At 40.8% G+C, this 71,810-nt stretch overlaps 4 protein-coding genes across 6 annotated transcripts; all 4 read right to left on the bottom strand.

The window, feature by feature from the left end:
* Positions 1 to 13,475: 13,475 nt before the first annotated feature.
* LOC311500319 (zinc finger protein 862) lies at positions 13,476 to 17,615 on the bottom strand. The gene is made up of 2 exons (XM_084561648.1): positions 15,656 to 17,615; positions 13,476 to 15,457 (listed from the first exon to the last, which is right to left on the bottom strand). The coding sequence occupies exons 1-2, from the start codon at positions 15,781 to 15,783 to the stop codon at positions 15,097 to 15,099; spliced, it is 489 nt and encodes a 162-aa protein (XP_084417774.1). The 5' UTR covers positions 15,784 to 17,615; the 3' UTR covers positions 13,476 to 15,096.
* An 18,099-nt stretch (positions 17,616 to 35,714) lies between these two features.
* LOC311500300 (toll-like receptor 3) lies at positions 35,715 to 45,181 on the bottom strand. 2 transcript variants are annotated; one of them, XM_084561613.1, is made up of 5 exons: positions 44,917 to 45,181; positions 41,824 to 42,291; positions 38,651 to 38,845; positions 36,662 to 38,511; positions 35,715 to 36,182 (listed from the first exon to the last, which is right to left on the bottom strand). In XM_084561613.1, the coding sequence occupies exons 2-5, from the start codon at positions 42,277 to 42,279 to the stop codon at positions 35,951 to 35,953; spliced, it is 2,733 nt and encodes a 910-aa protein (XP_084417739.1). In that variant the 5' UTR covers positions 42,280 to 42,291; positions 44,917 to 45,181; the 3' UTR covers positions 35,715 to 35,950. The 2 variants fall into 2 exon arrangements, with proteins under 2 accessions (XP_084417739.1, XP_084417740.1); XM_084561614.1 differs by lacking the exon at positions 44,917 to 45,181 and having other exon boundaries at positions 41,824 to 42,466.
* A 68-nt stretch (positions 45,182 to 45,249) lies between these two features.
* LOC311505567 (toll-like receptor 3) lies at positions 45,250 to 54,963 on the bottom strand. Its single transcript, XM_084569203.1, has 5 exons — positions 54,701 to 54,963; positions 53,787 to 54,254; positions 50,658 to 50,852; positions 48,669 to 50,518; positions 45,250 to 48,189 (listed from the first exon to the last, which is right to left on the bottom strand). The coding sequence occupies exons 2-5, from the start codon at positions 54,240 to 54,242 to the stop codon at positions 47,958 to 47,960; spliced, it is 2,733 nt and encodes a 910-aa protein (XP_084425329.1). The 5' UTR covers positions 54,243 to 54,254; positions 54,701 to 54,963; the 3' UTR covers positions 45,250 to 47,957.
* A 3,345-nt stretch (positions 54,964 to 58,308) lies between these two features.
* On the bottom strand, positions 58,309 to 63,926 carry LOC311505443 (toll-like receptor 3). Of its 2 annotated transcripts, XM_084569012.1 has the most exons (6): positions 63,813 to 63,913; positions 63,519 to 63,580; positions 62,648 to 63,115; positions 61,152 to 61,346; positions 59,157 to 61,012; positions 58,309 to 58,778 (listed from the first exon to the last, which is right to left on the bottom strand). In XM_084569012.1, the coding sequence occupies exons 3-6, from the start codon at positions 63,101 to 63,103 to the stop codon at positions 58,547 to 58,549; spliced, it is 2,739 nt and encodes a 912-aa protein (XP_084425138.1). In that variant the 5' UTR covers positions 63,104 to 63,115; positions 63,519 to 63,580; positions 63,813 to 63,913; the 3' UTR covers positions 58,309 to 58,546. The 2 variants fall into 2 exon arrangements, with proteins under 2 accessions (XP_084425138.1, XP_084425137.1); XM_084569011.1 differs by having other exon boundaries at positions 63,519 to 63,926.
* Positions 63,927 to 71,810: the final 7,884 nt, after the last annotated feature.

The following is a 71,810-nucleotide window of genomic DNA, read 5'->3' as shown; positions in this document are numbered from 1 at the left end:
ATTAGCGACAAAGGCACTTTCAGACGAGTCTTCTTCATTTTCACACATCATGCTCTTGGCCTTGTGGGTTTTATTTTTCTTTTTCCTACTTGGACAGTCGCGCTTTATATGTCCTTCTTTCCCACACTTATAACATCTCCAGCTTGATCTGTCAGCTCCCACTGCCTTGGAGTTAGCCTGCATTTCTCCACGAACCTGTGTTGACATGGCTGACGCACCACTGGTTATAGCTCCACCATTATTACCATCAGTATGCACTCGCTTTTGCTCTTCATTTATTAATGCCTGCTGAACAAACTTCAGTGACAAGTCATTCATTTTAGTCTCTAGGGCAGTAACAATTGTAGCATAGCTTTGTGGCAGGCTACCCAGGAGTGTCACGATCTGGTCCTCCTCTTCAATCACAGCACCTATTGCTCCTAGCTGATCAGTCAGTTCTTTCATTCGTTTTAAATGTTCAGTTATGGTTTCTCCTTCCTTCATTTCACATCTGAAATATTGCTTCTTTAGAAACAGTTTATTTGCAAGAGTATCTCTTTCAAAATGTCCTTTCAGCGTGTCCCACGCTTCTTTTGGGGTCTTACAGCTTGTTATCAGGTACAACTGTGATGTACTTACATTCAGCACCAAAACGGAAAATGCCTTTTCCTTCCGTTTTTCGAATTCTGCTTGCATTTGTGCATTTGCTCCAGCTGCTAAGTTGTCCGTTTCCATCACCATGCCCCATAGTCCTTTTGCTTTCATCAAATGTTCCATTTGAAATTTCCACGTTGCCCAGTTCTCTGGTCCGCCTAGCTTCTCAATAAACAGTTTATCCTCCATTGTGAATACGCACAACACTGTTTTATATTCCACACAAAGTCCGTGTAAAAAAGCCTTTTTTAGCGATGTTCTGGGCCCATAACCTGTTGAGTTTCACGTGTTTTATTCACTGCGGTCAAGCCAGCCGTCTCTCGTTTTCGCGTGGTCAAGCCAGCCGCTCCAACATTTTCCAGTGCGCTCTTATTGCCGACTTTATGGGAAATACTTTGAGACAATTGGGAAAGTCGGCGCAAGCTTACTGCAGCGTGTGGAAGCTTCCGGTTTTCAAAATAAAACGAGGGCATTCAATGTATTAAATGTTTATTTTAAAAATATGAAGAGCATTAAGATTTGATTAAAAAAAATAATAAGAGTGTCTCATAAAAGACGTATGATCCTGATTCTTATAGAATAGGTCACATGACCTGGAAGCTATTGAGCTATAATATTCATATTGAAATGAATTGAAAATTCATTAAAAAATATGAAAGATGTTAAAATGCTATACGTAGAGGTGTGTCTCATACAACAAGTGTAGTTCTACTGTCCTACAGTGATTTTGAGCCAATAGGTCACATGACCTGGAAGCTATTGAGCTATAATGCTCATATTTACATTATAAAATGTATTACAAATTCATATAAAATATGTGAAGTGTTTAAATGCTATAAAAAGAGGCGTGTCTCAAACAGCATGTGTAGTTCTACTGTCCTACATTGTATTGAGCCAATAGACCACATGACCTGGAAGCTATTGAGCTATAATTCTCATTTTTACATGATAAAATGTATTAAAAATTCACTAAAAATATGAGGGTAAGTAAAATGCTATAAAAAAGGCGTGTCCCATACAGCAAGTGTAGATTAACTGTCCTACACTGATTTTGAGCCAATAGGTCACATGACCTGGAAGCTATTGAGCTTTAATGCTCATATTTACATTATAAAATGTATTAAAAATTCATTTAAAATATGACAAGTGGTAAAATGCTATAAAAAGAGGCGTGTCTTATACAGCATGTGTAGTTCTAGTGTCCTACATTGTATTGAGCCAATAGGTCGCATGACCTGGAAGCAATTGAGCTATAATGCTTATAATTACATGATAAAATGTATTAAAAAGTCATTAAAAATATGAGAAGCGGTAAAATGCTATAAAAGGAGGTGTGTCTCATACAGCAAGTGTAGCTATGCTGTCATACACTGATTTTGAGCCAATAGGTCACATGACCTGGAAGCTATTGAGCTACAATGCTCATATTTACATTATAAAATGTATTAAAAATTCACTAAAAATATTAGGGTAAGTAAAATGCTATAAAAAGAGGTGTGTCTCATACAGCAAGTGTAGATCTACTGTCCTACACTGATTTTGAGCCAATAGGTCACATGACCTGGAAGCTATTGAGCTATAATCCTCATATTTACATGATAAAATGTATTAGAACATCATATAAAATATGAGAAGTGTTAAAATGCTATAAAAAGAGGTGTGTCCCATACAGCAGCTGTAGTTCTAGTGTCCTACACTAATTTTGAGCCAATAGGTCACATGACCTGGAAGCTATTGAGCTTTAATGCTCATATTTACATTATAAAATGTATTAAAAATTCAATAAAAATATGACAAGTAGTAAAATGCTATAAAAAGAGGTGTGTCCCATACAGCAACTGTAGCTCTAGTGTCCTACACTGATTGTGAGCCAATAGGTCACATGACCTGGAAGCTATTGAGCTATAATACTCATATTTACATGATAAAATGTATTAAAAATTCATATAAAATATGAGAAGTGTTAAAATGCTATAAAAAGAGGCGTGTCTCATACAGCACGTGTTGCTATACTGTCATACACTAATTTTGAGCCAATAGGTCACATGACCTGGAAGCTATTGAGCTACAATGCTCATATTTACATTATAAAATGTATTAAAAATTCAATAAAAATATGAGAAGCAGTAAAATGCTATAAAAGGAGGTGTGTCTCATATAGCAAGTGTAGCTATGCTGTCCTACACTGATTGTGAGCCAATAGGTCACATGACCTGGAAGCTATTGAGCTATAATACTCATATTTACATGATAAAATGTATTAAAAATTCATATAAAATATGAGAAGTGTTAAAATGCTATAAAAAGAGGCGTGTTTCATACAGCACGTGTAGATCTACTGTCACACACTGATTTTGAGCCAATAGGTCACATGACCTGGAAGCTATTGAGCTTTAATGCTCATATTTACATTATAAAATGTATTAAAAATTCATTAAAAATATGACAAGTGTTAAAATGCTATAAAAAGAGGCGTGTTTCATACAGCACGTGTAGATCTACTGTCACACACTGATTTTGAGCCGATAGGTCACATGACCTGGAAGCTATTGAGCTTTAATGCTCATATTTACATTATAAAATGTATTAAAAATTCATTTAAAATATGACAAGTAGTAAAATGCTATAAAAAGAGGTGTGTCCCATACAGCAACTGTAACTCTCGTGTCCTACACTGATTGTGAGCCAATAGGTCACATGACCTGGAAGCTATTGAGCTATAATGCTCATATTTACATGATAAAATGTATTAAAAATTCATATAAAATATGAGAAGTGTTAAAATGCTATATAAAGAGGCGTGTTTCATACAGCACGTGTAGATCTACTGTCATACACTGATTTTGAGCCGATAGGTCACATGACCTGGAAGCTATTGAGCTTTAATGCTCATATTTACATTATAAAATGTATTAAAAATTCATTTAAAATATGACAAGTAGTAAAATGCTATAAAAAGAGGTGTGTCCCATACAGCAACTGTAACTCTCGTGTCCTACACTGATTGTGAGCCAATAGGTCACATGACCTGGAAGCTATTGAGCTATAATGCTCATATTTACATGATAAAATGTATTAAAAATTCATATAAAATATGAGAAGTGTTAAAATGCTATATAAAGAGGCGTGTTTCATACAGCACGTGTAGATCTACTGTCATACACTGATTTTGAGCCAATAGGTTACATGACCTGGAAGCTATTGAGCTTTTATATGCATGTACTGTGTATATATTTTTGTATTTTGTTGTATTTTTATATTTATATATCTGAGAGCAAGTTTCTATATTTATTCTATAATATAGTTTCTATATTTTATTTTATTTTATTTTAGGCGTAACAACACCAAAGCAAATTCCTTGTATGTACGATCATGCTTGGCAATAAAGTCTTTTCTGATATTTACATTATAAGATGCATTAAAAAGTGTTAAAATGCTATAAAAAGAGGTGTGTTTCATACAGCACGTGTAGCTCTACTGTCCTACATTGATTTTCAGCCAATAGGTCACATGACCTCGGCACTATAGAGCAAAAATTCGGTATCATTCATAAAAACATTCATAGAAATTACGAGGAATATTTAAAGCTACTGAAAAGAGGTGTGTCTTAATCTGCCAGTATAGTCATGCGATCCACCACTGATTTGGGTCATTAGGTCACATGACCTGGCAGCGATTGAGAATTGCTGTATTTTTCATAAAAAAAATTAACATCAATTTTGAGGACCATTAAAAGCAAATAGAAAGAGGTGTGTCTTTTCCATCTGGCCTCATTCGAGGGAAATTATAAATTTAAACAGAAAAATAACACTATTGAAAAGATTGGAGTTCTTCCTATTTTCAGGTCGCCTATATTAAATGCCAATAGGTGGCGCTTATTTACCTCAACTTCCAAGATAATCCACGTTGAGGAAGAAAAACGGGTGAAAAACGGACATATATTTCAGTTCTTGTAAGAGATGGGTCGCTTCAAAAAAGGTCAAAAACAGAGAACCACAGACCTCTGGCAGTTAGCTGGAGGTAGGGATGCTCTTGTAAGGTCTTTTATCAAACACAATGTTTGCAACATAGATGTTTCACCAGAGCAGTGGTTATCAGTCACACTTGATGTCTTCAAAATTAACAAGAAAGACTACGTTAAGTGGCTGAAGGTCATCTGGAAGGAGGATAGACGAGGATTGCGGACAGAGGTGCTTCTTGAAGGTGGGCTACTATTAAAAGACAACTAAGATTTTACTAGAATGTTTGAAATGCTAGCTCCTTTTTTGTAAGACAAGTCCAAGTTAAATTAATTCTGACCATTAATTACTGTAAATATTTCCTGATCATCCTTCTTAATGATAAATTAATTAAATGTTCATCATAACCAGAAATTATCTATTATTTGAGATTTCTCAACTTATTAATAATACAGTTTTAAGGCCTTCAGTGTACATTACAGTCAACTGTTGAATATTTCATCATTGTCAGTTTAAGAAACTACAGAATTTTAGATTTCTTTTTCTTATACTGTTATTAGGATTCAATAGGTATGTCCAACAATAAAATTAGAGTAATCCCTTTTGGAATATTTCTATGTTTAGGAGGAGATGTCAGTGAAAGAGAAAGGCTTAAGGAGACGTCTGAAGGTAGCACTCCCTCAGAGAGCAATGCCAAGCAAAATAAAAAGAATGATGATGAGGAAGAAGGCCATTTACAGGTGAACTTAGACCAGAAATCAGCAAGTGAGGAAGGAACAGAAAATAAAAAGGAGAACACCAAAACAAGTAACATACAGTCACATCAAGCAGACTCACCCAGCCCTGTTACCCTGCTGGAAGATTTTCCAGATATAGTCCAAAAACAAACAGAACATGATGCAGATTCAGCTGAAGCTGACCCATCCAATCCTGTTACCCTGATGGAAGATACGCTACAAGTGCTTTCAGCGGATGCAATGCTTGAAACAGACTTGGACTCATCTAGCTGTGTATTTAAAGTAAGCAGTGATGATTCCCACAATGACCCAGGCTCTGACTCGGCCAGCTCTGTGTCCTTGCTGGAAGACAGCAAAGGCAAGACACCGTCATCACCAAATGACCCTCAAGCCTCCTCAGTGGATGAAAGCCAAGAGGTAAAATTTCAATTATTTTAATTTTTTTTATTGTGAATAAGGAAATATTTCATTTTAAGCTGGACATTTATTTGATTCTAAATGCATTAGGTTGAACTAACACAATGTACATTCATTTTATTGATATTCTGTTAAGATATACATCTTTAAAATGTGAAAACTTTTTATTTACAAAAACAACTTTACAGAGTACTGTCGATTCCCACATGAAAAAAATGTATCACAGATTATTTTATATTAAAGTTGAACAGTTGCGCAATTTATCAGTGGATTGGACAACTGCATATTTTTTACTTTTAAAAAAAAATGATTGACTGATTCAAAAGATGTTACTTTATGGCTTTGCTAACAAATTTCTTATGTCTTTTACTTTTTTACTTGTGTTTTCAGAATACCAGCGGTGCCTCCACTACATCATCGCAAAAACGTTTTGAACATGATAACTTTTTCACTCACAAATTGCCCAGTGAGCCTTGTTTTTTTTTTATATCCCGCGCTGACTGGACAAAACTTAGAAGGACACAAAAAAAAAGGCAATTCAAAACATTAAATTGGACAAATGTAATTGCAAAAGGGATAAGAAGTGTTCATCCATTTTGCAGTTTTGCATTTAAGAGACACACTGTGAAAACCATCGGGTCAAAGGCAAATAGCCCTGTGTTCATTTGCACTGGATACTGTCGTTTTGAGGACTGTAGTGTCCAGGTGGATGTCAAGGTGGAGAGTGAAGACTCACTAAAGGCTGTGGTCTTTTTTCATGGGGACATTGTGCGGCACAGACGTGACATGCTAAAGAGAAGGCCAATAAGAGCAGATGACAGACATGTAATTGCGGAGAAACTTAGCTCAAAGCTTCCAAGAAGCGTTCATCTGGATAGCTTGAACAAGCTGAATGATGATGTTCTGGAATCTGGATGCAGGGATGATGTGCCAGCCACTGGGGTTCTGAAGACAATTGCATACACAGAAAGGAAAAAAAAGAGGCTGCACACCAATGAAATGATCAGTGTGCAATTGATGTCTGAAAATGAAAAGGGCACTGAGGACAAGCTGATTCAAAAAATTATTCTTCAGCCAAAGGGAGTCATGCTCTGGTCCAGCAAGACGATCAGTCTGTTTCACCAAAGGTCAAAGAGCGACATTGTGTACTTAGATGCAACAGGCAGCGTAGTCAAAAAGGCCAAAGGAGAGAGCACACCTTTTTATATTTATGAACTTGTTGTGAGACATCCAGTGAAAGGATGCTCACCAGTGCCAGTAGCAACTTTTGTGACTTCTGAGCATACAACTGCATCAGTCTCCTACTTTTTGGGGTCCTTCATCACAGACTGTGTGAAATTACATGGGACAAAAATTCGCAAAAGAGCTGCGATGTACATCTGTGATGGCTCAGCAGTGTTGATGCAGTCTATTGCACAAAACTTTTGTGGCCTGAGTCTCACTGAGCTTCTAGCACACTATTTTAACATTGTAACGGGACAAGGGAAAAAGAACGCACTCGACCTTCCGGTGTTGCATCGCTGCTTAAGTCATGTAATGAAAAATGCCAAGGACCTCTGCAAAAAACAGTGAGTGATGTCTTTTACTTAATATGATTTGGCTTTATTTATTTTCTGTATAGTGTAATATTGGTAGCATTAACATTTTTTTTTTAATTCTTTCCCATAGTGCTGGCAAACAATACCTTCTCTGCATGCATCTTTTCGGGCTGATGACTCAAGCTACTACACTCAAACAGCTTGATGAAGTTGTGGTGAGCGCTACTGTGGTTCTGTCCAGTCCATCAAGTGGTGAGAATGTAGAAAAACATTTTCAAAACCTGCAAACACTTCTCACCTCAACTGAGCAGTCAGTCATTAATGACTCCGACATCACTGAGGAAGACTTTGTGGTAGGTTATCCTCCTGAGAATTTTAGATTTGCAAGTTTAGTTTTCCAGTGTTGAGTTTTGAGTAAATTTTGGTCTTTGGTCATATGTGTTGGTTTGTTTTTCAGTATGTTTGAAGGAAGTTTCTAGTATTTATAGTTATAATTGATAATTCCATAATAGATGTTGAATGGACTCTTCATTGTTTTAAGTTCAAGTTCCTCAGTAAGAGGTGTCATGAAATATTGATGCACTGAATTAGCAAGTTGTGCTGTCAAGATAGACACAATTACATGAAACACAGAAATATGGTGTTCCAGGGAATGACTGATGCACGGTCCAAAAACCATAAGACATGAAAAAAATTACTAGTTACCGGAATAGAATTGTGTCTCTTACAGGTTGAATTGGTCCCAACACCATTTGACCAGCACTTTAAAGAAATTATCCAGCAGGCACCATTGGACACACAAGGAGAGCCAAATGGGTACCACTGTTCCACTTTCATCCCTAGGCTTCTCAAGTACTTTCTGCCTCAGGCAGCTCTGTGGTCAGGACTTTTACTTGGTAAGTCAGCTTCCACTCCCATATGTATATATGCATTCATTTCAGGTTTATGTCTTCCAGTTGTGAAATTTATGTGCTTGTATTGCAGGAGACCTTGGAAGACATGGAACAGGACCTGTTTATGAGAATCTCTCCAAGAAATACAAAAGAGCTGCTCAGAACTCATCACAGGTAAACATTAGTGTTAAAATGTAGTAACAGCTAACCATAAACTGTAATAAAAAACAGCTGTCTTTACATTTGTTGGCACATTAATTCAGGAAATGTAATACTAACATGAATTCATATTGATCAGAATAACATATCTTTAACAGAATTACACCAAAGACAACCAGACCCAGGGGATAATGGAGAAGAGCCAATGGGATCTCAAAAAGATCCGCTTTCAGCACAAGAGTCTGACCAGACTGGACGACTTTGTGCACACATACAAAAAGATGCATGAAGCTCTTCTGAGAGAATACCAGGACTCTCTAAGAAAGAACAAGGAAAAGGTGTGATATTTTCCTAGTTTTTCTACTTAATGTAATTGTATTTCACATTTTCAAAAATCCTGCTTGTAGGAATCTTAATCTGATCAAATTATATCTGTGATTTACAGCTGTATCTGTTCAGTTTTGATGGAATTCAATGCACAATTTGGCTAAAAATTCATGTTGTTTTTTGCATCAGAATTACGTCACAGCTGTTCTGTACTTAAAATTAACTACTGAAGAGCATGTTATAAACGTGCCATTTATACACTAGTTTTAAAATAAGTATGAAGTTCTTATTGTTCATCAATTTTACACTTACTTTATTACTATATGAGCACAAAACATTATACATTTTTCAGATAGTATACGTCTTCCTATTACAGACCATGATCACTTCTAAGACATGACAAAAACAACCATGGATTAGAGAGAGAAAAAAAACATTATCAACATCAAGGGTCAGCGACTTGCAATCTATCAGTGCTTCACAAAAATTCCTAGTCTTGACACATATCTACAAATCGGTGGTTGCTAATACCAAGTAAAAATACAAAATGTGGAGAAAATCTTCCAAAATAGACATCTGCAAATAATACCTTGCTTAAATACTAACAATACATCTCTGTGTTTATTGTTAACAAGACCCACAGGATAGACATTGAACGCTGGAAACAGAAAAAACAGAGGAGAAGAGGTGTATACGTCTCACCAATGACAAAGCCTTTTGATTTTGAGAAACATAAAAACCAGAAGGTAAAAACAAGATTTTGTTTGTGATCACCATCTGCTCATTATTTGTCATACTATGTGTTATATAACAACAGAAAGTGTAAAATCGATGATTTGGTCTACTTTTGTGATTATCAGGTTTTGAAGAAGAATATATCCATCCACACGGAGGTAGAGGAAAAAGACAGAGACAGCTCTTGTTCCATGTCATCAGATCGTGCAGCATCACAGGTAATTTTTAGATAACCTGTAACAACAATGCGAAATGGTCTTGGTGTGATTGTCTCCAAACACACATAATACAACTCTTGCTTTTAATAGTCAGAAAAATGTACATAGTGTTGGCTATAATGGGGATGTATGTTTATGTATTTCTCTGTCTCATGTTGATTACAGCTCAAGTCCTCCCATCAGTCAACATCACTGATCACTGATGCAGATGAACAGCAACCAGAACATGTGCCAACAAAGGTGTGTTTTCTTGTTATTACATAATCTGATGTAATAACAACAAATACATATAATTGTACTATTTTAATCCATGGGTTAAAACCTAATCTAACCCGATTCAAAATATGTGTGCAGTTTGAATCAGAAGCAACTAACATCACAGATAGTGACACTTTGAGGGAAGATGCACCACCGGCAGCCCTGCTGTCTCCATGGCAAGAAAACCCAGCTCTGGATTCATCAGCAGAAAACCACATCCAAGAACAAGACAAGAGGTTGTCAGTGGAACTCTCTGAAAGCATCAAAATATGTGTATATAAGGCAGATCTAACAACATTTGTCGCTGATGCTGTTGTCAATGCTGCCAATGTTGCACTCTCAAGCAGACATGACTCCATCTCACGTTTGGCAACTTTATTCGTCCCGGTTCGTTTCACTTTTTTCTGTTAACGAGCATACACAGACGCAGGGAAGCACACACTCTCTGATGTAAACAAAAAAAAAAACTCTGCTACGCGCCGGCTGACGACATCACGTCACCTATGACCTCAGTCCGAAAAATATAAAATATAAACAAAATGAAAATACAGTTGGCTTCGTTTTACTTTCTCAGTTCTACAACTCACTGGCATCTAAATGATAAAAATGTAAAATATAAAAATGTAAATTAAATAATACATGTTATATCTAGGTCTCAACACCCTCCCCCACTAAATAAAATGTTGCCAAACATTTTCTTAATCTCTTAACTAGTGAACACTTTGTGAAAAGGTAAGTAAACAGTTATGTATGACACACGGCACATCTTCTTTTACAGGATGATGAGATTGTACTCTCTTGATAGTCCATTCTTTGTTTTCTTTGCAAAAGTCTCTCATGGCCACAATACGGAACCAAATAATATAGTCCATAAGTATTGAAGGATGCATAGTCCATTGAAGCATTGGTGGGCCCCCCAAATCTTCACAAATGGGACAAGGAAACTACCATTTACATCCATAACTGTGTGTTAACACATTTCACAGCCATATGTTAAGTCTATTCTGTACACACAGCTAATTCCTACTTTACAGTATGTACCACACTACTGTCTTGACTACAAAATACTAGAATGACAACCCCACATTTCCTGTAGTTGTTATTGAAATAAATGTTCAGATAACCTGTTTTTCTTTATATTCTGTAATGTGTGTCATTTACCACATTAGACTATAACTTCTATAACATATCAATAATAAACTAACTTATTGAATTGTCTTGTGTGTGTATGAATCTCTATTCATGACAAAAAGGATACATGGATGATGATCTCGTCGGCAGGTCATGGCTGGTCTCAGAGGGCTCTCTCACACCGACAGGGCAGGTTTTCAGCTGCTGGAAGGTTGGCTGGCCTAGCTGGTCATAGGTGTAGACACGCCTGGGCTGTCGAACTCTCTTAGGCCTTTCTCTCTGTGTTTCAGCATCACTCTGCTCATCCTCGGATTCCACAGCTGGAGCGTCACTCTTTTCCTCCACGCCATGTCTGTCCTCCACATGTTCCTCTTCTGAGTGTTCCTCAGGTATAAACGTCACCTCAGGTCTGTTTCTGGGCGTGTCACTCCTGGGGCAGAACTCTCTTGCTTCTGCATTGAGGGGCAGATCTGCTTGTCTCGCTGCTGTCCACAAGTGACACTCCTCTTCACTGGAACTGTCTGTGTCAGCTGGGTAAGTGTTGTGCTTGTGAGTATGTTGTCTTCCTGTTCTCTGCTTTGATTTGTTTCCACTGTTTTTCTCTTTCAGGTTGGATTCATCCACCTCTGGCTCTTCAACCAGGTAAGGACACGGCAGGAGTAGGTTTCTGTGTAATACACGTCTTCTCCCAGTTCCTTGCAATGGCTCAACCACATAGACTGGACTATCAGGGCCTTTCCTTCCCTTGACAACATAAATCACATCTTCCCAGTAGCTGCGCAGTTTTCCGGTGCCACCTCTGGGTGTGAGGTTTCTCACCAGGACATGGTCACCTGACTCAAGTGTTGAGCTCCATGCACGCTGATTGTAATTCTTCTGTCCTCTTTTAGCACTTTTCTTCATATTCTGCCTTGCAATGGCATAGGCTTCTTGCATGACTTCTCTCCATTTTTCTGCATAGCCAGTCCGTGACTGGTTTCTCTCCTCTCCTCTCCTGGGGAACATCAGGTCCACTGGTAGTGTTGGTTCACGGCCGAAGAGAAGGAAGAATGGAGAAAATCCTGTTGCCTCATTCACAGTTGAGTTATAGGCGTGGACCACTTTGTTAAGGTGCTCCTTCCACCTTGACTTCTGAGACTCCTCCAGTGTTCGCAGCATTCCAAGCAGTGTTCTATTGAAGCGCTCTGCAGGGTTTGCTTGAGGATGATAGGGAGACGTGCGGGAGTGACGAATACCACAGTAGTCTTGGAGCTTGTGGAACAGGGTGTTTTCAAACTCTTTTCCCTGGTCATGGTGTATCTTGGATGGGAAACCAAAACGCATGATAAAGTCATCAAAAAGTTTTCTGGCTGCTGTCTTCCCAGACTTGTCTCTTGTTGCATATGCCTGCGCATATTTAGTAAAATGATCAACAACTACAAGTATGTATTCCTCACCTCCCTTACATTTGTCCAGATGTAAGTAATCAATGGAGATCATCTCAAATGGCGCAGAAGTCTCTATACTCTGTATAGCTGTTCTGGTTACTCGGTTCGGTTTCTTCCTCTTGATGCAGCGACACACTTTAGTAACATAATGTTCCATCTCCTGTCTCATTTTAGGCCAAAAGAAGCGTTCTCTTGCTAGAGCCACCATTCTATCTGCACCTAAGTGTCCCATTTCTTCATGTAGTTGTTTGTACACAACTGGTTTCAGAGACTTAGGAACAACTAGCTGCTTCCTGGTTGCAGTTTCTCTTCGGAGGATACCATCACCATCTATCTGCAGACGGGACCACTCCCTGAGAAGCTGTCTGACGCTTTCATTCTCTCTCAGCTTGTCTTTATGTTTCAGGTGGACATATGTTTTTTTCAAAGTCACTACTCTGTTTATGACTAGGTCTGCATTTTGAGCTGCCCTTATGTCGTTTGCTGCAAGAGGCTGAATTGGCTCTGAGATGTTGCATCCTTCTGGCAGCGCATCTTCATTACAAGTAACAGCAGAGATCCAATTCACTTCTCCTGTCTTGTCTATGTCCAGGGCTTTCCTGATGCATTTGACGGTTTCCTGTTGACACTCCTCAGTACATTCTTGGATGACATCCTCAATGGATTCTGGTCGGCGTGACAGAAAGTCTGCATCCCTATTTGCCGTTCCAGGTCTGTATTTCAATGTGAACCTATAATCCGCTAACTCTGCCACCCAGCGGTGTCCGGATGCATTCAGTTTTGCTGACTTTGTGACATACGTCAGGGGATTATTGTCACTGTAAACTGTAAAGTGGGGCGCATGGAAAAGATAGTCCCGAAACCGCTCTGTTATGGCCCATTTCAGCGCCAGGAATTCTAGTTTGCCAGAGTGTAACCTGTAGTTCCTCTCTGCTGCTGTTAGGGTTCTTGATCCATAGGCTATCACTCTGAGAACTCCCTCTTGACGCTGGTACAAAACTGCACCTAGACCTTCTTCAGAGGCATCCACATCAGGGCTGTACGCTTAGCTTTTTCACTAGGAGCACAAGTGCTCCTAAATGAAAAAATTTAGGAGCACAGAAAAAAATTTAGGAGCACTACTAAATTTCATAAATAACACAATTTTATTATTTTACACTCAAATCACGTACACAGTAACACATGTGCACTAATACATATAAACACAGGGCCATCATAAGGCCTACTGTAACCCTCAATTAAACACAGAGAACACCCCTGTCCCACATCTTTTTGTAGTCAAGTCGCCTGGCACGCTTGGCTGAGTTCATCCAGCGGTCCACTGCAGGACTTGGATCATAGTCCTCAAGACTGGGCCCCTCCAGGGTGATCCTCATGAGGTCTTCGGTGGTGGAGACTGCAAGGCTGCTTCTTTTGGAGCTCTTTATGCGGTTCTGTGCAGAGAAGCCCCTTTCGCATTGGGCAGCCGAAATGGGCAACACTAGCATCAGCTGCACCAACTCCAGTATGTTCTAGGGGGATTAAGATAGGCCTTACTTATCTCATCTTTAACCACCAATAATAGGAGAAGGGCACTGCAGCATGCAAACACTCAGCAGTGTTTGCTTACCTTGTAATCCTCCCTGTATGGCTCCTTGGTCAGCATGGTCTCCCACAGGCCATTGTAGGACTTGTCCTTGAAAGTTTGACTGACCAAGATCTTCAGTCCCTGCCACTCATCCTCAACAGCTGCCAGGTCACACCCTGATCTGTAGAGATTTAACAGAGGAAGTTAGCAAATACCCAGGCATCATTGTTCACATCACATCAGGCAGTGCCTACATCACAGCAGTGCAAAATACATTCTTACCTCTCAAGAGGCTCTCTGAAATGCCTCACCAGGTCTGCCACATCACCATCACCGAAGGTCAGAAGGCTGCCCTGATCATCTGGCCATGTGTCATGATTGAAGACTCTGAAGGCCTGCACCGGGGTCTTGACTTCAGCGTCATCATTCAGGAGCCCACCAAACCTGGCTTTTAGCTCAGTCACACCAATAGTGATAGCTGCCTCCATGTGTTTCTTCAGCTGTGGATGGGTGAGGTCTGTGAGACCTGTCAGATTCCCCTTCAGTGGTATTCCCTTTGAGAGAGAGAGAGAGAGACAGTGACAGAGACAGAGACAATCACACAAAATTGTTTTAAAGACTGCTTTTCTCAAAATCTTTACATTGAATAGACCTACACTAATTCTCATATAGTGACAGATTCTCACACTTCTGCTCTAAACATTTGTTTCCATTAGATCCTAACAAACTCATCCTAACACACCTGGAATCTGCACTCATCATCTCCACGCTGAGCAAGCATGGTCTGGATCTTCTCCAGCATGCCTCCTGACTTTGCCCTAGACTTAAGTCCTTCTAGTCTTGTCACTGTCTTCCTCAGCTCTGACATAGCTTGGGGGAGGATCAGGTCATTTCTCTGCAGGGTGAGGCTAAGTGAAGACAGCTCCTCGAACATGTCAGAGAGAAAATGGCAGAATACACAAAAAGGTGCACTCTCCATTTCTCTCTTTACCTGTGTAGCAGTAGATCAATACAAAATAAGTGTTGTATTCCTAGCCACCTCATCATCTGCCAACCATTCAAGTCTGAAATGTCATTTAACTTAAAACCTATTTTGTTTAACTTAATGTTGTAAAACTGACCTTCTTTGCCCGTCCTTGAACCTCCACTGTACCTGCAACAGCCAGGTGCTCCATGTGCTGCAGGACAGTGGAGTACTGGCCATTGTCTGTGGCAAGGTTCTTGTCTGCTCCATGTCGCAGGAACACTTTGAGGGCCCTGTGGACATGGGGGATCCAGCGTGTCCCTTTGACAGTAGACGGTGTGCAGACATCCACACCCAGCTCTTTCCCTAGTTGATGGAGCTCTCTCTTGGACTTTCCACTGAAGTGGTAGGTCTTCCACACAAGATGCAGAAGATCGTAGACCTGGGACACCATTGGTTCTTTCTTCTGGAGGGTTAGGATCGCCAGCTCTAGTCTGTGAAAGCCAAAATATAGTTTAAAAAAAAAAACTATCCACCTTCCTCTTCTTTTTTTCCCTACTCTGTTACAGTGGTGTGTCTGTGTGCCTATTTGTGTGTGACTGACAAATAATTTAGGTTGTGTGTGCACACACGCATGTGACAAATGTGCATGTATGTCTGCTACCACATAACCATTTTTTCCAGTTACAAACCTGTGTGGCATGCAGTGGATAGGGATAATATACTCCCCTGCCTCTCTTTGCAGGAGAGCGATCACTCCTCCACGGTGGCCCATATTCACTGAGGCACCATCTGCCCCAAAGCTGATCATCTTCTTCATCCATGACCCTCCATTGTCGTCTGGGCAAACTGCATTGAATGCAGCCTTGGTTGCATCCAGAACACCTTGAAGGATAACATAAAAACAATAAGAACTTTTGTGGCCTTAAAACAAACAAGATAGTGACTCAATTATGCATTTATGAAACTATACAAAAATAAAGGTTACTCTTGCTGCTAGACCGTGACCACCTACCATTGGCATGGGAGTGTTCAAGGGTCTGTTGTCCAACAAGGAGAGTGACTGGCTTCCCACCCTCTACCAGACGCACATAGACAATCTCACACTCGGTGTTTGATATGTCAGTGTCACCATCAATGAGAACTGCAAGGTGCTTTGCTGTTCTCAGCTTAGCAGCTAGGTTCTCTTTCAAGAGATCGGCAACTTGTCCAACCATTTCCGCACACCTGTATGAATGAGAACACTGTTGTAAAACACTTATGGTTTGTAATTTTAAGTTTTATTGGATACAAACAGTGTTGCAGAACAACTGCTTATCTCCCTGCAACTGAGGCCAAGAAATAAATACATAGCCTGGCATAAGCTACATACTGTTACATAACATGACTGACATCACATGCAGTTACATTACTTATCATAATGGTACTATACACATGCCAGAATGACAACATTGCTTTGTTTTAGTAAAAAGCTATGATTTTAAATATTATTATTATTACTACTATATTAATATTATTGGAAAATATTACCTGACATGGTTGTCATAGGTTGGGTTGATATCAACGCCGTTCTTCTTGTGCAGCGTGATAAGTGGCCCAAACTTGACAAACGGCTCTTCCTCCTTGGCGATGAAGTAGGCGATGTTCATTTTGATTTTAAGCTGCCTCCTCATCTCCACCTCGGACAACATCACCTGCCTGTCCAGAGCTGCGGTCACTGTCAAGGCTGGTTTGTTTTGTCTCAGCATGTAACTGTCTCTGCAGGCGATGTGCCGCTTGGAGTAGTTATGTTTGGTTACACTATCTTTTTTAAAATGGGGGTTTCCAGAAACAAATGCCGAATTTCCTGCCTGCTTTTGGCCTTTACAGTATTTACAAAACATGAGGTTGTCCTCAAATTCCAACCAGGAGAAGAGCTTGATCCAGTCGGCTTTAAATTTGTAAACCTTGCTAGCACTACCGGTGCTAGCTAGGCTAACTGTTGGCATCTCCTCCGGCTCGACGGAGTCAACATCGTCAGTCCCAGATTCCACTTCTCCCACATTTCTCTCACCGATGTCCGCTCTGTCAGCGGTTTCGCTTTGCTTTTTTAGGAAATATGAGTCAATTTTCTTCATTGTACACGGTCAGTTAATTTTCCTTCAACGTTCCAGTGTCCGGGCTACGACTTTCACACCGATATCGCTCCGCTCAACTCGCGCCGCATCGTCGGACTCCGCAGTGGCGAGGAGAAACTAGTCCTCCTCTCGTACACACGTACACACGTACACACACACACACACACACACACACAGATCAATCTCTCCTAATTTTAACTTCCGCGGGCGGTGAATCGCCCGTGCTGGCCGGGCGGCGCGGATGTTTTCATTCATAAACTCGCCGCAGGGCGACGTCACCGCATCTCATCACATGAGTTCTGTGTTTTGCAGGTGTGAAAAAGAAGTTGTAGGACAGTGCTTGTCCATTTTTTATACAGAGATGCGCGAGAATTGTGGGCTACTCTACTTTGATACACATAGTATGGATTTAGTTTAGGAGCAAAATGCGAATGAAAGGGTTGAAATCCGTAGTCGCACCGGTGCTCCCTTTTTATTTTTTCTACTCGCACAAACTATTTTTAGGCGCATATGCGAGTGAAATGCTCGCACTGTACAACCCTGCACATGTAGCACAAAGGGTTTCTCCAGATCCGGGTACGCCATGACTGGTGGGTTTGTCAACTGGTCCACGATTTTGTTTAGTATTTCTTTGTGGAGTGCTGTCCACTGAACTGGATGAGAAGGTGGCAACTGAGCAGATTTGCGGCTAAGCTCCTTTTTCTTTTGACTTTGCTTCACCTCAGACTTGGGCTTTGCTAAGAGTTCATAAAGGGGCTTGGCTGTCCTAGAAAAGTCTGGTATGTAAGATCGGTAATAACTAAGGAAACCCATTAGTTTTCTCACCTCTCGCACAGTAGTCGGTGTTTCATGTTTCAGTGCTTGAACCGCCTCTGCTTCTTTAGGATTCATCTTGTATCCTTCTGCAGAGATGACACGACCTACATAACAGACCTCACTTTTGAAAAAGTCACATTTTTTCGGTCTCAGTTTTATGCCACACTCCTGCTGTCGTCTGAGCACCTGTCTCACATTTTGGATGTGTTGATTGAAGCTGGAGCTAAAAACCAATACGTCATCCAAATATGGGACACATACCTCGTCTCTGAGGTCTCTCAGACATCCCTCCATGTAGCGTTGAAAGCAGGCAGGGGCGTTGGTCAGCCCGAATGGAATCCTCACCCATTCATAAAGTCCCCATGGTGTTATGAACGCGGTGCAGGGTCTGCTTTTCTCACTCACGAAGCCCTGGTGGTATGCTTTTCCCTGGTCCAGCACCGTGAACCAGGAATTGCCACCAAGGTTGTCAAGGATCTCTTGAATCCTCGGGATGGGATGACGATCAGGCAGTGTCTTCCCATTCAGTAGCCTGTAGTCTATACAAAGCCGCAGACTCCCATCTTTCTTCCTGACGCATACTACAGGTGAGGAGTATGAGGAGCAGGACTCCTGGATCCAGCCTCGGTTGAGTAAGTCCTGTATGTGTGCTTTTACTTCCTGATAGAGATGTTTAGGGATTGCATTGTATGTTCGTTGTACAGGCACATTGTCTTTTAGCTGTATCTCCATCTCCAAATCTTTGATGCACCCTGTATCCCAGTCGTCCTTTGCAAAAACATCACATTCTTCCCTGAGCATTTGTTTTACCTGTCGTTGCTGGTCTTCTGACAGATGACTCAGGTCCACAGGCGGATCCCAGGGCTCGCCTCGTGATTCTCCACTCGACTGCTGTGCAGGCGGAGCAGCACTGCTGTCTGGCGCTTGTGGTGTTTGTTCCTCAGCCGACTTTGTCTGCAATGGGTAGATGGCAACAACACTGTGCAGCAGGCCAATTGTGGTGCGACTGCAAAGCACAATATCATTATCAGTCATATTTTCCACAGTTACTTCAATTTTACCATTATCTTCTGAAGGAAGCTCAATCACTTGTTCTCTGATGGCTAGGCCGGATGGCCATGGTGTCTCAGGGTTTGGCTCTAACACTACATGTGATGCCCTTACCACCCTCTTGTTTAGCCGACCACACTGTACAACCATCACTTTGTTTCTTGGAATGGTCACTGATTGTCTGCCTACTCTGGCTAAGTGGGGCTGGTTTTCAGGCTTTTGCTTTTTCAAAACAGATAAAACAGCTCTTGCAGTTCTGTGGCCTACCTCCAGGGCTGTGCACAGTCTCTTAACCATCTGACCCGATGAAATACAGTCTTCAGTTGTGTCATTTGTCAGGGCAAGTTCCTCGATTACATTAAAGCCAATGATGGGGCGTTCCATGTCACTGTTGGCCACAAGGATGGGTACCAGGACAGGTTTGTCGCTCATTCCAGCTACAGCATCTTTGGATAAGGTGACTTCAATTTCCATCCATCCCTTATATGGAATCTCAGTTCCGTTCGCAGCTGAAAGCTCCAATGGTCCCTCTTCAAGCAGTTCAGTCACTGGTCTCACTTCAACATCTGGTAGGTGCTCGGTTTTCCAGTTGGCTCCCACAATTGATACCTGTGAACCAGTGTCCCACAGTACTGTGGTGTCAACTCCTCCTAGAGAAGCTCGAACCAGACATCTTTTTCCAACCAGCTTCGCCGTTTGCAGCTGTTTACCAGTGAGAGGTGCTCTTAGACTGAAAAGTTCTGCTTTCTCTGCGTTTTCTGGTGGACAGTGCAGGATTTCAATTTTGTTTGTGCTGGCTGTAATATTTTTCATTCGGCATCCTGATGCCCAGTGTTCTGTGCTGCCGCACTTGTAACAGTGATCACATTTTTCTCCAGGTTTTGATTGTTGGCATTTCCGACATTGTCTGCTGTTAACAGTCCTGGGTCGTGCGTTGTATTTTCGACTTGGGTCTTCACTGACTCTCCTTTGTTGAACATGAGACTGAGGGACATGTTGAAGACTCGCGATGTGTGTGGTGAGGTTCTGAATAGCTTCACATATGGCTTTGTTACCTTGATCAACCTTTTCCATGAGTGTATCACGTTTGTTTGTTTCACCACTTTTTTTCTTGTTTGGTTCTGGCACATGTTCAGTTTGTTCATTTTCTTCACTAATTGCCGCCACTCTGATCGTTTTTGCTTTTGATGTGGTTGACAACTTGTTCTTTCTTTCCATCTCCAGGCTGTATGCAGCTGTCATTTTTTCCAGAAGGACTTCATCTGTGACTTTAGGGTTTTGTAAGTATGGCTTTATGTCCGTTCGAATGGTGTCATCGTGAAGACCAGTTATTACTGTTTGAAGGAACTGATTTTGAATTAGTTCTGCACTGTACTTCAAACCAGACTTGACTCTATCTGAAGCGAGGACAATTTGTTGTCTCAAGTCCATGGCTCGCATCAAAAACTGTATGGGCGTCTCTTTGGGCTCCTGAACTGCACGTGTGAGGGAGTGATACAGCTCTGTAGCGTCTTTTTCAATGTAATGAGTCCGTAGAATTTGTCTGAGGGCCTGCAGTGTCAGATCTATCCTGCTCTCCAAATAACTCTTCAGTTTTGTTCCTGGAGCTATTGCTTGAATAACAGCCTCGACAACTTCTCCTTCCTCATATCCCTTTTTTAGTGCTCTTTGAATCTGTCTCTCCAAACTTGAGTAGGTCAATTTGTCCTTTTGATTTGGTTCTCCAATTTGTCCAATTATTTTTAACTCTCTCCTGTACAGTGGATGGACAAAAGACACATTTTGACTACTTACAGCAGCTGTTGCATTCAGGTTTAACCCATTTTCCCCTTGTCCGTCTGTAGATGCAGTTCCATTTCTGTCCACAAGGTGGTGCTCTTGTGATGCATTTTGAGGCAGGAGTCCGTGGCTATCCTCAACTTTCGCTTTTATTTCATCAATTTTGTCATTTAATTTCAGCAAAACAGACATTCCTTCATCCTCCAGTGAGATGATATTTTCTCCTTCTATACACTGAAGAACAAGCCTTCTCAACTTGCGAGGTAAGTCTTTATCACGTTCCTCCACTGTAAGACCAAGTGCTGCACACACATCATTCAAATCCGGTGCTTTCAGTGTCAGTAACTTTTCTTCTATCTCTGCCACAGCACTTTCCCAGTCTGGCGACATCTGTTTCATCTTCGACATGATAGAAAACTTTTACCGTCACTGTATGTGGCTTTAGATGCCTGTAGGCTTGGTTAGCAGCTAGCATTAGCTCGTACAATGTCCGTGTTTGTTGCTCGTCATTCGTCTTGCTTCGCGCTGAAGAAAAACCTCCGACCGGGCGGAAACACCAAGTTTATGTTGCACTCTCAAGCAGACATGACTCCATCTCACGTTTGGCAACTTTATTCGTCCCGGTTCGTTTCACTTTTTTCTGTTAACGAGCATACACAGACGCAGGGAAGCACACACTCTCTGATGTAAACAAAAAAAAAAACTCTGCTACGCGCCGGCTGACGACATCACGTCACCTATGACCTCAGTCCGAAAAATATAAAATATAAACAAAATGAAAATACAGTTGGCTTCGTTTTACTTTCTCAGTTCTACAACTCACTGGCATCTAAATGATAAAAATGTAAAATATAAAAATGTAAATTAAATAATACATGTTATATCTAGGTCTCAACACCAATGAGAACCTGCATCATGCTGGTGGGCTTGCACTGGCTCTAAGTAAAGCTGGAGGGCCACAGATCATTGCAGAGAGTGACCTCCACATTCGCAAGTATGGCAGATTAAAACCTGGAGAGACAGTCGTTACCAGTGCTGGTAATCTACCTTGCAAAAAGTTAATTCATGCTGTTGGCCCACGAGTCAAACCCAATCCATCTCCAAAGGAGTTGTCCAAATCCAAAAAGACTCTAAAAAGGACAATCGAGAATATCTTGCATGAAGTGACAGAACATCATTTTCAATCGGTTGCCATTCCATGTATAAGTTCTGGCATATTCAACTTTCCTTTGCCAATGTGTGCGGACATTATAGTGTCCACTTTGAAGGAGTTCCATGACCAGAAGAAATTAAAAACAGCACACCTCATGGTTTACCTTGTAAATAATGATGAACCATCTGTCAAAGAGATGGAAAGAGCCTGTATGGAGATTCTTGTCTCACCCACTTCAGAAGCCAGCCGGACAGTCTCAGAGAAAAAACAAAAAGATGAACAACAGCAGGTAGGAGTCATCTTCATGACTGATAGCAAAACTACATCACTCAGTGAATGAGCAGCATTTAATTCCTGCTTTTTATATTTAGCAATAGGTACAATAGCGGAGGATGAACTGTATTACAGGTGTTTTGTATTGCTTTGTAGTGTTATCTCCATATACCTCTTTCAAGAGTTTTGTGTGAGTTAGATGACTTTTACAGCATTTGGGATTATTGATTATATGAGGATTTTTTTTCATTTGTATGCATTTTTTATATTAATGGGATTATGTGAAGAATTTAAAATTTGTACATTTGTTTTTCCAGTTACATTCATTGTGGAAAAGGAAGAACACGGAGGTAGTAGTTGCTGTGATCCCGTCTGCCAACCAATGTGGTTCCAGTTTTCTGATACACCACTATGAGCTCTGTTCACTGAGACCTCACCAATGGCTGACCGGCGAGGTATTTGGTGGTTTAAAGATTTCCTAGAATACAATCAAATATCAAACATAAACTTGTTGTGCAGAATTTATTGCAAAAATTTTCCAAAACATGAAGACCTCTCCATACAATAAAATGTAACTTTTACATTGCTGTCTATTTATATAAGTAATTTTGTTTATTCAACTGTATTTCCTCTGTCTTCTGATATTTAGGTTATGGAGGGCCTGTTCCATCTGCATGCCAACCAGCTCAAACTTGGAAAGACCATTTACATTCTTAATCATTACACAGCTGGTGTGATACTTTTTGGAAAAAGGGACCAAGTCAGACGGCACAACTTGCGAACAGTATTTCATGTTTTCATTCCTTTAACCTATCCATACCTAACAAAAGTCCTTTTTTAGCATGAAACAGCTGATTTGCATTTGCACAGTTTGATTATGTAGTGTGAGAGCATGGAGGGTTTTGTTTACGTAAAGTAATGATAAAAAAATATCCAATTTCAAGAAGACTGCTTTTGAGAAAAGAGTAAACTCTCCAACCTGTACTAAAAATGATTTAATTTGTTTCAATTACAGACTGACTTCAACAACTACGAAGCCATACTTTCCTTTGTAAATGTTGGTGGAGTACACTGGAAGTTACTGGTCAGTGATTGTTACTATACTGCTGATCTGAAATCCTTATGTGTTGTGTGTATATGTATGATGTTGTTTTGAAATAACATTAATCTGTTTTTGTAGTATGTATTTCCTGCCATTAGCACAGTGTATTTGTTGGATCCTATGGCTAATAAATCAGAGCAAGCAGAGTCTGAACAGGCAGCAACAAGAGTACGGTATGTATCCCATCTTAAGTCCAGTTTAATTTTAATTTTTTTTTAATTGCCTGAAAAAAGCAGGATACACGCAATAATCAACAAATTCTGAAATTTGGAAAGAACACAGTAGCATGTGCTTTCATAAATACCGCTCCCTTTTTGAGTGAAAATGTTACAATTAACAGTATAACACGAGGTCCTAAAGAAGCAGTCAGTTGAATTTTGCTGAATGAAAGGTTAATATTTGTTTAAACCTGACTTCGATAATGGTATTGCATGACTTTTGATACCACCATGTGTTTATAAAAGGGATTATTTGAAGATGAGAAAGAACGTCTATGGCAAGAATGACTGGGGGACAGTCAAGTGGAGAGGAGCAACCATGCACCATCCAGTCCAACGTGATGGCTGTAGTTGTGGGGTGATCGTCACCATGGTAATGACCACGTGTGTGGGGGGGGGGGGGTGCAACTGGTGATCGTCTGTAGACTGACAGGACATGCCTTAAGTACAGTTATGGCAAAATTATATTTTGTTAACTACCTGTCATGTCAGCTTTTTTGTGTGGCTTTCAATCACTGTGTTATTCAGTGCATGAAGTATCAATGTTAACAATCATCTACAGTACATAATATTACATAAAATAGATTACATTTAACATAAATTACAGTTATGACAAACAACACCTGTAGTGGAATATGAAAACTATATCAACTCATTAATGCCCAAAATAATAACTTCATACTTACAGTTCTGCATTTTCATTTGTGTAACTCTTATTGAAGTGAAGGAGTATTAATACAGCCCATGTAGTTTGTCATTTACATGTTATAAGTCCTTTTGTGCTTGTTTAACTTTTAAAAAAGAATGTGTTTTAAAGCAATGTTTCAATGATGACGCAATTAATTCTATATATTCTTGTAGATGGCAAAGGCGTTGATGGAGGCATATCCTGCATTAACACCCTTTTCTTTTGGAACATCAAAGAAGGAGATGGCTCTTGAGAGGACTAAGTTTGCACTGTCATTACTTAATGGTTCAGGTTTGTGAATCAGTTTGTGAATCAGTTGGATCAGAGAAACTATCTATCTATCTATCTATATATCTATCTATCTATCTATCTGTGATGAACTTATATTTCCATAATGAAATCATAAATATTTCTTAGCAAACATCAATATAGTCAACTGGTAATGAAACAGGAAACAAATGAGTTAAAAGGAAATGTGTGGAATTATGTTTTCTACCATAATAAGGAATTTGAATACTGATAGTTGTATTGACTTGATTGACTTGAAAACTCTTTTACCATGCCTGAGGTTATGGTTATTCATAATTATGTTGACATGCTACATATAATGTGATTGCTATGAGTTAATGAGTACATGTGTGTATAATAAAATAGTTTTTTTCTTTCAGTGTTTGACATGGACAACTGCTGTGCCATGTGCTCTGCCTCAAAGCCCCCGGGCTCAGGACCTCCTGATACGCACTGGGTGAGTGTTTGGCACTATTTCTGGTACATTTATAATGTGGGGTTTATTGTATGTTAATATAGTAAAATGTATGTTTTTAGAATAGTGTTTTTCAAAATGTTTCAGACAGAGGAATACTTCACCATAAGCAATGTTATGGGCCACCTTTCTGACCAACATCCATAAAAATAATTGGCATAAATGGCAAAGAAAAGGGCAACTTTTGAGACGAGGACTGATATTAACTGTTCCCTTTGATTGCGATAATTGGTGGTCATAAGAACTGTAGTCTGCAAGAAGTGTAATGCAGAGGATATACATTTCTTAATACAAATCTGAATTGAAAATGATTATGGCAAAGACATTTCTTGCCTATAACCAGAAATGATTCTCCATGGCACATTTTATACCTGACAGGAGATTTTCTTTGCTTATTTTATTTTACAGATACAGTGTGGAACATGTGACAAATGGTACCATGAGCAGTGTCTTCACATGGATGAACAACAGCTCCAGAAAGCAAGGGCAAGCAACTGGGACTGTGCCCTTTGCAGTTAGGACAAAAAAGAGAGAGGGAAAAAAACAAGGACATACTGTATGTGATATGGTAAAACCACATACAAAAATGTGACTGAATAATTGTCTCATTCAAAAACTGAAAAATGTTGAGATTACAAGTATTATTAATATTTTTCTATATAGTAGTATGTTAAGTTTTATTTGTATTATTTGACTTTGAGTATTTGACTAAAAACTATTTGATTTTTAATTTGAAATATTTGTATAGTAGGTTATGTCAGTTAGTACAAGTGAAAAAGAGAAATAAAAGAAAATTAAAAAACGTATACATCTGTTTATAGTCTTCACACATTGCCCTTCAGCAACCAAGGTTTTGCTTCACTTTTGTTTTTTTCAGAACTAAAAGACCCCATACAAAAACCATTGCCTTCCACCGGCAGCCATTCTAAGTGGTAACTATGATCACTGCCAACACCCTAACCTCAGGTGGATGGAGCACTGGCTTAGCAATGGCCAGAATAATATGGGCAACTGCTGCTGCGGGCATGCAATGCCAGACAGTCAACATGACTAGTGCTGTGCCTTGCTGCTTCTGTACAGCTGCTGTAATGTGTGCTGCCTTCGACGTAACTCCATCCATGGTTTCTACTGTACGGACTTCTGTCACGTACATCTCCTTACATTTGAATGGTCCTCATAATTTATATTAATATTTTTATGATAAATACAGCATTTTAGCTCAATAGCTCCCAAGTCATGTGACCTAATGACTCCAAATCAGTGGTAGATGACATGACTACACAGGCTGATTAAGACACACCTCTTTTCAGTAGCTTTGAATATTCCTCAGAATTTATATTAATATTTATTATGAATATATGAATGAATATGAGCATTAAAGCTAAACAACTTCCAGATGATGTGGCTTATTGGCTGAAAATCAGTGTATGACAGTAGTTCCAATGCTATTTTTATAGCATTTTAACACTTCTCATATTGTAGATGAATTTTTACTACATTTCATAATGTAAATGTCAACATTGCAGCTCAATAACGTCCAGGTCATGTGACCTATTGGCTCAAAATTAATGTAGGACAGTACAACTACTCTTCCTGTATGAGACACACCTCTTTTTATAGCATTTTACCACTTCAATTATTTTATATGAATTTGTAATAGTTTTTATAATGTAAATATGAGAATTAAAGCTCAATAGCTTCCAGGTCATGTGACCTATTGGCTCACAATCAGTGTAGGACACTAGAGCTACACTTGCTGTATGAGACACAGCTCTTTTTATAGCATTTTAACACTTGTCATATTTTAAATGAATTTTTAATGCATCTTATAATGTAAATATCAGAAAAGACTTTATTGCCAAGCATGATCGTACATACAAGGAATTTGCTTTGGTGTTGTTACGCCTAAAATAAAATAAAATAAAATATAGAAACTATATTATAGAATAAATATAGAAACTTGCTCTCAGATATATAAATATAAAAATACAACAAAATACAAAAATATATACACAGTATATGAATATTAAAGCTCAATAGCTTCCAGGTCATGTGAGCTATTGGCTCAAAATTAGTGTACGACAGTAGAGCTAAACTTGCTGTATGAGACACACCTCTTTCTATAGCATTTTACTTCCCCTCATATTTTTCATGAATTTTTAATACATTTTATAATGTAAATATGAGCATTACAGCTCAATAGCTTCCAGGTAATGTGACCTACTGGCTCAAAATCAGTGTAGTACAGTAGATCTACACGTACTGTATGAAACACACCTCTTTTTATAGCATTTTAACACTTTTCATGTTTTATATGAATTTTTAATACATTTTACAATGTAAATATAGCATTATATCTCAATAGCTTCCAGGTCATGTGACCTATTGGCTCAAAATCAGTGCATGACAGTAGATCTACACGTGCTGTATGAAACACGCCTCTTTTTATAGCATTTTACCACTTGTCATATTTTAAATGAATTTTTAATACATTTTCTAATGTAAATATGAGCATTAAAGCTCAATAGCTTCCAGGTCATGTGACCTATTGGCTCAAAATCAGTGTATGACAGTAGATCTACACGTGCTGTATGAAACACGCCTCTTTATATAGCATTTTAACACTTCTCATATTTTATATGAATTTTTAATACATTTTATCATGTAAATATGAGCATTAAAGCTCAATAGCTTCCAGGTCATGTGACCTATTGGCTCACAATCAGTGTAGGACACTAGAGCTACAGTTGCTGTATGGGACACACCTCTTTTTATAGCATTTTACTACTTGTCATATTTTAAATGAATTTTTAATACATTTTATAATGTAAATATGAGCATTAAAGCTCAATAGCTTCCAGGTCATGTGACCTATTGGCTCAAAATCAGTGTGTGACAGTAGATCTACACGTGCTGTATGAAACACGCCTCTTTTTATAGCATTTTAACACTTGTCATATTTTTAATGAATTTTTAATACATTTTCTAATGTAAATATGAGCATTAAAGCTCAATAGCTTCCAGGTCATGTGACCTATCGGCTCAAAATCAGTGTGTGACAGTAGATCTACACGTGCTGTATGAAACACGCCTCTTTTTATAGCATTTTAACACTTGTCATATTTTTAATGAATTTTTAATACATTTTATAATGTAAATATGAGCATTAAAGCTCAATAGCTTCCAGGTCATGTGACCTATCGGCTCAAAATCAGTGTGTGACAGTAGATCTACACGTGCTGTATGAAACACGCCTCTTTTTATAGCATTTTAACACTTGTCATATTTTTAATGAATTTTTAATACATTTTATAATGTAAATATGAGCATTAAAGCTCAATAGCTTCCAGGTCATGTGACCTATTGGCTCAAAATCAGTGTGTGACAGTAGATCTACACGTGCTGTATGAAACACGCCTCTTTTTATAGCATTTTAACACTTGTCATATTTTATATGAATTTTTAATACATTTTATCATGTAAATATGAGCATTATAGCTCAATAGCTTCCAGGTCATGTGACCTATTGGCTCACAATCAGTGTAGGACACTAGAGCTACAGTTGCTGTATGGGACACACCTCTTTTTATAGCATTTTACTACTTGTCATATTTTAAATGAATTTTTAATACATTTTATCATGTAAATATGAGCATTAAAGCTCAATAGCTTCCAGGTCATGTGACCTATTAGCTCACAATCAGTGTAGGACAGTATAGCAACACGTGCTGTATGAGACACGCCTCTTTTTATAGCATTTTAACACTTGTCATATTTTTAATGAATTTTTAATACATTTTATCATGTAAATATGAGCATTATAGCTCAATAGCTTCCAGGTCATGTGACCTATTGGCTCACAATCAGTGTAGGACACTAGAGCTACAGTTGCTGTATGGGACACACCTCTTTTTATAGCATTTTACTACTTGTCATATTTTAAATGAATTTTTAATACATTTTGTCATGTAAATATGAGCATTAAAGCTCAATAGCTTCCAGGTCATGTGACCTATTGGCTCAAAATTAGTGTAGGACACTAGAACTACAGCTGCTGTATGAGACACACCTCTTTTTATAGCATTTTAACACTTCTCATATTTTATATGATTTGTTAATACATTTTATCATGTAAATATGAGGATTATAGCTCAATAGCTTCCAGGTCATGTGACCTATTGGCTCAAAATCAGTGTAGGACAGTAGATCTACACTTGCTGTATGAGACACACCTCTTTTTATAGCATTTTACTTACCCTCATATTTTTAGTGAATTTTTAATACATTTTATCATGTAAAGATGAGAATTATAGGTCAATAGCTCCCAGGTCATGTGACCTATTGGCTCAAAATTAGTGTAGGACACTAGAACTACAGTTGCTGTATGAGACACACCTCTTTTTATAGCATTTTAACACTTCTCATATTTTATATGAATTTTTAATACATTTTCTAATGTAAATATGAGCATTGTAGCTCAATAGCTTCCAGGTCATGTGACCTATTGGCTCAAAATCAGTGTGACAGCATAGCTACACTTGCTGTATGAGACACACCTCCTTTTATAGCATTTTACCGCTTCTCATATTTTTAATGACTTTTTAATACATTTTATCATGTAATTATAAGCATTATAGCTCAATAGCTTCCAGGTCATGTGACCTATTGGCTCAAAATTAGTGTAGGACACTAGAACTACAGTTGCTGTATGAGACACACCTCTTTTTATAGCATTTTACCACTTGTCATATTTTAAATGAATTGTTAATACATTTTCTAATGTAAATATGAGCATTGTAGCTCAATAGCTTCCAGGTCATGTGACCTATTGGCTCAAAATCAGTGTAGGACAGTAGAACTACACTTGTTGTATGAGACACACCTCTACGTATAGCATTTTAACAGCTTTCATATTTTTTAATGAATTTTGAATTCATTTCAATATGAATATTATAGCTCAATAGCTTCCAGGTCATGTGACCTATTCTATAAGAATCAGGATCATACGTCTTTTATGAGACACTCTTTGAAAACCGGAAGCTTCCACACGCTGCAGTAAGCTCGCGCCGACTTTCCCAATTGTCTCAAAGTATTTCCCATAAAGTCAGCAATAAGAGCGCACTGGAAAATGTTGGAGCGGCTGGCTTGACCACGCGAAAACGAGAGACGGCTGGCTTGACCGCAGTTTTTATTCAGAACGAAAAACCGGAAGTCAAACGAACAGACAACCCCGCCACTAGATGGCAGTATAACACAGCGAATACACCCATTGTGAGAATTACATTATTACAACACCAAGTGCAAGTGGAAGGTGTGGCCCACCTCTGGGCCACACAAGTTTTGCTATGTGGGTCTGAACGATTAACCGTTTCATGCAGGAGGACATCCACAAGTTTTTGGAAAACCTGACACCTGTTTAAGCACGTATACGACGACCACACTTACCATATCCCTGCTCAAATTTAAGTGTAAACTTCTTTGGTAAGAATATTTGGCAAGGTGTGGTGTGAACAGGCAATTCTGTTAGATCAGACGTCATGAAGCGGCACAGACTTGTTTCATTCGGTGTCTATAGGGAGCTGCAGGGTGTTGTTTGGGGAGGTAGGCATTCCCAAACCCTCCTATGCAAAATGTCGCCTCGTTTTAGTATCCGTTTAGGTCAGTGTTTAATCAGTCGCTTTAAACAAGATGTCTGGATCTAACATTTGTTTTTTGGTTTCAGTTATCAAAGTGCTGCACGAGTTAATGTCGGAGTTCGGCAACGTGCAGAACCGAATACCGTAAATGAAAGAGTAGTTGTGCAAGACATACCGTGAGGATAAGTCAGGTTTAGTTGTTCTAAATGTTAACCATTCCAATGTCACTTGCTGTGGCATGATGATCCTGGCTGCAAACTCCACTACTTTATTTGGAATCTGCTTATTTTATAAGACACATTATTCTAAAATATAACAGGTATGAGCATTTATTCTGTTAGTGTGGTCTCAAGCTCAGGTGACACAGACATAAAACGCACCTTATCACTTGATATGGATGGCTGAGTGCCATCCATATAAAGTGATCAACACTATTTTTTCTGCTTGTCTTGTCTAACAGCAGCTACCTTCAATAGAGTTCAAAGTTTTCTAATGATCACTAGTGTGGCATATGGTTTTCTTAAATACTCTTCAACAGTCTCCATGCAAAAGCCCCAAAAAAAGGCTTAGGTGCTCAGAGCCATAGAATCCATGTAGTGAACTGGTGCATTTATCAAAGAGCCGTATACTGTGTTTTATTGTTTGTGTGTCTTGTATTTATACTGAATATTTTCACTGAAATTTGTTCTGATCCGTCCAGATCTCTCAGTCACAGATGTTTGTATTATCACCAGTATCCCTGAAGCCTGCAGGAACACTGCATTTAAAATCCGTAACATAACATGTTAATAGAATAATGTGTGTGTGCAGTTCTATATGTATAATAGAACTGCACACGTGTGCTTTGTTTCCACATAACGTCCTCAGAGCACCAGAGAAATGAAACCTAACTGGAGGGGGGAAAAAATACAGCAACTCTTGGTTTGTTCACTAACCACTAGAGGGAAGTAAAACACTATTGTTGGGCCACTCAGCGTCCCAGCATTATGAGGCCATAGTAAGTTCTTGGCGCTCCTTGTATGTACAGCACATTTTATATGTGACATGGTTGTTTAAGAAGATACAACAAATTAACTTAAGTTGTATGTGCACATATACACATACTGTGCAAAGTGATACATTGCATTTTTAGACTTAGACTGGGTTAGATATGGTCCTTTTAGTGTAAAATCCTACACTGCCAAAGTTAAGATTGCCATCCTAAACATAAACGAATCTTACATAAATGATCTGGCGGGTGGGGGCGCAATTTGATAGAAACAGCAGAAACTGCATTTTAAATTGCATTATGACATTTATTCACTCTTTGGGGCAAATATGAGCTTTCAGTTGTAACTTCCAGAACAAAAAATCATACATATGCAGTAGCTTCTTGGTATAATGTAAAAGAACAGCATAGTTTCCAGAAATAATGACAATTTTCGCATGAAAAAGTTAGCAAAGTTAGCACCAATGGAAATATGGATTTGAATTTAAAACCAAATCTTCACCTTAATCAAACATATATACATTGTGTTGTTAAATCTTCTGATGATCTGATCAATTTTTAGTTCAGACTGTTTAACAAAATATCTTCCATCATTTACCACTTCCTGTTTTGACTGAAGGTTTAGATTTACAATCTTCTATTTGTATCTTTCACACAGAGAAAAGATCCCAATTAATGGACCGACAGTACAGTTAACTCAGCGTAGAAGAAGAGCAACAGCATGAACCCGTGGCTCACTAGCGGCCTCTTCCATGAGACAGAAGTACTGGCTGCCTCATCTCGCGCTTTTTCAGTGCGGTTTAATGTCAGATCAACAAGACTAAATATGTTACGCTCATACATGAAATACAATAATTAGGCTATGGAACATTAGGACACATGATACAAATGTGCACAACCAATATTTTGATGGCATACAGAGAGTTAGCACAGACACGCGCCAAGGACACGAGCCTAACGCAGTTTGTGAGAGATTGCGCAATCCGAGGCTCGGCTTGGCTCGCTGCCTCAACTACCGTCGCTCCCTATGTATTCACACAAGAAATACGTAAATTCAGCAATTTCGACTATAAAAAATGATCGAAATGACGGGAATAATACAGAAATCGCACTAATATACGACTTATATCAGACCAATGGACAAATAGTATAATTTATTTTATCAATAGTAGGCCTATAATTTATTTTATCGTCATTACTTTTCATGATGCTATGCGAGGCACTGCCTCACCTGCCTCCCCTGACCGCACGTCCCTGCTTCTTTTTGCTGTCTGTTTTATTTTTCGGTGGCCCAGAGTCTGCTTCGTCCGAAACAAGCGGTCTTTTTTTTATTATTATTTGAGCCATATCTCCATGTTGTAAAGTTGAAACGTCGTCTTCTTCTTTTTCCTCTTCTTCTTTGTGTAACTGTGCTTATCATCTTCTTCGTTTGGTGGTAACATTAGCATAATTTCAAGCGCTAACCTGAACCTTGCAGCTGATGACCTTTTTCCCATCAGCTTCCTGCAAATATTTCACAATAAAAGCATTATTAAGAGATGAATGGTGTGTGCCCACTGAAACACTAGGGGGCTAATAATTTGAAAAGAATGCAGATCCTGTTAAGTTTGTATTAACAGCGTCATGCAGTAACTTTAACAATGTAAACGAAAACTTATTAAAATACAATGAATTACGCTTATGAAACAGATGGAATTAGAGAAAAATATTCATGTTACACTCTGTAGTTTAGGTGGATAAAGGTCTCAGTCACATTTGAATAAAATAATATTTTTTGTATAAATGTCATAGGATCTTTTTTTAAAAGATATTTTATTTTCACGGACCACTAGGGGTCCGCGGACCCCCGGTTGAGAATCTATGGATTAGATGACACTGACTACGGACAACTTTTGCTGAATATTGTCTCTCCTTGGGGAACCTATACCAGCTGCTTATAAATTTTCTCTATTTGTGAAAAATATTAAAAACATCACTCAACAGTTGCACACTGCTAACTTTAGTTTTAACCTTTTGTACAGCAAAATCTGAGAGATGCATTCGTGTTGCAGCATGGTAGATTTATTCCGCTGTACATATTGGTCGGAATATTTCTGCAGTTTTAGGCTTTATGTAAGTGCATTACTGAAGCAGTCCATATACCAGTAAATCTGAAAGTAATTGCATCTGGAAATCCATTTTAAAACGTCAGCAGTTGCATAATAGCCAGAATAACCTGCGGTTGGTGCTTAATAAATCTAAATAAATTTGAACCACAGTATATCAACAAAACGTTTTCTCCTTAAAGCCAAAGCAATTAATTTATTGTTGTTTATTACAGGTAATATGTCATCATTACCATCTTGGATCGATATAATCCTTAAAATAAGTCTCTTTACTTTAAGTGAATAATATTTTTTTTCATAACCGCATTAATATGCTGTTGACAGTTCACTTGCTAAGCAAAGCTCTCACTGATAAATCCTCTGTGTCATTTGAAACCTTTAATCATGTCATACACTGACCACTTTGAACCTCAGCGTGTTAATGAGCTTAACATCAGCTGTCATACCACAGAGCACGCGTTCGCATGCTATCAATCCAAACCAACATGGGCACAGTTCAAAGCTGTACCATAAGTCAATGTACGGCTGTAATAAATCAGTGCTCTTATTGAAATCCATCAACAACTTTAATTAGAAATCTGTCTGTATTTCTGTCCATCTTTAAATTTACTGTCCGTGCTGACAGTTATTATATTTTCAGCCAATGAACATGAATATTCCTAATATTGTGTAGGTCTCCCTTGTGCCTCCAAAACAGTTGTGACTAGTCAGAGAACGGACATGGGCCTTCTGAGGGTGTCCTGTGGTGTCTGGCAACAGAATGTTGTTAGTGGGGGCCTTTGGGTGCTAAGGGTCGAGGGGAGGGTCCTCTATGGATCATCCCACAGATACTTGTTCAGTTTGGGATCTAGTGAATTTGGAGGCCAGGTCAACACCTTGTGCTGTTTTTCATGTTCTTTGAGTTGCTCCTAAACCATTTTTTTGTGTGTCTGTGTCAGACTACATCCTGCTGGGGATGGCTGCTGCCATCAAGGAGTGTCATTGCTATGGGGTGGGGGTGTCTGGTCTGGTCTAGGTGGGTAGTACATGTCTAAGTAACATCCACACAAATGCCAGGTCCAAAGGTTTCCCGGCAGCACATTGTCACAACATGGTCAATGCTATTCACTTCTCCTGTCAGTGGTTTTAATGTAGCGGCTGATCGGTGTATAATGTAAAGTTTTTTTTTTTTTATTATTATTTATTTGTTCACTGTGTTGGTTGAATGTACTTTTAGATAAGACTATCTCAGCAAAGACTAAAGTTCACAATAAGGAGCCGAGTACTGTCTGTTTGAAAATAATAATTGCACCTAGTTTATGAGCTAGTTTAATCAGTTTTAGATGTAGTTTGTTCAATTTCACTTTGTCAAAAACAAATATTCTGTTCAGTCGGAGAAAGGATTTGAAAACGACCTTCATATTGAATTTTCTCAAAGTTGTGCTTTTAAGCGATTAAAATTGTTATCTGAGTGAAAACAAACAGCACATGGGAGGGAGACTTTTCACAATCTGCCTTTACCTCATGGACATTCAAACAAACTGTTCCAAATAAGCATGACACTTACACTTTTATGAATATATTTGATAGCTCCTAGTAAATTAACATTAAACATCAGCAACATTGTGATAATGTACAAATCGTCGCCTCAATACTGGATTGGTTTTCTATTAAAAAGAATAGAGAATGTCATTTCTTATTTTGACCGCTAGATGTCAGGATATGCTCATTTTTTTAAATAGGCTGCATGGAGAGGAACTCCTGAATATTATCACCTGCTTTTAAAGAGAATTACATTTTATTATTTCAAATTGACCTCTACTGTGTCACAGTGCAGTGTGAGAAAAATAAACTCGCCATACTGGTTTTGCTAAACACCACAGATTTCAAATTCATGCTTTAAGTTGCTTTAGGGGCAACTTGATGTATGATAAATTCTCTCAAGTTCATACATCACATCACTTAAGATGATCTTAGATGGGAAATATAGTTTGCTCTTTACAAATACAACAAATGATTAAACTAGAATAAATAATGAATATGTGTCTAATGAATAATGAATAAATGACAACAGTCAGAGGGAGTGTGTTCTATCATATATGTATTCAATGTCAAATGTAAAAAGTACAAAAAACATGAAACAGTTAAATTTGTGTGTGTGTGTGTTATGTACAGGTCCAAAACTCAACGGCACTTTTCAATCATCACAATGTCGGTGTCAGCGTGTCGCCAAAACGACCGGCGCGGATGGTACACCCAACTGAGCTGTGCAAGAACTTGTATTGTGGTTCCAAATCAAATTATCAAGAAAGAATCAAGGTCAGTCCTGCAATCGATTAGTCAGGCCGAGCGCAATGAGGAGCTTCTGGTGAAACGCCGGCACCCTCTCCTTGTGGACAGGCCAGTCCAGGACGCAGCGTGAACGCAACATGCCCCTGCGGAGGAAGAGCGCGCGGGATAACTTGTAGTCGTGCACATCCTGCAGGAAGACCAGAACCACAGAGTCCCTGCTGGCTTCAATGACCTGGTGAAGCGCGTGATGGACTTTGAACCTGCGATGAGGAAAGACATGGAGTAAGGGAAGGGTGATGATTTTGAAAATAACAACTGTGTGCAGCTTAAACTAGTCATACTAGACATCACTAAGGTTTCCGTTTTATCTATCAGATACCATAAGACAGACATTATTCTGCCGGATGAGAATGAGACCAAAAATATTGCCAGTGGTATAAAGAACTACTTCCAGATGGTACGACACCACACAGCCTTGATCACAACATTATTGACGCAGGGATTATAGGAATAGACGGAGGACACTGAGGCAGACTGATTCAACAGAAGAACTGTTGCAAGACACCTACAAAGACTGTGTACTTAGACAACTGCTGCAATCGATGGTCGCACCAAATATTGATTTGTTTACTTTTAAAATCTAAGAGTTTTTGCGCAGTGCTGTACAAACTGTGGCAGTTACTTGGCTACAACCTGATGTATCATAAAGAATAACTCCAGTAGTGTGTGTCTGATTTACCGTCTACACCAGGGATCCCTGAGGAGACTTTCAGTGACGACAAACAATATCTTCCTGGACTTTCTCATGTTATCCACGATGGATTCAAGCTGCGACATGCCAAGGACTGCATCTCGAGCCTCCAAATAAAACCGGCACTTTTCATTCTCCAGAGGGACCATCCTTCTCTCCACCCAGCTGGCGTCTTTCTCTGCGTGAACGACGTAAGCGTCGTACTCGAATTCTCTGCCCTCTTCCGTTGTGGCGTCACTAAACCCCAACGTGCGGTTGATCAGTATATTCCAGTAAAACTGAATCCTCCATCCCTGGAACCGCACCAGAAGTGCAGTCACAACCAGCGCGGTGACAGCTGTGCTACTCAGTATATAAAGAGCCTGAAAAGGGGTCATATCTTTGCAAGACAGGGGGTCGAAATCCAGGATGGAGTGGTTAAAGTAACTCAGTGGAGTGTTGCACGAATACAGGTCCCTGAGACCTGGTACGTGGGTCATATTTGTGGTATTCAGCCACGTCGCAAACCACAGGATGCTCTCACATGTACAGTCAAATGGATTTTTGCCCATGGTTAGCAGGCTGAGGTTGCTCATAGGGGTTTTAAACACTTCAGGCCTCACAGCCGTGATCAGGTTCTTCTCGAAGCGTAAAACCCGCAGTGAGGTCAGATCATCAAAAACCGAGTCTTTTAGGTTGTTGAGGAGATTGTTTGTAAGGCTAAGCTCCCTGAGGTGATTCAGACCTCTCAGAGCCTCCACTGGGATCTCATCCAGTCCATTATAATCCATGTGTAAGGTTATTAAGTTCTTTGTGTCTTTGAGAAACAACACTGGCCCACCAAGGCTGGCGCTCTTCCACACTCCGACTAAATTGTTGTGTTGGAGTTTCAATACTTTGAGGTTCCCAAGCCCCTCCAGCAAACTCTCTCTGATGTTAGCGATGTTGTTGTTGCTAAGATCCAAGTCGGTGAGATTGGACAGGGGTCTAAACGGAGAAGGCTCCTTGTTCAAGGTTGTCGCGTTAAGACTTTTACCCAAAGTCAGAACTCTAAGACCGGCAACATTACCAAAAGACTCAGACTTCAGGTTAATTGACGGTAAGTTATTTGACATGTGAATCTCTTGGATCTGCTCCAGGCCTTCGAATTCTTTGCCAGTGATATTTTGTTTGATAAAGTTGAAATCTAGCATGAGGGTTGTGAGGTTTCTGAAAACAGAGAAGCCTCCAGGATTAATCCTTGTTATGCCAGTGCCTGTCAAATTTAGCATTCTGAGCGGGGAATCCGCAAGTGAGGCGAAGGTGTTGTTGGTGATGATTCTGAGCGATTCAAAAATACCCCAGCTCATATCAAGCACTGTAAGACTTGTCAAACCTGTGAAGGTGTGCTCTGTGAGTTCCCGGACTGCAGTTTGGTGCAATATCAAACTCTCCAGGGATTTTAATGGCTGGAAAGAGAAATCGTCAATAATTGCGTGGCGGTAGCTTTTCCTGAAAGCCCTATTCAATTGGAGCATTTTCAAACTTTTGAGCCCCTGAAAAGTACCATTGGTCAGCTGATTGATGTAGTTGTCAGACAAAATTAGAGTCTCAAGTCTCGGTACCCACTGAAATGAGCCATCTGCAATATTACGTATGCCATTGCCGGCCAGATTCAGAAAAGTTAGATTGGTTTCCTTCAGTCCTTTAAATGTTGTGTTTGTGAGTGTCTTCATTCTCGTCGACTGAAGAGACAGGGAATTGATGTCGGTCCCTGACAGCGCAGAGCAGAGTTCGGAAATGACCCCAGTGCCCATAATGCTCCCGTCTAGGATTAAAGAGCGTAGGCCTGAAATGGGCTTGAAGGAACCACTTTCAATCTGCAACAAAACAACCACAGACATATCTCAATGGGGGAAAAAGGGAAACAAAACAGACAACTGAAACCAAGGTGATATGATAACTCTAATTTCTACAGACAACACCATTTAATTTCCCATTTTCAGGTAGGTTTCTTACCGTGGTTATAAGAAAAGTCGACAGGTTGAGGACACGTAGGAAGGACGACTGGTTAAGGAAGGAAAAGTCGTCACGCCACAGTCCTCTGAAGTAATTAAATGCCAACCTGAGCTCCTCCAGTCTGGGCAGCTGAGGCTGAGAGCCAAGGACGGGTGACCGCAGGTTGTTTAAGGAAACATCAAGGAACTTCAGTCTCTGTGGATTAGGAAAAGATCAAAAAAAAAAAAAAAAGGTCATTTGATGCAGGGGAGTCCCACGAAACAACAGTGATGTGGTTTAAACTTACGTGGTGTATATATCGCTTCTCTTTTGTCAAAACACAGTTCCTTCTATGTTCATACAGACAAAATCTCCCATCTTTATTAACCCTTAGTTATGAGCAGCCTACCTACTGACTTTCACCCGTTCATTTAAAAGCAAACTCAAAGTTTCTCCATAGTCATGAATGAGTTCATAATAAGCACGACTCTTTTGCCTCCGCTTATTTTAATGCTCATGCTCTCTTTGACGTTTTAGGAAATATGTGGTGGTTCTGGTTTTGTTGCACCCGTGTTCGCATTTTGAGTTTCGTTCATGTTTCTTGTTTTCCTGTTTCCTGTTTTATTTTGTTAAGTTTTTGATTTCCTGTTGTATTACTCCCTGTGTGTCCCTCCTTTTTGACTAGGTAATTGCTTTCCTCCTTGTCTTCTCTTGATTTGTGTCACCTGTGTCTCGTCACCCCTCTGTTCCTCGTGTGTGCATATATAGCCCTGCCTTCCCGTCACGTCATGCTACTGTTTTTTTTTCTCCTCTGTGTGTCTCCAGTGTTCCGAGTGTTCTCATCTCAAATCTCATGTTACATTTTTTGTCTTTTTGCGAGTTTTGATTTTTGTGTCTTTCGTTTCCTGCTGTTTCAGCAGGGCTTTTGGTTACCTTTTTTTTTTAATTAAACTCAGTTTTTTTCCCCAGTCCTGCCTCCTCACTCTTTGTCCTGCACTTGGGTCCTACCTCCCCTGGATAATCCATAACAAAATACCCTGCTTGGCCAAAAAAAAAGTTGCCTCCAATGAAAAAAGGTTGCACGCTCTAATATTTCGTTGGATCACCTTTTTACAGCACACATTCACTGTGGCATTGTTTTGATAAGCTTCTGCAATGTCACAAGATTTACTTCCATCCAGTGTTGCATTCAATTTTCACCGAGATCTTGTATTGATGATGGCAGAGTCTGACCACTGCACAAAGCCTTCTCCAGCACATCCCAAAGATTCTCAATGGGGTTAAGGTCTGGACTCTGTGGTGGACAATCCATGTGTGAAAATGATGTCTCATGCTCCCTGAACCACTCTTTGTCATCTTGGAATATGCCCATGCCATCAGGGAAGAAAAAATCCATTGATGGAATAACCTGGTCATTCAGTATATTCAGGTAGTCAGCTGACCTCATTCTTTGGACACATAATGTTGCTAAACCTAGACCTGACCAACTGCAGCAACCGCAGATCATAGCACTGCCCCCACAGGCTTGTACAGCAGGCACTAGGCATGAAGGGGTGCATCACTTCATCTGCCTCTCTTCTTATCCTGATGTGATGGTTCCCCACTATCCTTCCAGTTTTTAATAATGCATTGGACAGTTCTTAACCCAATTTTAGTAGTTTCTTCAATCTCCTTAGATGTTTTCTCTGCATGAGGCATGCCAGTGATTTGACCCTTCTCAAACAGACTAACATCTTTTCCACAACCACGGGTTTTGTCTTTAGACCTGGTTGTTTATGAAATGAGAAGCTACTCATTGCTACATCAGTTGGGGTTAAATAACTTGTTGCCAGCTGAAAGATAATCAATCTTTCTGTAATTATCCAATAGGAGGCTCATACTTATTTGCTGAGTTAAATCCAGGTGGTGACATTTTTTTGGCCAGGCAGTGTATTTGCATTCTTGTTACAAGAGAATGCTTGTACAACTCTCAACAAGGAAATGGCTAGTCTGGTTCACTGTCAATGAACAGCAACTTGAATACTATTGGGAAAAAAAATATGCCCTAGAATAATAATGTACTTTTTCAAAATCTCAAGAAGCCTCTGTGATGTTTTTTCATATAAAGAAAGATTGTCAGTTTACTTCCTGGTCAATTTGTTAAAGAAATCAACCAAATTTGTCAGGTCACAGTACGTTTTACAACAACTGAGTATTCATTTCAAATGTCTCTCCCTTAAGGGAATACGGTGCCTACTGCCAACCACTCACTATAACATCGTCTTTGTATTGTATTTAAGGTGCAAACATAAAATAAGACTATCAGCCGCTCCCATGGGTGTGTGCATTCCATTGTTGATATTTTTGTGGTGAGTTAATCACCTGATGCTTTGTTTCGTTTTCATTTATTCATGAAAACTTAGATAAGTTCCTGAAAAATATAATCTATCTCTGTGAAGTTACATAGCAGTTACATAGCAGAAGAGTGATAAAGTAATAGTCAAGACCAGCAAAGCTGAACTTTAAACTGGATCTGTACAAAATGGTGCTATACCAGAATACACCGATCAGCCACAACATTAAAACCACTGACAGGAGAAGTAAATACTGACCATCTTGTGACAATAAATTGTTCTGCTGGGAAACTTTTCGACCTGGCATTCATGTGGATGTTACTTACACATGTAGCACCCACCTAAACCAGACCAGGTACCCCTCCACCCCGTAATAATGACACGCAGGATGCAGTCTGACACGGGCATGCACACAAAAAGGGTTTAGGAACAAATCCAAAAAAATCATGAAGAACAACACAAGGTGTTGACCTGGCCTCCAAATTCACTTCATCCGAAACTGATCAAGTATCTGTGGGATGTGGAACAAGCCTGATCCACAGAGGCCCCTCCCCTCAACCCATAGGACCCAAAGGCTCCCACTAACAACATTGTGTTGCCAGACACCACAGGACACCATAGGAAGGCCCATGTCCATTCTCTGATGAGTCACAACTGTTTTGGAGGCACAAGGGAGACCTACACAATATTAGGAAGGTGGTCATAAAGTTGTGCCTGATTGGTGTATGTCACTGTAAGGTATGGATTAAATCTATGAGAATTTCTTGTAAACTTAAGATTCATTATCATTTCATTGTTCCCCTCACATCTACTTTCAAACATCTGTGTTATCCCTGATCCAGCACAAACGGACACCTGTACCTTTAGTGCAGAGAAGGGCTCTCCTTCTAGCCTTGGCCTGTTGCTGGCCATATTCAACCATGTCAGACTGGTGCAGTTTCTCAGATCCTCTTTCGTCAGAATGTACACCTGGTTACGTTCCAGGTTCAGGGTCTGCAGATGAGGCAGTGTCTGACACACTCCCCCATCCAGCTTGTTGATGCTGTTGTAACTGACGTCGAGGTGGATGAGGCCCGGGTACGGGTTTAGCGTCTCAGGGAGAATCTGCACCAATCTGTTGTGAGACATATCCAGACTGATGATGTTCCCGGGAAGGTCTGGAGGGATGGCACTGAGGTTGAGGTGGCTGCAGTCAGCTCTGCGTTCCCGCACGTAGCAGGAGGTCTTCTTCTGGCTGGCCATGCAAAAGCCCGGTCCCCCCATCAGAAAATACACGACGAGGAGCCACATCAACAGACAGGCACGATGGGCACACATAGTTTCGAAACTCTTTGGAAAAGAAAAAAAAAGAGAGAATAAAGTGTCACAGTCAGCAGATACTGAGCAGGATTAGAAAAGTACTGCAAATTCCTATTTGATTGTTTAGCTGACTTTTGGGCTCCAACAAAGCTTTATTTGCTGGATTTATCTTCTGCCTTGTAATATAGAGGGGGTCAATATCAGATATTTTCACTATAAACACTGCTTGCAGATATGAGAAGAGTAGGAGTGTGCATTTTTTGTCAGTAAAACCAAAACATTGGCCTATAAAACCCTAAAAATCCACCAGGGAGATCTTAAAAACTACACATAGTAATTACATGGATCTGTCACTATAATTACTAACGTGCTCCATTTATTACAAAGAGTGGTGTAGCACTACATAGATAGATAGATAGATAGATAGATAGATAGATAGATAGATACTTTATTAATCCCGAGGGAAATTCAAGCATCCAGTAGCAGTTACAAACATTGAACATAAAATACAAAAGCTATATAAATTAAAGCTGCAAGCAGCATTGAGGTGGCCAAGCAGAACGTTCAGCAGTCCAGATTTGCCATGTAAGTTGCATGATGCAGTGGCATCAGACATACGTGTTTTAATTCTAAGGACAACAGCAGCTACAGGCCAAAATGCATGGTTGCTAATTGCAATACCCCCTAGAGGTCAAAGGTCGCCAACATTTTTGAGCATCCTCCTGATGGGGTTGAGACTATGTACTAAGTTTGGTTATAATAAATGAAAGGGTTGCGGAGATATGAGCTCACTTCCTGTTTGGCGGCTTCGCCACTGATTTTGATAGGCTGTTACGGGCGAATGCTTTTGCCAATTGTTCCAAAGAGCAATGCATTGAAAAGGCATGGTCTGAAGATGACCTGTGCCACATTTGGTGAAGATCAGATGATATTTGTGACCTGTGAAAACTTGTTTGTGTTTTTGATTAAATCCAATATGGCGGCCGAATCAATTACGATAACATCACAAGTTGACCTGGGTAGGCCTAAGGACGCCTAATAGTATTACTAGACACCATTAGTAAATTTTAATTCCAAACAAATCAACAGCTACAGGCCAAAAGGCAGCTTACTTAATTGCAGCGCCCCCTAGAGGTCAAAGGTCGCCAAATTTGTTAAGCGTCCCCCTGATTGGGTCCCGAGTCCATGCACCAAGTTTGACTTTGATACATGCAAGGGTTGCTGAGATATGAGCCCACTTCCTGTTTGGCGGCTTCGCCGCAAATTTCAATTGGCTGTTTCAGGCGAACAGTTTTAGTTCCGAAGACAAAAAGTAATGCGTTAACGAAGCATGGTCTGTAGATGATGTGTGTGAAGTTTGGTGTCGATCGGACAACATTTGTGACCTGTGAAAACTTTTAAGTGTTTTTGATCAAATCCAAAATGGCGGAAAATCCAACAGGGCGAAATTAACATCATAGGTATCGTTGATCTCGGCATGATCCAAGGAGTCCAACGGTACCAGGTTTTTGAATATCAGGCATACGGGTCAAAAGTTATAAGCAAAAACGCAATGTTGCTAATTACAGCGCCCCCTAGTGGCCGAATGACACCAAATTGTTAATGCGCACTTCTAACGGAGTGTCGAAGCGTGTGACCAAGTTTGGTCTTCGGAAGTCAAAGCGTCACCAAGATATAACAAAACTTCCTGTTTGGCGGCTTTGCCGCCAACTGCGATTGGCTAGCACGAAAAGTTGGCATGAACTGTCACTGGGGCAACCCACGGTATCTGCGGATATCGCAATTTCATTTCAAATAAAAACGCATCAAGAGATATGAGCAAAAACAATGTTTTTCTAATTATAGCGCCCCCTAGTGGCCACAAGACACCAGATTTTTTTCCTACACTTGGGACAGCATCTGGAAGCGTGGTACCAAATTTGGTTTCATTGCTCCAAAGCGTTGCCGAGATATGAGATAAAATGGAAAACGGCGCCGTCGCTGCTAATTTTGATTGGCTGTAGCGGCCAAATGGTTTCGAACCTGAAGACGCCTGATAGTATCTTTTGTGCGCATTGGTCAGAAGATGGTCTGTGCCAATTTTCGTGAGAATCGGACAAAATTTGTGACCGCTGAAACTTTTTTCGTGTTTTTGATAAAATCCAAAATGACGGAAAATCTATCATGACGCATTATGACGTCATAGAGTGCGTTGAAATCGTCATGATCCAAGGATTCCAACGATACCTTGTTTTCAAAAATCGGACATACGGTTCAAAAGTTACATGCCCAAATGAACTTCAAACTTTGACCCGTTGGTGGCGCTAGAGCGTGCTTAGTGCTTACATGAAACTCAGTCAAAGTAATATTGAGACTGCCCTTAAGCTATGTGCAAAATTTCACAACTTTTTACCATACGGTTCTATGGGCTGCCATAGACTCCCATGGCGGAAAAATAATAATAATAGGGAAGAAAACGTACAAACACAATAGGTGTCCTACGCAGCTTCGCTGCTTGGCCACCAAAAATAGAAAGTGACTAGAAATAAAATGTTTATACAACTATAAACTATGTTAAAAATATAAAGTGGTAAATGACAGAGTGATACATTAACTGACCTTTAACGCACTCGTAGGATGGCTATTGTTTTGGAAACAACAGATTTGATTTCTTACCTAATTCTGCCGTTGCGTGACAGCTGTGGCATCCAGGCTTCAGAAAAGCAGATCTTCACTTCCCTTCACCGCTGCTCTACAAGAAAGCATACAGTAGTGACTCTCTCTCTCTTATAAAGCACACATTTTAGCAAGAGTACAGGTAAATAAGGAAACGAGAAACATGCCATTCCGGTTATACTTCAAGATCGTAATGATATCTTTGAAGATATGATTACGAACAGTTTTTAAATTTGTTAGATGTTTGTTAAATGTGCAGGTGTGTGTACTGTGTTGTCATGATGACTAAAAAAAAATAAACATTTGCTTATAATACTGTACTTGCTTTTTTTTTTAAAATATACATATATATGAATAAACATGGCACATAAATATAGTGGCTGAGTTAAAGCTGACATCAGGAACCACTTCTGAAAATGGTTTGGCCCACCTCAGGGCCAGATTAACGATCTAAATCTACATTTCAACAGGTTTGATCAAGCACCCACTCCTCCCCCCATGCAGCCGCTCCCTCACTTGCTGACACCTGGCTTAGGCCCTCCTCACTCAGCCCCTCACACCTCTGGCTCATCAGACAATTCAACCACTTCACACCAAGATGGAGCCACTCATCCCCCACCCTTGTCCTTCACAGCGGATCAGGTGAGAAAAGAGCTGAGGAAGATAAAAGCAAGGAAAGCGGCTGGACCGGATGGTATCAACTCCAGGCTCCTTAAGTCCTATGCAGATGAACTGTGTGGAGTTATGGAGCATGTCTTCAACCTGAGCCTTGAGCTGAGAGTGGTACCACAGATTTGGAAGACCTCGTGTGTGGTACCGGTGCCCAAAACATCGCACCCTAAAGACCTCAGCAGCTACAGGCCGGTGGCTCTAACATCCCACCTGATGAAGACACTGGAGAGACTGATACTGGGACATCTCCGCTCTGAGGTGGGCCCCTCCATGGACCCACTACAGTTTGCCTACCATCCTAATGTTGGAGTGGAGGACGCCGTTATCTTCCTGCTACACCGAGCTCTCTCTCACGTGGAAGAGCCCGGCAGCACTGTGAGAATCACTTTTTTTGATTTCTCCAGTGTGTTCAACACCATCCAGCCGGTGATTTTGAGGGACAAACTGGAGAGGATGGGTGTGGACCACCACCTGTCTACATGGATCCTGGACTACCTCACAGACCGACCACAGTTTGTGAGAAACAGGAACTGTGTGTCTGACCTGCTCACCAGTAGCACGGGTGCCCCCCAGGGGACTGTCCTGGCCCCCTTTCTTTTCACCCTCTACACAGCAGACTTCAGACTTCATTCGTGTTGCAGCATGGTAGATTTATTCCGCTGTACATATTGGTCGGTATATTTCTGCAGTTTTAGGCTTTATTTAAGTGCATCATTGAGGCAGTCCATATACCAGTAAATCTGAAGGTAACTGCATCTGGAAATACATTTCATGTGGTGTCTGGCAACAGAATGTTGTTAGTGGGGGGCCTTTGGGTCCTATTGGTTGAGGGGAGGGGCCTCTGTGGATCATCCCACAGATACTTGATCAGTTTGGGATTTAGTGAATTTGGAGGCCAGGTCAACACCTTGTGCTGTTTTTCATGTTCTTTGAGTTGCTCCAAAACCTTTTTTTGTGTGTGTGTGTGTCTGTATCAGACTGCATCCTGCTGGGGATGGCTGCTGCCATCCAGGAGTGTCATTGCTATGGGGTGGGGGTGTCTGGTCTGGGCTGGTCTACGTGGGTGGTACATGTCTAAGTAACATCCACACAAATGCCAGGTCCAAAGGTTTCCCAGCAGCACATTGTATTGTCACAAGATGGTCAATGTTATTCACTTCTCCTGTCAGTGGTTTTAATGTTGCGGCTGATCGGTGTATTATCTAAAGTATTTTTTTTATTATTATTTATTCACTGTGTTGGTTGAATCTACTTTTAGATAAGACTATCTCAGCAAAGACTACAGCTATTCCTGTTAAGGGTCGCGGGGGTCTGCTGGAGCCTATCCCAGCTGTCATCGGGCGAGAGGCAGGGGTACACCCTGGACAGGTCGCCAGTCCATCGCAGGGCCAACACAGAGACAGACAACCATTCACACTCACACCTATGGCCAATATAGAATCACCAATTAACCTAATGAGCATGTCTTTGGACGGTGGGAGGAATCCGTAGTACCTGGAGAGAACCCACGCAGACACAGAGAACATGCAAACTCCACACAGAAAGGCCCATGGATTCGAACCGGTGACCTTCTTGCTCTGAGGCATCAGTGCTAACCACCTCGCCACTGTGCGCCCTTGTTGTCAAAAACAAATATTCTGTTCAGTCGGAGAAAGGATTTGAAAAATGACCTTCATATTGAATTTTCTCAAAGTCGTACTTTTAAGTGATTAAAATTGTAATCCGAGTGAAAACAAACAGCACATGGGAGGGTGACTTTTCACAATCTGCCTTTACCTCATGGACATTCAAACAAACTGTTCCAAATAAGCATGACACTTACACTTTTAAGAATATATCTGAAAGCTGCTAGAAAATTAACATTAAACATCAGCAACTTTGTGATAATGTGCAAATCGTCGCCTCAGTACTGGATTGGTTTTCTATTAAAAAGAAGAGAATGTCATTTCTTATTTTGACCGCTAGATGTCAGGATATGCTCATTTTTTAATCAGGCTGCATAGAGAGGAACTCCTGAATATTATCACCTGCTTTTAAAGAGAATTACATTTTATTATTTCAAATTGACCTCTACTGTGTCACTGTACAGTGTGAGAAAAATAAACTCGCCATACCGGTTTTGCTAAACACCACAAATGCGCTTAAAATTCATGCTTTAAGTTAGTACAAAAAGTACAAAAACATGTAGCAGTTAAATTTGTGTGTGTATGTGTGTTATGTACAGGTCCAAAACTCAACTGCACTTTTCAATCATCACAATGTCGGTATAAGCGTGTCTGCAAAACGACCGGCGCGGATGGTACACCCAACTGAGCTGTGCAAGAACTTGTATTATGGTTCCAAATCAAATTATCAAGAAAGAATCAAGGTCAGTCCTGCAATCGATTAGTCAGGCCGAGCGCAATGAGGAGCTTCTGGTGAAACGCCGGCACCCTCTCCTTGTGGACAGGCCAGTCCAGGACGCAGCGTGAACGCAACATGCCCCTGCGGAGGAAGAGCGCGCGGGATAACTTGTAGTCGTGCACATCCTGCAGGAAGACCAGAACCACAGAGTCCCTGCTGGCTTCAATGACCTGGTGAAGCGCGTGATGGACTTTGAACCTGCAATGAGGAAAGACATGGAGTAAGGGAAGGGTGATGATTTTGAAAATAACAACTGTGTGCAGCTTAAACTAGTCATACTAGACATCACAAAGGTTTCCATTTCATCTATCAGATACCATAAGACAGACATTATTCTGCCGGATGAGAATGAGACCAAAAATATTGTCAATGGTATAAAGAACTACTTCCAGATGGTACAACACCACACAGCCTTGATCACAACATTATTGATGCTGGGATTATAGGAATAAACGGAGGACACTGAGGGAGACTGATTCAACAGAAGAACTGTTGTAAGACACCTTCAAGGACTGTGTACTTAGACAACTGCTGCAATCAATGGTCGCACCAAATATTGATTTGTTTACTTTTAAAATCTAAGAGTTTTTGCGCAGTGCTGTACAAACTGTGGCAGTTACTTGGCTACAACCTGATGTATCATAAAGAATAACTCCAGTAGTGTGTGTCTGATTTACCGTCTACACCAGGGATCCCTGAGGAGACTTTCAGTGACGACAAACAATATCTTCCTGGACTTTCTCATGTTATCCACGATGGATTCAAGCTGCGACATGCCAAGGACTGTATCTCGATCCTCCAAATAAAACCGGCACTTTTCATTCTCCAGAGGGACCATCCTTCTCTCCACCCAGCTGGCGTCTTTCTCTGCGTGAACAACGTACGCGTCGTACTCGAATTCTCTGCCCTCTTCCGCTGTGGCGTCACTAAACCCCAACGTGCGGTTGATCAGTATGTTCCAGTAAAACTGAATCCTCCATCCCTGGAACCGCACCAGAAGCGCAGTCACAACCAGCGCGATAACAGCTGTGCTACTCAGTATATAAAGAGCCTGAAAAGGGGTCATATCTTTGCAAGACAGGGGGTCGAAATCCAGGATGGAGTGGTTAAAGTAACTCAGTGGAGTGTTGCACGAATACTGGTCCCTGAGACCTGGTACGTGGGTCATATTTGTGGTATTCAGCCACGTCGCAAACCACAGGATGCTCTCACATGTACAGTCAAATGGATTTTTGCCCATGGTTAGCAGGCTGAGGTTGCTCATAGGGGTTTTAAACACTTCGGGCCTCACAGCCGTGATCAGGTTCTTCTCGAAGCGTAAAACCCGCAGTGAGGTCAGATCATCAAAAACCGAGTCTTTTAGGTTGTTGAGGAGATTGTTTGTGAGGCTAAGCTCCCTGAGGTGATTCAGACCTCTCAGAACCTCCACTGGGATCTCATCCAGTCCATTATAATCCATGTGTAAGGTTATTAAGTTCTTTGTGTTTTGGAGAAACAACAGTGGACCACCAAGGCTGGCACTCTTCCACACTCTGACTAAATTGTTGTGTTGGAGTTTCAATACTTTGAGGTTCCCAAGCCCCTCCAGCAAACTCTCTCTGATGTTAGCGATGTTGTTGTTGCTAAGATCCAAGTAGGTGAGATTGGACAGGGGTCTAAACGGAGAAGGCTCCAGGTTCAAGGTTGTGGCTTTAAGACTTTTACCCAAAGTCAGAACTCTAAGACCGGCAACATTAGCAAAAGACTCAGACCTCAGGTCAATTGACTGTATGTTATTTGACATGTGAATCTCTTGGATCTGCTCCAGGCCTTCGAATTCTTTGCCAGTGATATTTTGTTTGATACAGTTGAAATCTAGCATGAGGGTTGTGAGGTTTCTGAAAACAGAGAAGCTTCCAGGATTAATCCTTGTTATGCCAGTGCCTGTCAAATTTAGCATTCTGAGTGGGGAATCCGCAAGTGAGGCGAAGGTGTTGTTGGTGATGATTCTGAGTGATTCACAAATATCCCAGCTCATATCAAGCACTGTAAGACTTGTCAAACCTGTGAAGGTGTGCTCTGTGAGTTCCCGGACTGTAGTATTGTGCAATATAAAACTCTCCAGGGATTTTAATGGCTGGAAAGAGAACTCGTCAATAGTTATGTAGCCGCAGCCTATCTCGAAAACCCTACTCAATTGGAGCATTTTCAAACTTTTTAGCCCCTGAAAAGTGCCATTGGTCAGGTGTTTGATGTTGTTGGCAGACAAAATTAGAGTCTCAAGTCTGGGCAACCACTGAAATGAGCCATCTGCAATAAAACCCATGTCATTGCAGGACAGATCCAGAAAGGTTAGATTGGTTTCCTTCAGTCCTTTAAATGTTGTGTTTGTGAGTGTGACCAGTCTCGTCCACTGAAGAGACAGGGAATTGATGTCGGTCCCTGACAGCGCAGAGCAGAGTTTGGAAATGACCACAGGGCCCATAATGGTCCTGTGTATTATTAAAGAACGTAAGCCTGAAATGGGCTTGAAGCAACCAGTTTCAATCTGCAACAAAACAACCACAGACATATCTCAATGGGGGAAAAAGGGCAACAAAACAGACAACTGAAACCAAGGTGATATGATAACTCTAATTTCTACAGACAACACCATTTAATTTCCCATTTTCAGGTAACTTTCTTACCGTGTTTATTCGCAAAGACGACAGGTTGAGGACACGTAGGAAGGACGACTGGTTAAGGAAGGAAAAGTCGTCACGCCCTAGTACTCTGAAGCCATTAAATGCCATCCTGAGCTCCTCCAGGCTGGGCAGCTGAGGCTGAGAGCCAAGGTGGGGTGACCGCAGGTCGTTAAAGGAAACATCAAGGAACTTCAGTCTCTGTGGATTAGGAAAAAAAGGTCATTTGATGCAGGGGAGTCCCACGAAATAACAGTGATGTGGTTTAAACTTACGTGGTGTATATATCGCTTCTCTTTTGTCAAAACACAGTTCCTTCTATGTTCATACAGACAAAATCTCCCATCTTTATTAACCGTTAGTTATGAGCAGCCTACCTACTGACTTGCACCCGTTCATTTAAAAGCAAACTCAAAGTTTCTCCATAGTCATGAATGAGTTCATAATAAGCACGCCTCTTTTGCCTCCGCTTATTTTAATGCTCATGCTCTCTTTGACGTTTTGGGAAATATGTGGCGGTCGCATTTTGAGTTTCGTTCATGTTTCTTGTTTTCCTGTTTCCTGTTTTATTTTGTTAAGTTTTTGATTTCCTGTTGTATTACTCCCTGTGTTTCCCTCCTTTTTGACTAGGCAATTGGTTTCCTCCTTGTCTTCTCTTGATTTGTGTCACCTGTGTCTCGTCACCCCTCTGTTCCTCGTGTGTGCATATATAGCCCTGCCTTCCCGTCACGTTGTGCTACTGTTTTTTTTTTTTTTTTTTTACTCCTCTGTGTGTCTCCAGTGTTCTGAGTGTTCTCATCTCAAGTCACATGTTACATTTTTTGTCTTTTTGCGAGTTTTGATTTTTGTGTCTTTCGTTTCCTGCTGTTTCAGCAGCGCTTTTGGTTACCTTTTTGTTGAATTAAACTCATTTTTTTTCCCCAGTCCTGCTTTCTCACTCTTTGTCCTGCACTTGGGTCTTCGGTCTGCTTGGCCAAAAACAAAGTCGCCTCCAAAGAAAAAAGGTTGCATGCTCTAATATTTCGTTGGATCGCCTTTTTACAGCACACATTCACTGTGGCATTGTTTCGATAAACTTCTGCAATGTCACAAGATTTACTTCCATCCAGTGTTACATTCAACTTTCACCAAGATCTTGTATTGATGATTGTAAGAGTCTGACCACTGCACAAAGCCTTCTCCAGCACATCCCAAAGATTCTCAATGGGGTTAAGGTCTGGACTCTGTGGTGGACAATCCATGTGTGAAAATGGTGTCTCATGCTCCCTGAACCACTCTTTGTCATCTTGGAAAATGCCCGTGCCATCAAGGAAGAAAAAATCCATTGATGGAATAACCTGGTCATTCAGTATATTCAGGTAGTCAGCTGACCTCATTCTTTGGACACATAATGTTGCTGAACCGAGATCTGAGCAACTGCAGCAACCCCAGATCATAGCACTGCCCCCACAGGCTTGTACAGTAGGCACTAGGCGTGATGGATGCATCACTTCATCTGCCTCTCTTCTTACCCTGATGGTTCTCCACTATCCTTCCTGTTTTTAATACTGCATTGGACAGTTCTTAACCCAATTTTAGTTGTTTCTTCAATCTCCTTAGATGTTTTCTCTGCATGATGCATGCCAGTGATTTGACCCTTCTCAAACAGACCAACATCTTTTCCACAACCACGGGTTTTGTCCTTAGACAAGGTTGTTTATGAAATGAGAAGCTACTCATTGCTACATCAGTTGGGGTTAAATAACTTGTTGCCAGCTGAAAGATAATCAATCTTTCTGTAATTATCCAATAGGAGGCTCATACTTATTTGTTTAGTTAAATCCAGGTGGTGACATTTTTTTGGCCAGGCAGTGTATTTGCATTCTTGTCTACAAGAGAATGCTTGTACAACTCTCAACAAGGAAATGGCTAGTCTGGTTCAGTGTCAATGAACAGCAACTTGAATACTATTGGAAAAAAAAATATGCCCTAGAATAATAATGTACTTTTTCAAAATCTCAAGAAGCCTCTGTGATGTTTTTTCATATAAAGAAAGATTGTCAGTTTACTTCCTGGTCAATTTGTTAAAGAAATCAACCAAATTTGTCAGGTCACAGTACGTTTTACGACAACTGAGTATTCATTTCAAATGTCTCTCCCTTAAGGGAATACGGTGCCTACTGCCAACCACTCACTATAACATCGTCTTTGTATTGTATTTAAGGTGCAAACATAAAATAAGACTATAAGCCGCTCCCATGGATGTGTGCATTCCATTGTTGATATTTTTGTGGTGAGTTAATCACCTGTTTCATTTTCATTTATTCATGAAAACTTTGATAAGTTCCTGCAAAATATAATCTATCTATGTGAATATAGCTGTCAGATAAATAAAGTGGTCTTGCTTCCAAAAAATGTAGTTAAATACTTGACGAATGATAAAGTAATAGTCAAGACCAGCAGAGCTGTACTTTAAACTGGATCTGTACAAAATGGTGCTATACCAGAATACACCGATCAGCCACAACATTAAAACCACTGACAGGAGAAGTAAATACTGACCATCTTGTGACAATAATGTGTCAACTGCTGGGAAACTTTTCGACCCGGCATTCATGTGGATGCTACTTACACATGTAGCACCCACCTAAACCAGACCAGGTACCCCTTCACCCCGTAATAATGACACGCAGGATGCAGTCTGACACGGGCATGCACACAAAAAGGGTTTAGGAACAAATCAAAAAAACTCATGAAGAACAACACAAGGTGTTGACCTGGCCTCCAAATTCACTAAATCCCAAACTGATCAAGTATCTGTGGGATGCACTGGAACAAGCCTGATCCACACAGGCTCCTCCCCTCAAAGGCCCCCACTAACAACACTGTGTTGCCAGACTCCAAAGGACACCCTCAGAAGGCCCATGTCCATTCTCTGATGAGTCACAACTGTTTTGGAGGCACAAGGGAGACCTACACAATATTAGGAAGGTGGTCATAAAGTTGTGCCTGAATGGTGTATGTCACTGTAAGGTATGGATTAAATCTATGAGGACTTCTTGTAAACTTAAGATTCACTATCATTTCATTGTTCCCCTCACATCTACTTTCAAACATCTGTGTTATCTCTGATCCAGCACAAACGGACACCTGTACCTGTAGTGCAGAGAAGGGCTCTCCTTCTAGCCTTAGCCTGTTGCTAGCCATATTCAACCATGTCAGACTGGTGCAGTTTCTCAGATCCTCTTTCGTCAGAATGTACACCTGGTTACGTTCCAGGTTCAGGGTCTGCAGATGAGGCAGTGTCTGACACACTCCCCCATCCAGCTTGTTGATGCTGTTGTAACTGACGTCGAGGTGGATGAGGCCCGGGTATGGGTTTAGCGTCTCAGGGAGAATCCGCACCAATCTGTTGTGAGACATATCCAGACTGATGATGTTCCCGGGAAGGTCTGGAGGGACGGCACTGAGGTTGAGGTGGCTGCAGTCAGCTCTGCGTTCTCGCACGTAGCAGGAGGTCTTCTCCTGGCTGGCCATGCAAAAGCCCGGTCCCCCCATCAGAAAACACACTACGAGGAGCCGTGTCAGCAGACAGGCACGATGGGCACACATAGTTTCGAAACTCTTTGGAGAAAAAAAAGAGAGAGAGAGAGAGAATAAAGTGTCACAGTCAGCAGATACTGAGCAGAATTAGAAAAGTACTGCAAAATCCTATTGGATTGTTTAGCTGACTTTTGGGTTCCAACAAAGCTTTATTTGCTGGATTTATCTTCTGCCTTGTAATATAGAGGGGGTTAATATCAGATATTTTCACTATAAACACTGCTTGCAGATATGAGAAGAGTAGGAGTGTGCATTTGCTGTCAGTAAAACCAAAACATTGGCCTATAAAACCCTAAACCTCCACCAGTGAGATCTTAAGAACTACACATAGTAATTACATGGATCTGTCACTATAATTACTAACGTGCTCCATTTATTACAAAGAGTGGTGTAGCACTACATTAACTGACCTTTAACGCACTCGTAGGATGGCTATTGTTTTGGAAACAACAGATTTGATTTCTTACCTAATTCTGCCGCTGCGTGACAGCTGTGGCATCCAGGCTTCAGAAAAGCAGATCTTCACTTCCCTTCACCGCTGCTCTACAAGAAAGCATACAGTAGTGACTCTCTCTCTCTTATAAAGCACACATTTTAGCAACAGTACAAGTAAATAAGGAAACGAGAAACATGCCATTCCGGTTATACTTCAAGATCGTAATCATGAACAGTTTTTAAATTTGTTAGTTTGTTAAATGTGCAGGTGTGTGTACTGTGTTGTCATGACTAAAAAAAAATAAACATTTGCTTATAATACTGTACTTGTTTTTTTTTTTTTAATATACATATATATTAATAAATATATTAATAAATATGGCACATAAATATAGTGGCTGAGTTAAGGCTGACATCAGGAAATACTTCTGAAAATGGTTTGGCCCACCTTAGGGCCAGATTAGGGCCAGCTCTGGTTGCAGTTTGGCTGAGATGTGGGCATTATGTGTCCAGCATGTTGGATGCCGGATGTGGGCTTGGGAATTTTTTCAGGCATGTGGGCCAAGTGCAAGTGGAAGGTGTGGCCTACCTCTGGGCCACACCAGTTTTGCTATGTGAGTCTGAACGATTAACTGTTTCATGCAGGAGGACATCCACAAGTTTTTGGAAGACCTGACACGAGTTTACGTATACGACGACCAGACTTACCAACGGAGTTGCAAGGACCCTATTGTTTTCGTACTGTTTCTTTTTATTATTATTATTCTTTGTCTGGGTCTTTCAAAAATTCTAAGCATGTCTAAACATGCACAAAAAGTCCTGAAAATGTGCAGAAAAATTTGTTCACCCGAAAAATTTAATGTATAAGGGCCTTGAGCACGGGCGTGGCAAAATGGCTCTGTAGCGCCATCTACGGACTAGCCCCTGAAGCCCGTTGTGTCTAAAAATCTGGAAATATGTCACATATATGTAACATCCTAGGACGCACAAAAAAGCCAATTGGAGCCATATTCTAAACCCAGCAGGAAGTCTGTTATTTTGATAAAACAGTGAAAGTTGGACAAAAGTTGTTTTTGGTAGAGTTTGTAAATCAGGCACTAAACGTTATCAGATTGACTTCAAAATTTGGAGTTCGGTAGTCGAAAGATAGATGAACGATAAAAACATATGTTTATTGACTTTTCGTTGAAGTGGCGTGGGTGTTCTGTCCCGCCATTCATGACGCGCCATGAAACAGGAAGTTGCATTAAACGTGCTTAAATTCAGTCCAAAGTGCATCAAACTCTACAGTATTGTTACTGGTCCCTAACTGAACACATCCATATGTCAATATTCATACAATTATTGTAGCGCCACCTATTGTGAACAGGAAATGTCTGATTTTGGACAGTGTTTATAATGTGACCTGCTGTTACTGTCAGGGTGATTGGCAGTGTTTGGAATAACGCCGTTTAAAAGAACGGCGTTAGGTAACGACGTTATTTTTTCAGTAACGGGGTAATCTAACTAATTACTTTTCCCGTCGTTACAACGCCGTTAACGTTACTGGACGTTAAATGCGGTGCGTTACTATGCATTGATTGAATATGTGTAATCCGAACGCACCCCTGGCTCACCGCTAGTGAGGAGGTGGGTTAATAACGAGGTAAGCGATTATGATTGGCTAAGGCAGAGTCATGTTTCATGGTAGCCAATCAGAGCCAGTGCCAGCACACGCGCCACACACACACAACGGCTAAGATTCGATGAAGCAATAGAGATGGCGAGTCAGGAGCAAAAGTTGGCATTTTCAAGGTGGAGATATAAGCACTACTTCAATAAATAAAAAAATTCATTGTGGTCAAAGGGAGGAACGTGCATGTAAGCAACTCTAATTTAATGAAGCATCACACAACGACACGCATCTACAAAGCTAGTGGCCAAAACCACCGATACCTCCACCACAGATGATAGCTCGCCGTCTAAACCCTATCGAAATATAAATATTATATATAGGGCCTATATATAAATATAATATAAATATAAATATAAAAAATATATATATATAAATATCGAAAGTTATGTACATACACCTGTCTGTTCTACCAATTTCAACTGACTTGTGAAAACTGCTCAAAAAAATCCAAATTCTTTGACATATAGCAACTTTTTTTTTGTTTAACAGTAACGCAAATAGTTACTTTCCCTGGTAACTAGTTACTTTTATTGTAGAGTAATTCAGTTACTAACTCAGTTACTTTTTGGAACAAGTAGTGAGTAACTATAACTAATTACTTTTTTAAAGTAACGTTCCCAACACTCGTGATTGGATTGTCTTTTTTGTCAGGACATACGTATGGCCTTCATGATCACTCACTGTGAAAATTATGAATTTTCGTTAAATTTTGGGCCTGTTCTGGTTATGAAAGTGAACATGTTCACTTTGTTACTGATTCCATCATCATTTCAAGTAGTGTGCTACTTTGTCCAGCAGATGGAGCCATTGCATTTCTCTCTGGTAGCTGGCTGCCAGTGTGTGTGTGTTGGTTAAACTTGTAATGATTGGTGAAGCTGTTTTAACATACTTTGATGCCACAGAGAGAATAATTATACAATTGTTTGTTGATGCCACAGAGAGAATACATTCAAAACAGCCGAGACTTTCACTTTCTTACTGATTCCATCATCATTTCAAGTTGTGTGCTACTTTGTCCAGCAGATGGAGCCATAGCATTTATCTCTGGTGGCTGTCTGTGAGTGTGTGTGTGTGTGTGTGTGTGTGTGTGTGTGTGTGTGTGAGAGAGAAACTGTTTTAACTTTGATGCCACAGAGAGAATACATTCAAAACAGCCAAGACTTCCAGCTGTCACAGATGATTTGCTCTGACAAATATTGAATTGCACAGACTGTGCATTGTGCCACAGTGCATTGTTACTCCAGTGTATCCCCTGAGAACTGCAGTGATCCCTACTTGCCGGTCGCCGACGGGCGTGGGGTGCGAGGGCCTGTTCAACGCTGCTTGCAGCTTTAATTAAAATTGTTATCTGAGTGAAATCAAACAACACATGGGAGGGAGAATTTTCACAATCTGCCTTTACCTCATGGACATTCAAACAAACTGTTCCAAATAAGCATGACACTTACAATTTTAAGAATATATCTGATAGCTGCTAGTAAATTAACATTAAACATCAGCAACTTTGTGATAATGTACAAATCGTCGCCTCAGTACTGGATTGGTTTTCTATTAAAAAGAATAGAGGATGTAATTTCTTATTTTGACCGCTAGATGTCATGATATGCTCATTTTTTAATCAGGCTGCATAGAGCGGAACTGAATATTATCACCTGCTCTTAAAGAGAATTACATTTTATTATTTCAAATTTACCTCTACTGTGTCACTGTACAGTGTGAGAAAAATAAACTTGCCATACCGGTTTTGCTAAACACCACAAATGCGCTTAAAATTTATGCTTTAAGTTAATTTAGGGGCAACTTGATGTATGATAAATTCTCTTAAGTTCATACATCACATCACTTAAGATGATCTTAGATGGGAAATATAGTTTGCTCTTTACAAATACAACAAATGATTAAACTAGAATAAATAATCAATATGTGTCTAATGAATAATGAACAGATGACAACAGTCAGAGGGAGTGTGTTCTATCGTATATGTATTCAACGTCAAATGTAAAAAGTACAAAAACATGTAGCAGTTAAATTTGTGTGTGTATGTGTGTTATGTACAGGTCCAAAACTCAACTGCACTTTTCAATCATCACAATGTCGGTGTCAGCGTGTCGGCAAAACGACCGGCGCGGATGGTACACCCAACTGAGCTGTGTAAGAACTGGTAATTATGGTTCCAAATCACATTATCAAGAAAGAATCAAGGTCAGTCCTGCAATCGATTAGTCAGGCCGAGCGCAATGAGGAGCTTCTGGTGAAACGCCGGCACCCTCTCCTTGTGGACAGGCCAGTCCAGGACGCAGCGTGAACGCAACATGCCCCTGCGGAGGAAGAGCGCGCGGGATAACTTGTAGTCGTGCACATCCTGCAGGAAGACCAGAACCACAGAGTCCCTGCTAGCCTCAATGACCTGGTGAAGTGCGTGATGGACTTTGAACCTGCGATGAGGAAAGACATGGAGTAAGGGAAGGGTGATGATTTTGAAAATAACAACTGTGTGCAGCTTAAACTAGTCATACTAGACATTACAAAGGTTTCCATTTTATCTATCAGATACCATAAGACAGACATTATTCTGCCAGATGAGAATGAGCCCAAAAATATTGCCAGTGGTATAAAGAACTACTTCCAGATGGTACAACACCACACAGCCTTGATCACAACATTATTGACGCTGGGATTATAGGAATAGACAGAGGACACTGAGGCAGACTGATTCAACAGAAGAACTTTTGTAAGACACCTTCAAAGACCGTTACTTGGCTACAACTTGATGTATCATAAAGAATAACTCCAGTAGTGTGTGTCTGATTTACCGTCTACACCAGGGATCCCTGAGAAGACTTTCAGTGACGACAAACAATATCTTCCTGGACTTTCTCATGTTATCCACGATGGATTCAAGCTGCGACATGCCAATGACTGCATCTCGATCCTCCAAATAAAACCGGCACTTTTCATTCTCCAGAGGGACCATCCTTCTCTCCACCCAGCTGGCATCTTTCTCTGCGTGAACGACGTATGCGTCGTATTCGAATTCTCTGCCCTCTTCCGCTGTGGCGTCACTAAACCCCAACGTGCGGTTGATCAGTATGTTCCAGTAAAACTGAATCCTCCATCCCTGGAACCGCACCAGAAGCGCAGTCACAACCAGCGCGATAACAGCTGTGCTACTCAGTATATAAAGAGCCTGAAAAGGGGTCATATCTTTGCAAGACAGGGGGTCGAAATCCAGGATGGAGTGGTTAAAGTAACTCAGTGGAGTGTTGCACGAATACAGGTCCCTGAGACCTGGTACGTGGGTCATATTTGTGGTATTCAGCCACGTCGCAAACCACAGGATGCTCTCACATGTACAGTCAAATGGATTTTTGCCCATGATCAGCAGGCTGAGGTTGCTCATAGGGGTTTTAAACACTTCGGGCCTCACAGCCGTGATCAGGTTCTTCTCGAAGCGTAAAACCTGCAGTGAGGTCAGATCATCAAAAACCGAGTCTTTTAGGTTGTTGAGGAGATTGTTTGTGAGGCTAAGCTCCCTGAGGTGATTCAGACCTCTCAGAGCCTCCACTGGGATCTCATCCAGTCCATTATAATCCATGTGTAAGGTTATTAAGTTTTTTGTGTCTTTGAGAAACAACAGTGGACCACCAAGGTTGGCGTCCTTCCACACTCTGGCTAAATTGTTGTGTTGGAGTTTCAATACTTTGAGGTTCCCAAGCCCCTCCAGCAAACTCTCTCTGATGTTAGCGATGTTGTTGTTGCTAAGATCCAAGTAGGTGAGATTGGACAGGGGTCTAAACGGAGAAGGCTCCTTGTTCAAGGTTGTGGCTTTAAGACTTTTACCCAAAGTCAGAACTCTAAGACCGGCAACATTAGCAAAAGACTCAGACATCAGGTCAATAGACTGTAAGTTATTTGACATGTGAATCTCTTGGATCTGCTCCAGGCCTTCGAATTCTTTTCCAGTGATATTTTGTTTGATAAAGTTGAAATCTAGCATGAGCTTTGTGAGGTTTCTGAAAACAGAGAAGCTTCCAGGATTAATCCTTTTTATGTCAGAGCCGGTCAAATTTAGCATTCTGAGTGGGGAATCCGCAAGTGAGGCGAAGGTGTTGTTGGTGATGATTCTGAGCGATTCATAACTACTCCAGCTCATATCAAGCACTGTAAGACTTGTCAAACCTGTGAAGGTGTGCTCTGTGAGTTCCCGGACTGTAGTTCTGTGCAATATCAAACTCTCCAGGGATTTTAATGGCTGGAAAGAGAAATCGTCTATAATTGGGGTAGCGGAGCTGCGGCTTTTCACGAGAGCCTTACTCAGTTGGAGCATTTTCAAACTTTTGAGCCCTTGAAAAGTGCCCTTGGTCAGGTGTTTGATGTTGTTATCAGACAAAATTAGAGTCTCAAGTCTGGGCACCCACTGAAATGAGCCATCTGCAATTTTACCCATGCCATTGTTGGCCAGATCCAGAAAGGTTAGATTGGTTTCCTTCAGTCCTTTAAATGTTGTGTTTGTGAGTGTGACCAGTCCTGTCTTCTGAAGAGACAGGGAATTGATGTCGGTCCCTGACAGCACAGAGCAGAGTCTGGAAATGACCAGAGTGCCCATATTGCTCCCGTCTAGGATTAAAGAGCGTAGGCCTGAAATGGGCTTGAAGCAACCAGTTTCAATCTGCAACAAAACAACCACAGACATATCTCAATGGGGAAAAAAGGGAAACAAAACAGACAACTGAAACCAAGGTGATATGATAACTCTAATTTCTACAGACAACACCTTTTAATTTCGCATTTTCGGGTAAGTTTCTTACCGTCCTTAGAGAAACAGACGACAGATTGAGGACACGTAGAAAGGACGACTGGTTAAGGAAGGAAAAGTCGTCATGCTTCAGCGTGTTGAAGTAACTAAATGCCAACCTGAGCTCTTCCAGGCTGGGCAGCTGAGGCTGAGATCCAAGCTTGGGTGACCGCAGTTTGTTTAAGGAAACATCAAGGAACTTCAGGCTCTGTGGATTCGGAAAAAATCAACAACAAAAAAAAAGGGGGTCATTTGATGCAGGGGAGTCCCACGAAACAACAGTGATGTGGTTTAAACTTACGTGGTGTATATATCGCTTCTCTTTTGTCAAAACACAGTTCCTTCTATGTTCATACAGACAAAATCTCCCATCTTTATTAACCGTTAGTTATGAGCAGCCTACCTATTGACACCTGCACCCGTTCATTTAAAAGCAAACTCAAAGTTTCTCCATAGTCATGAATGAGTTCATAATAAGCACGGCTCTTTTGCCTCCGCTTATTTTAATGCTCATGCTCTCTTTGACGTTTTGGGAAATAACCTGCTTGGCCACAAAAAAAAGTCACCAAGAAAAAAGGTCGCACTCACTATTTACAGCACACATTCACTGTGGCATTGCTTTGAAAAGCTTCCGCAGAGTTAATCACCTGATGCTTTGTTACGTTTTCATTTATTCATGAAAACTTTGATAAGTTCCTGCAAAATATAATCTATCTATGTGAATGTAGCTGTCAGATAAATAAAGTGGTCTTGCTTCCAAAAACTTTAGCTACATACTAGATGAATGATAAAGTAATAGTCAAGACCAGCAAAGCTGAATTTTAAACTGGATCTGTACAAACTAGTGCTGTACCAGAATACACCGATCAGCCGCAACATTAAAACCACTAACAGGAGAAGTAAATAACACTGCCCATCTTGTGACAATGTAATGTTCTGCTGGGAAACTTTTCGACCTGGCATTCATGTGGATATTACTTACACATGTAGCACCCACCTAAACCAGACCAGGTACCCCTCCACCCCATAATAATGACAAGCAGGATGCAGTCTGACACGGGCATGCAAACAAAAAACGGTTTAGGAACAAATCAAAAAAATCATGAAGAACAACACAAGGTGTTGACCTGACCCAAATTCACTAAATCCCAAACTGATCAAGTATCTGTGGGATGCACTGGAACAAGCCTGATACACACAGGCCCCTCCCCTCAACCCAAAGGCTCCCACTAACAACATTGTGTTGCCAGACACCACAGGACACCATACTAAGGCCCATGTCCATTCTCTGATTAGTCACAACTGTTTTGGAGGCACAAGGGAGGCCTACACAATATTAGGAAGGTGGTCATAAAGTTGTGCCTGATTGGTGTATGTCACTGTAAGGTATGGATTAAATCTAAGAGGACTTCTTGTAAACTTAAGACTCACTATCATTTCATTGTTCCCCTCACATCTACTTTCAAACATCTGTGTTATCCCTGATCCAGCACAAACAGACACCTGTACCTGTAGTGCAGAGAAGGGCTCTCCTTCTAGCCTTAGCCTGTTGCTAGCCATATTCAACCATGTCAGACTGGTGCAGTGGCTCAGATCCTCTTTCTTCAGAATGTACACCTGGTTACGTTCCAGGTTCAGGGTCTGCAGATGAGGCAGTGTCTGACACACTCCCCCATCCAGCTTGTTGATGCTGTTGTGACTGACGTCGAGGTGGATGAGGCCCGGGTATGGGTTTAGCGTCTCAGGGAGAATCCGCACCAATCTGTTGTGAGACATATCCAGACTGATGATGTTCCCGGGAAGGTCTGGAGGGACGGCACTGAGGCTGAGGTGGCTGCAGTCAGCTCTACATTCCCGCACGTAGCAGGAGGTCTTCTTCTGGCTGGCCATGCAAAAGCCCGGTCCCCCCATCAGAAAACACACGACGAGGAGCCGCATCAGCAGACAGGCACGATGGGCACACATAGTTTCGAAACTCTTTGGGGGAAAAAAAAAAAAAGAAGAGAGAATGAAGTGTCACAGTCAGCAGATACTGAGCAGGATTAGAAAAGTACTGCAAAATCCTATTTGATATTTGATCGTCTGCCTTGTAATATAGAGGGGGTCAATATCAGATATTTTCACTATAAACACTGCTTGCAGATAGGAGCAGAGTAGGAGTGTGCATTTGCTGTCAGTAAAACCAAAACATTGGCCTATAAAACCCTAAACCTCCACCAGTAAGATCTTAAGAACTACACATAGTAATTACATGGATCTGTCACTATAATTACTAACGTGCTCCATTTATTACAAAGAGTGGTGTAGCACTATATTAACTGACCTTTAACGCACTCGTAGGATGGCTATTGTTTTGGAAACAATAGATTTTATTTCTTACCTAATTCAGCTGTGGCATTCAGGCTTCAGAAAAGCAGATCTTCACTTCCCTTCACCGCTGCTCTACAGGAAAGCATACAGTAGTGACTCTCTCTCTCTTATAAAGCACACATTTTAGCAACAATAGCGGAAAATAAGGAAACGAGAAACATGCAATTCCGGTTTCACTTCAAGATCGTAATCATAGCATCTGAACGATTAACCGTTTCTTGCAGGAGGACATCTACAAGTTTTTGGAAACTTGACACAATTCCACACTAGTGACTTTCAGCACGTATACGGCGACCAAACTTACCGAGTTCCTGCTCAAGTTTCGACGTGGACTTCTTTGTTAAGAATTTGGCAAGGTGTGGTGTGACCAGGCAAGGCTGTTAGATCAGATGTCATGAAGCGGCACGGACTTGTTTCATTCGATGTCTGTAGGGAGCTGCAGGGTGTTGTTTGGGGAGGTAGGCGTTCCCAAACCCTCCTGAGCAAAACGTCGCCACGTTTTAATATCAGTGTTAATCAGTCGCTTTAAACAAGATGTCTGGATCTAACATTTGGTTTTTGATTCCAGTTATCAAAGTGCTGCACGAGTTAATGTCGGAGTTCGGCAACGTGTAGAACCGAATACCGTAAATGAACGAGTAGTTGCGCAAGACGTACCGTGAAGATAAGTCAGGTTTAGTTGCTCTAAATATTAACCATTCCAATGTCACTTGCTGTGGCATGATGATCCTGGCTGCAAACTACACTACTTTATTTGGAATCTGCTTATTTTATAAGACACATTAGTCTAAAATAAAACAGGTATGAGCATTTATTCTGTTAGTGTGGTCTCAAGCTCAGGTGACACAGGCATAAAACGCAGCTTATCACTTTTATTTGGCACTCAGCCATCCATATAAAGTGATCAACACAATTTTTTCTTCTTGTCTAACAGCAGCTACCTTCGATAGAGTTCAAAGTTTTCTAATGATCACTAGGTGTGGCATATGGTTTTCTTAAATACTCTTCAACAGTCTCCCTGCAAAAGCCCAAAAAAAGGCTTTGGTGCTCAGAGCCATAGAATCCATGTAGTGAACTGGTGCATTTATCTGGAGCCGTTTACTGTGTTTTATTGTTTGTGTGTGTTGTACCTATTTATGCTAGGTATTTTCACTGAAATTTGTTCTGATCCGTCCTAATCTCTCAATCATACATGTTTGTCTTTCACCAGTATCCCTGAAGCCTGCAGGAACACTGCATTTAAAATCCGTAACATAGCATGTTGTATAATAGAACTACACACGTGTGCTTTGCTTCCACATGTCCTCAGCACCAGAGAAATGAAACCTAACTGAAGAGAAAAAAAAAAAAAAAAAAAAAATACAGCAACTCTTGGTTTGTTCACTAACCACTAGAGGGAAGTAAAACACTATTGTTGGGCCACTCAGCGTCCCAGCATTGTGAGGCCACAGTAAGTTCTTGGTTCTCCTTGTATGTACAGCACATTTTATATGTGTGCAAAGTGATACGTTGCATTTTTTAAATTAGAATGGGTTAGATATGGTCCTTTTAGTGTAGACTAGGCGTCTTAATACTTAGTAGATTAGGTGACACTGACTAAAGACAACTTTTGCTGAATGTTGTCTCTCCTTGGGGAACCTATACCAGCTGCTTATAAATTTTCTCTATTTGTGAAAAATATTAAAAACATCACTCAACAGTTGCACACTGCTAACTTTAGTTTTAACCTTTTGTACAATAAAATCTGAGAGATGCATTCGTGTTGCAGCATGGTAGATTTATTCCGCTGTACATATTGGTCGGTATATTTCTGCAGTTTTAGGCTTTATGTAAGTGCATTGCTGAAGCAGTCCATATACCAGTAAATCTGAAGGTAACTGCATCTGGAAATCCATTTAAAACGTCAGCAGTTGCGTAATAGCCGGAATAACCTGTGGTTGGTGCTTAATAAATCTGAATAAATTTGAACCACAGTATATCAACAAAACGTGTTCTCCTTAAAGCCAAAGCAATTAATGCATTGTTGTTTATTACAGGTAATATGTCTTGTCATCATTACCATCTTGGATCGATATAATCCTTAAAATAAGTCTCTTTACTTTAAGTGAATAATATTTTTTTCATAACCGCATTAATATGCTGTTGACAGTTCACTTGCTAAGCAAAGCTCTCACTGATAAATCCTCTGTGTCATTTGAAACCTTTAATCATGTCATACACTGACCACTTTGAACCTCAGCGTGTTAATGAGCTTAACATCAGCTGTCATACCACAGAGCACACGTTCGCATGCTATCAATCCAAACCAACATGGGCACAGTTCAAAGCTGTACCATAAGTCAATGTGCGGCTGTAATGAATCAGTGCTCTTATTGAAACCCATCAGCAACTTTAATTAGAAATCTGTCTGTATTTCTGTCCATCTTTAAATTTATTGTCCGTGCCAATAGTTATTATATTTTCAGCCGATGAACAGAATGGCACTGCAGGCCGGTCAGTCCGACCCTTTGGTGAAGACAAAAATCTCTGTTGGATAGATTGTATGAACCCTGGTTGACACATTCATGATTTTCAGAGGACAAGTCCTACCGGCTTCACATTTTAGAGGGATAGACCCGTGAAACAGCTGGATGGATCTGCCTGAACGTTCCTATAGATGTTTACGGTGCAACTTTGGTAAAGGTGCTAAGAGAATTGGTGGATTCAGGAAAATAATCCAGTGTTGGCACAAAAGTATGTACAGAAATGGCTGCTGCCCAGACAGTGAATATGGAATGAATATTCCTAATGTTGTGTAGGTCTCCCTTGTGCCTCCAAAGCAGTTGTGACTAATCAGAGGACGGACATGGTCCTTCTGAGGGTGTCCTGTGGCGTCTGGCAACACAATTTTGTTAGTGGGGGTCTTTGGGTCCTATGGGTTGAGGGGAGGGGCCTCTGTGGATCAGGCTTGTTCCAGTGCATCCCACAGATACTTGATCAATTTGGGATCTAGTGAATTTGGAGGCCAGGTCAACACCTTGTGCTGTTCTTCGTGTTTTATTGAGTCGGGCTGCATCCTGCTGGGGATGGCTGCTGCCATCAAGGAGTGTCATTGCTATGTGGTGGGGGTGCCTGGTCTGGTCTAGGTGGGTGGTACATGTCTAAGTAACATCCACATGAATGGCAGGTCCAAAAGTATCCCAGCAGAACACTGGATTGTCAAAAGATGATCATTGTTATTTACTTCTCCTGTCAGTGGTTTTAATGTTGTGGCTGATTGATGTATATCGTGAATGTACTCTGTTATTGATATTTAGAGCTATACAGGTAACTATATAAGGAATGAATATTGTAACTGATACATGCAGGTGTGCAACAACGGTACAGGATAACTGTAACTACAAGATCCATGAACATTTGCTATCTGATCATAAGAAGCAACAACCCGTGTTCGACATCTTAAATCCCCTTTTGACAGACAGTATATGTCCCCCCTGCCCCCCCCTTCATATTTTCCATCTCCCTTGCATACTCCTTCCACTGACTGATTGATTATACAGAGGTCAATAAAGGGAGGACGCTGACCCTGATGTGACCTCTCACAGCACATTTTCATTCCCTGGATTAATAGCGCGGACGAAGACAAGTGCGTTTCATGTTAATGTCGGTCCTCACAGCATTTGATAGAGGAACCATTGCCCCAAGAAAAAATAAACTGCAACAATCAGGCACTGACATACAAACACCGTTCTGTACCCTCTTCTCCCTTTTATCCTACATTTTTAACTACTGTCGGATGTGGCGTTATTTTGAGTGTCGCTCAGGTTTCCTTTTGTGCGCAAGTTTTCCATATGAATACAGACCATTTACAAACAAGTTAATTACATACATGTTAGCTACACTGACCGCTTGCATGGAAGCCGCCCAGAGCTCCTCACACTGCTACTCTGCTGTGCTCTCCAGTTTATTAAATTTATTTTTTCTCTCCACTCTCGGTTTCGTTTTGGAAAACCTGCAACAACTGACTGAATATTTGTGCTTTATTCTGAGTTAACATTTAGTTCAAATCCCTGCTACGTTTAACCATAGCCTGCTCTTATTTTACACAAAACTACAATAACGTGTAAGCGTGTCGTACAATTTCCTCCACCAGTGACATGTCTGATAATTCCCAAACTGAGACTCAAGTCAGACACAAGACACAGACATACAAACACCTTTCTATCCCCTCTTTTCCCTTTTATCCTACCCTCAGATTAACAGAGCAGGTCCTTCCTGGGATCGACCTCAGGCCACCTGATTGGTTTACCCCACTGTTAAGCTGTGGCAGCTTAGAGGGCTTTGTGCCAATGGCTGTGTTGCTGAAGACCCGTAAAAAGTGGAGACAGCCAGGATGGTCGGCTCTGTGATCGAGCTGGTAATGCAGTGACTAAAAGGTGGATGTAAGATTGGACGTAAGATTGGCCGTGGTTGTGCCAGACAAAGGCCACTGAATTGAAATCAAAGGCACACGTGAAGCATAAAGGAGTGCGATAAGAACCGGAAGAAATCATGCTGCAGGAAACTCCCTTCTGCCACTGCACCGGCTAAAATCATGAGGTGCACCGTCAACAGCTCAGGAGGGGAAGGAGGCAGACGGAGACATGAAAGCTGACAGGAATCAGGCACAGATCAGATTCTCGCAGGAAAGAAAACAACAACTTGGCACTGGAGCGAGGGATTAAGAGTGAGAAGATAATAGCCCCGCTACACCGTGGACCGAGTGAGTGGCACTGCTGTGCGTGTTTCATCTCTTTACTGCAGCAGGAGAGTGGCTACTTTGTGCGTACATGTGATTGAATGCACTCATGCAAAAGGGATAACTGAGGAGGAGGAGGAGGAGGAGGAGGAGGAGGAGGAAGGGGGGTGGGTGGGGGGGCACCGGCTCCATCAATGGGAGTGTGTGCCACATTCTTCATCTTACCGACTCGTGTAAATCTCCTCTCCCTCATTTGCAGACAGAATCTCTGGAGTGTTGGAATGCCGCACAACAAAAGGTGAGTTTGCCCTCTTGGCTCTTCACTGCTACACGTTAGCCCGTGTTATATAATCATGTACATTAACTCACATGGAAACTTCGTCATCAGCGCGCTCACATCCTCAATGAACACTGGGTGTTTGGATCCTACTGTGACTTTATTTGCTCTAAAAGCTTCGACAGTGAGTTGTAGTCTCTTAGCAGTGCACTGTCATTGTTGGCTTGAGATTTGCTTGACTAAGAGAAACAATAACTGGAGTACCGGCTCATGAGAGCAATTGGTTGCAATCAAAGTCTTACTTGGTTACTTGCACGGACATTATAAGCATCTCATCAGGAGGCTGGTGAGGATAAAAGAAAAATATATATGCATATGTATGGTAAGTGGGGTGGAGAGGTCTGAGAAATGTGGAATCAGAAAAGAGTGATGAGGAGAGGTGCAGGCAGTAGAAGCCATGTCATAGCATGTTCTCTCTGCCCTCTGCAGGAAAGAAAAAAAAGACACTGCAGTATGTCTCCCCCTCCCCACTTTGCTGACCAATGATGTTTGGAGGTCAGACTCCCGGCTCTGCTACTGGTGTCAGCCACTAACACACGGCTTGTTCGACACAGCGGATATGACACCTAGGGGGAAGGGAGGGGCGGATGATTAAAAGGAAAGCGCAATCCATGCGGGTTCGGCTTCAGTCACATGTTAGAGAAGATACATGGCCGAGCAGAGCATGCATGTGTTCAGCCTCCCGTTCCAGACACACTCGATATGATGTGTTACAGCGGCTGTTGGAGACTGGGCAGAGATGCAGCATCCCCAGACAATTCAATCTCCCGCACGCATGGTCGTAACCGCTTATTGCATCGGTAAAAACACACACAGTCAGCAGCAGCTGCTTTGCAATAATAGACACACTCATTGTATTTTTTCTGTTTTATTTGGTCATGAACTGATGGCATGTGTTTCTCATCACTGGCTAGTGCTCACTAAGTGCTGACTCGGGTCTCTCCTCACTATAAGTGGTCCCCAGGGGTGACAGGACATCGATACTGAACTGGAATCAGCAGCATGGATCTACTATGGTGCTGTTAACTCTCTGCAGTGCAGTGCAAAGGGAAAATGCAAGGGAGGACTATTCAGAGTGTAAAGGGCTACAGCTCAAAATGTGCCAGATAGGGTGAAGACCTACAAATTAGCTACTTGACACTGTCGCCCAACTAGAAACCTTAATACCCCTCCTCTTTATTTTAGAGACTAAAAACAACATATTGAAATTTTACTGTGATATAAAACCATATGGATGGTTCAGCACTAAAATAACTTACCAGGAAACTTTATATATATAGCCATGACGGGCTGTGTAGTATATTTACTTTCTTTCTATGCTCACCAGTTGCATTAAGTGAAATCCATTTTCAGCCTTTCCATGAGGAAGGAATGAGGGTAAATGAGCATATCACTGTTTATTCTGGGATGTCCTGTAAAACAGCCAATTAAACTTGCACTGTACAAGTATACTGGCTTGGGAGCCAGTTATTAATGATTTATAATAAGCTATAAATTATTAATGAAATGTTCATCTTATCACAGCTATCCAAGATAATTTGTGATTCATTATAACAAGCTCCAGTTGTAGAAATGTACATTTACTCACTAAACTAGTACTTTATTTGAGTTTTTTTTTTTTTTTTTTTTTGCTGACATTTTTAGTTATGTAGCTTAAAATTAAATAGTGTACCTTCTACTCCACTGTATTTATTTGATGAATTTAGTTATTTTTACAGTTTTACTCCATTTAACAAGCTTTTAAAGACGGCACAGACTGTTGAAGATTAAACCAACTTCTTTCTTTCTTTTTTTTTTGACGTCTTTAAAAAAGCATTTGGTCAGGGTCACATTTCAGATCTCAACTATGCCAAACAATAATTTATATACAGCGATCAGCCACAAAATTATGACCGCCGACAGGAGAAATAAATAACATTGACCATCTTGTGACAATACAATGTTCTGCTGGGAAACGTTTGGACCCGACATTCATGTGGATGTTACTTAGACATGTACCACCCACCTAGACCAGACCAGACACCCCCACCCCACAGCCTGACACAAACGCTTTAGGAACAACTCAAAAAACATGAAAAACAGCACAAGGTGTTGACCTGGCCTCCAAATTCACTAGATCCACAGAGGCCCCTCCCCTCAACCCATAGGACCCAAAGGCCCCCACTAATGACATTCTGTTGCCAGACACCAAAGGACACCCTCAGAAGGCCCATGTCCACTCTCTGATGAGTCAGAACTGAGGCACAAGGGAGACCTACACAATATTAGGAAGATGGTCATAATGTTATGCCTGATTGGTGTATGTTTTTGCCGTGTATCTGCACTCCAATATCTCACATTAAAAAAAAGATTAGAGGTCCAAGTCCAAAAACCGAAAGCAGATTTGTGATCAGAACTTTGTTACTGCTTCTTTCGTCATCATCACCTGACAACCACTCACACTGCTCTGCTGTCCCCGTTTAGAAAACTGTATACGAAGTGGTCTAAGCTGTCTCCACCTACAATAGTCTAATCATGGTTTACTGTCATGTGTGTTGATATCAAACTAAGTGTTTGTTTCTCACGTTGTGGTGAGATGTGACGAGACCCACTGTGCGGCCGTGCACTTTTGTCCTCCTTTGATTCGGGCTGAGCTGTGCCCCCCAGCTGTGACCGAGGCTCTTGCCATGTGCTAAAAGCTGTGAGACAAGTGGCCTTTTCAGAGGGAGATTACACCTTTCTAACACCAGCCTGAATGCACTTTATAAGCTTTGGCTAAAGTCTGGCAGTGCCAGCCTGTCAGCGAAGGTTAACAGATGGGGCTAAATGCCTCTGCGATTTTAAAAGCCATAAAGATTGCGCTGCGATGTAAAGGTTTCGTGTCACTGTCGTAGAAAACGAATATGACACGCTTTCATTTTTGACATATTTTTAAGCACAGGTCAAATTCTCCACTGACAAATGAATAAAAACCACTTGTGGAATTTTTCCTTGGTTCACTCCTCTGTGATAAGTCCATCCCCTTCAGCTAAATACACAAATATTTCTCGGGGTCATGTGGTCAAAACTGATTTAGTGATTTTAAGTCTCTTTTGATGTAGCGGAGCAGCGCTGCTACCAAAGAAGGAAGAGGGAGATTCAGGGGTCACATTCCTCATACAAAAAAAAGAAAATATTGGACAAATTGCTTTGCCCTTGAGACAACAGCACAAGAACAGACAGACGCTAAACCTTCAAATGAAAAGCATTTTATTAAAGATTTTAGGAGC

Source organism: Chelon labrosus (genome assembly GCF_963514085.1).
Source record: "Chelon labrosus genome assembly, chromosome: 2".
Lineage (NCBI taxonomy): Eukaryota > Metazoa > Chordata > Actinopteri > Mugiliformes > Mugilidae > Chelon > Chelon labrosus.
The sequence above is the reverse complement of the archived record's forward strand: the minus strand, read 5'-3'. Positions and strand labels throughout refer to the sequence as shown.

Excerpts from the sequence above, each read along its gene's own strand:
- LOC311500319 (XM_084561648.1), bottom strand. The coding sequence starts at position 15,783 with ATGAAGAAGATGATCAGCTTTGGGGCAGATGGTGCCTCAGTGAATATG. Across the intron at positions 15,458-15,655 it reads ATCCACTGCATGCCACACAG|ACTAGAGCTGGCGATCCTAA; the intron begins GTTTGTAACTGG and ends TGGCTTTCACAG.
- LOC311500300 (XM_084561613.1), bottom strand. The coding sequence starts at position 42,279 with ATGTGTGCCCATCGTGCCTGTCTGTTGATGTGGCTCCTCGTCGTGTAT. Across the intron at positions 38,846-41,823 it reads AGCCCTTCTCTGCACTAAAG|AGACTGAAGTTCCTTGATGT; the intron begins GTACAGGTGTCC and ends CCTAATCCACAG. Across the intron at positions 38,512-38,650 it reads CGACTTTTCTTATAACCACG|ATTGAAAGTGGTTCCTTCAA; the intron begins GTAAGAAACCTA and ends GTTTTGTTGCAG.
- LOC311505567 (XM_084569203.1), bottom strand. The coding sequence starts at position 54,242 with ATGTGTGCCCATCGTGCCTGTCTGCTGACACGGCTCCTCGTAGTGTGT. Across the intron at positions 50,853-53,786 it reads AGCCCTTCTCTGCACTACAG|AGACTGAAGTTCCTTGATGT; the intron begins GTACAGGTGTCC and ends CCTAATCCACAG. Across the intron at positions 50,519-50,657 it reads CGTCTTTGCGAATAAACACG|ATTGAAACTGGTTGCTTCAA; the intron begins GTAAGAAAGTTA and ends GTTTTGTTGCAG.
- LOC311505443 (XM_084569011.1), bottom strand. The coding sequence starts at position 63,103 with ATGTGTGCCCATCGTGCCTGTCTGCTGATGCGGCTCCTCGTCGTGTGT. Across the intron at positions 61,347-62,647 it reads AGCCCTTCTCTGCACTACAG|AGCCTGAAGTTCCTTGATGT; the intron begins GTACAGGTGTCT and ends CCGAATCCACAG. Across the intron at positions 58,779-59,156 it reads AGGGATCCCTGGTGTAGACG|GTTCAAAGTCCATCACGCAC; the intron begins GTAAATCAGACA and ends TCCTCATCGCAG.